This window comes from Panthera uncia (genome assembly GCF_023721935.1).
Source record: "Panthera uncia isolate 11264 chromosome B3 unlocalized genomic scaffold, Puncia_PCG_1.0 HiC_scaffold_1, whole genome shotgun sequence".
Lineage (NCBI taxonomy): Eukaryota > Metazoa > Chordata > Mammalia > Carnivora > Felidae > Panthera > Panthera uncia.
In genome coordinates this window covers 109,315,332-109,385,827 of record NW_026057582.1, presented here as the reverse complement: position 1 = coordinate 109,385,827, position 70,496 = coordinate 109,315,332, and the positions used below count along the sequence as shown (strand labels likewise).

Below are 70,496 nucleotides of genomic sequence, written 5' to 3'. Positions count from 1 at the left end.
CCTTTCACTTTTTGCTACACTGTAAGGATGACAGAACTCATGCCCAGTTCTTTGTAATTTTTTTTACTTATTTTTTAATTTACATCCAAGTTAGCATACAGTGCAGCAATGATTTTAGGAGTAGATTCCTTAGTGCCCCTTCCCCATTTAGCCCATCCCCCCTCCCACCACCCCTCCAGCAACCCTCTGTTTGTTCTCCATATTTAAGAGTCTCATGTCTTGTCCCTTTCCCTGTTTTTATATTATTTTGGTTTCCCTTCCCTTATGTTCATCTGTTTTGTCTCCTAAAGTCCTCATATGAGTGAAGTCATCTGATTTTTGTCTTTCTCTGACTAATTTCACTTAGCATAATACCCTCCAGTTCCATCCACGTAGTTGCAAATGGCAAGATTTCATTCTTTTTGATTGCCGAGTAATACTCCATTGTATATACATACCACGTCTTCTTTATCCATTCATCCATCGATGGACATTTGGGCTCTTTCCATACTTTGGCTATTGTTGATAGTGCTGCTATAAACATGGGGGTGCATGTGTCCCTTCAAAACAGCACATCTGTATCCCTTGGATAAATGCTTAGTAGTGCAATTGCTGGGTCATAGGGTAGTTCTATTTTTAGTTTTTTGAGGAACCTCCATCCTGTCTTCCAGAGTGGCTGCACCAGCTTGCATTCCCACCAACAATGCAAAAGAGATCCTCTTTCTCTGCATCCTCGCCAACATCTGTTGTTGCAGGGGTTGTTCATGTTAGCCATTCTGACAGGTGTGAGGGGGTATCACATTGTGGTTTTGATTTGTATTTCCCTGATGATGAGTGATGTTGAGCATTTTTTCATGTGTCGGTTGGCCGTCTGGATGTCTTCTTTGGAGAAGTGTCTATTCAACTCATGCTCAATTATGATTTCACCTCTTCCTTGAAGCCTTCCCTGATTAGCCCCAACCCAACTAAGTGTTCTCTTTCTCCCCTGTTTCTTTCCCTGTGTCATGCACATGACTCTGAGCACAGAATGCCAACTGATAACCCTAGGGTCGCTCAATTTCTCAAAGTGTGTGTGTGTGTGTGTGTGTGTGTGTTCTCTGCAGCCAGGCTGTGTGGGCTCCTCCTTCAGGTGCATCTCTGCAGGGCCAGCATAGCACTCAGTGGTATAAAGGAGAGATTAGGGGTCCAGGGTGACTGCAGGGGACAGAGGAACCCCCTCAGGGCACAGGAACGCGCTTCCTGAATGGAAAAGGATCCTGTTGTCCAGTGGGACCCCATCCATCTTGGGAAAGGTCACAGAAAGAGGGCAGTCCTGCAGGGCTGAGGCCTCAGGCCCTTACAGGAGTATTTGCAGGAAGACTGAAAAAGCCTCAGGGCAAAGATGTCACCCTAAGGGAAAGAGGAGGGAAGTACACAGGCGTGACCCTGCTCAGAAGAGGGACGAGTCGGAGTGTACCTCACGCTGTCCACTGCTCAGACTCACAGAAGGAAAAGCCACGCCTCCGGCCCACGGGCTTCAGGGTCCCCATCGCGGAGCTAAGACTTCCATGAAGCCACTCAAGTGCATTTGAATCCTGCCGTGCCCCTTACTGGGCTTGCCTGACAGCAAGCCCCTTAACCTCAGTTTTTTACTCAGCAAAATGGGCGCAAAAAAACAAAACAAAACCCTATTTTGCCGGGCTGTTGAGAAGATTAAAGGCAATGAATTCAGAGCAGCTCACACCCTGTGGCCTATCGTTGCTCAGTAAATGGAAGCGATTTTAAGACCTAAGAACTGGAGGGTGTGGTTTTCTGGAGGTTGGAGGGGTTGGGAGGGGACCGTGAGTGACTGAGGAGGCCTTGGGGAGTCCTGTGTCTGGGCCCCCCGCACCCTGCCTGGCAGCGAGCTTTGGCTGGCTCCCCTGGGCATGGTGAACACGTCTCCGGAGACAGGGCCACACTGTGAAAACCGCCCAGTCTGAGGGATGGTGTGGAGATGCACTTAGAAAAAGCGGCCTCCCCCTGCCTGTGGCCTGGCCGGTGTGCCCAGGCAGCGCACTGAGGCAGGTGAGCCAGGAAAGGCGAACCTTCCAGGCAAGAGGCCCGCTCCTGTTCACGCCCATTTTCACTACGAACCGTTTGTTTTCTCCTTTCTGAACCGAGGAAGGGTAACGACCCGTGGTCTCTGGGATGGCTGTGGAGGGGAAATCTTCTTTTCACCCACCCACCAAAGGCAGAGTGCCAGGGAAGCAAACCCACGGGAGAAGCATAGCCTCTCTTCCTGGAAGGCTAATTTTCCTGGACGATTTTAATATTAAACCAAACGTGTCAGAAAGCAAAAATTCCCATACGTTTTTAAAATGAAAATCTGGAGGCCTTTCACCATCAGAAGGGGCCCTTCTGTTACCCGGAGGCCCATTTGAGACTTGCTTTGGCAGGAAAAGTCTGGGTGACTCTGGGTTAGATGTGGGGCCCCTGGGATAGAAACCCCAAGTAGAGACTTCGCTGCAGCTGGAGGCCACCCTCGGGGCAGCGCTGTGCCATCGGTGGGCCTGGAGGGCCCTGACGACCCCCTGGAATACTGAGAAGTAGGGCACACAGGCGTGGCCTGTGACCGTGGCTCCCTGGCGACGATGACTCACGTGACACCGGAAGTGGCGAGAGACGCCGCTCTCACCGCTCAGGGCGGAAGTAGAAGCCATTTCCGGCATGGTCAGCCTACACGTTCTTTTGCTTCCATAAAAGCCTGGGCTGCCTTCAAGGGCGTGGTGGCCAGTCTAGGCTTTGCCTATTGGCTGGTGGCTTTGAGTAGATCCTTTAAATGTTTTAGGTCTTAGCGTTCTCATCTTTAAAATGGGACTCATTAACAATACTCTCCTTAAAGTACTGTTTGGAGTATTTGGTGAGGCGGTTAAGTATCAGAGGGCTTAGTGTGGTGCCTAGAAGGTGACAAATGCTCGATAAATGTTGATTATTATTATCAAAACGAACACAGCTACCAAAACTGTTAGAGGGAGCCGGGGGACTGCAGACAGAATCTTAGAAATCCCCTCCTGCAATGCTTAAGAAAATGAATTTAAAAACTGTAAACTCCAATAAGCAAGCGATCAACCACAGCAACCCCGTGAGGAAAGGCGTGCCCCGTCCTGTAAGTGTGAACACTGATGGCCAAGAAAAGAAATAGAAGGTTCTGGAATGGAGTGATGTACCCAGTGAGGATTCTTTTTAAGTAGATAAAAAGGCTGGAGGTGTTTTTTTTTTTTTTTTTTTTTTTTTCTCCAGAAGACTCCCAAGTCTGTAGAAATGCAAAATGACTTGATTCCCCTCCCTCTTTCCTCTTCTGTCTCTGGATAGTGGGAAGGCTGTAAGGGAGGTGTGAAATGGGAGACAATGGACGGTGAGGCCACCCCCTCTAACACCCAGTAAGGCTTCAGGGCCTCACTCCCAGTTAGGGGGAAGATGCCTCCCTCAGGATATTCCCCACCGTGACAAAGTACATCCTCAAAGCAGGTGGGGTGAACCCTGGCACAGGCCATTTGACAAGCTTTCAACGATAAAGTAGTCAGCCCAGTTACTCTTTTTTTTGTTCTTAAATTTTTTAAAATGTTTATTTCTTTTTGTAGGAGAGAGAGATAGAGTGTGAGCGGGGGAGGGGCAGAGAGAGAGGGAGACACAGAATCTGAAACGGGCTCCAGGCTCTGACCTATCAGCACAGAGCCCGTTGTGGGGCTCGAACTCACAAACCACGAGATCGTGACCTGAGCCAAAGTCAGATGCTTAACCGACTGAGCCACCCAGGCACCCCCGGCCCAGTCACTCTAACCAAGAGCGCCTAATGCCTTAGCTGAGTGCCTCCACACCCCGTACCCTTCCCAATCCCTCAGGCTGAAGGAAAGTGGACAGAAACGCTTTACCCAGGCCTCAGTTGGGAGTTCAGAGCTCAGACTGGTCTTAGGTGTGCAAAAGAGTCAAGAAACACCCTCGCTGCATGCGTGCAAACAGGAAGTCCGGAACTATTTAAACAAAAGGAAAATAAACAGAAACCACAGGGCAACTACACCAACGTGCTACAGCCGAAAGAAGAAAGGACCCAACCTGGAAGAAAAGACACAGAGCAGAAGGAGATTGATTCTTCGCTACCGCCACATGTAAGAACAACCTCATACGTGCATAAATCCTAAGTCTAAAGTTCCAAGGGAAGTTATAAGGGCTAAAAAAGTAAACCGAGGGCCCGAAAACCACTCACGATAAATAAATTAGAAAGAGCCAAGAAGGAATTGACGGCGTTGAACGTAGATGACATCGACATTACTGACATGGAGGAAAGTCAAAGGATTATGGCGATTAGACAGGAGGGACAAGATATCCGGATGAGACACGGATGCTCCAACACCTGAGCATAACAGGTGTTGCCCGAACTCAAGAGCCCAACAAAGGATAAAAAAGATGTATTCAAAGAGGTGCCAGACAGGTTCCCTGAAACGAGGAAAGAAATAATCCTGCTGATCCAAAGGGCATACCATGTTCCAGGAAAATGTGATCAGAACTACTCTTTGCTGAACATAGGTAGGCTATTGAACTTCCAGGATAAAACAAAAACCAGAAAGTCTCCAAATCCCCCAATATCTTTGGATATCAAGAAAGCAAAAGCAAACCGCCAACGAGGGTTGGAGGGGGGGGTTGCAAATCAGGCTTTCTCCATTGCAATCATCAATTCCCAAAGGTCGTAAAATCCTGTCTCCAAAGCTCTGGGGTGATCTTAGAGTGTTGCCTAAAAATATTACACGCAGGCTATCGTTTGAGTATAAAGACTAGGTAGGGGCGCCTGGGGAGCTCGGTCAGTTGGGTGTCCGACTTCTGCTCAGGTCACAATCTCACATTTTGTGGGTTCGAGCCCCGCATCGGGCTCTGTGCTGACAGCTTGGAGTCCTGGAGCCTGCTTTGGATTTTGTGTCTCCCCCTCTCTCTCTGCTCCTCCCTGGCTTGTGCTCTGTCTCCCAAAAAATAAATAAATAAACATTAAAAAAAAAAAAAAAGACTAAGCAGACGTATATTTCCAAATGTAAAAGAACTTGTGAGCACATCATCCATGAGCCCGTGAGGGGGGCTGTACTTGGTAAGGACAGCCAGCCAGCTAAGTTATGAGTAAAAGAGTTCAGAAATTAAGAAAAACCAATGGGGATCATAGAATCCACTTAAAAATAGAGTTTCCAACAACTGTGAGAGTTATAGCTATCAAATATGAATATTATAAATCTTATTAAAAGAATAATGTAACTAATAGAAATGGAAAAATAAAACCTGTCTTTAGAGAGAGTGGGGGAAATCAGTTGGTACTGGTTTTTTTTTTTAATTTTTTTTTAACGTTTATTTATTTTTGAGACAGAGAGAGACAGAGCATGAACGGGGGAGGGTCAGAGAGAGAGGGAGACACAGAATCCGAAGCAGGCTCCAGGCTCTGAGTGGTCAGCACAGAGCCCGACGTGGGGCTCGAACTCCCGGACCATGAGATCATGACCTGAGCTGAAGTCGGACGCTTAACTGACTGAGCCAGCCAGGTGCCCCTCAGTTGGTACTGTTTATAATGCAACACGTAGTTTAAGAAAATAACGATCACAAAATATAATGCTTCTCATCATCTCTTTAGTTAACTTTACGGGAATTGTTAACACATTTGTGTGTGTGTGTGTGTGTGTGTGTGTGTGTGTGTGGGCGTGGTAAAAAAACATTTGAAATTCAATGATTCCTTCTGTTTCATGTCAATTTCTTTTTCTTTGGATAAATTCATGCAAAATTAAATTGAATACTTTTTATTAAGCTAAAATATATGGTATTATCCCATTTTTATTAAAGTATTTCTGACTTTTTCTCTACGTATGTACCCAATTATTTGACTTGCTCTTCATATAAATGCAGAGACAGTTATCCACAGTGATGTTTACCTAATGTGAATAATGGTCATTTCTGGGTGATAGTTAATGCTGATTTTGTACTTTTCTGCTTTGCCTAAGTTCTTTATAATGAACATATATTTATCTATTTTTAATTTTTTTTAATGTTTATTTTTGAGAGAGAGAGACAGAGTGCAAGCGGGGGAGGGGCAGAGAGAGAAGAAGACACAGAATCCGAAGCAGGCTCCAGGCTCTGCGCTGTCAGCACAGAGCCCCATGCGGGGCTCGAACTCACCAACCATGAGATCATGACCTGAGCTGAAGTCAGATGCTGAACCGACGGAGCCACCCAGGTGCCCCGAACATATACATTTTTTGAAACAAAAATTATCCAGTGTTTTTTTCCCCCGTTAGTTGTGGTAAAGTAGAAAACTCTGAAAATAATTATGCCAAGGAGTTAACAGTGCTTTTAACTCTGCGTGTTGGGAATAGATGCTTTTCTTCTCCAGCTAGTATTTTTTCCGGTATTTTTCTAATGTTTAAAAACGAAAGGTTCAGGGGCGCCTGGGTGGCGCAGTCGGTTAAGCGTCCGACTTCAGCCAGGTCACGATCTCGCGGTCCGTGAGTTCGAGCCCCGCGTCAGGCTCTGGGCTGATGGCTCGGAGCCTGGAGCCTGTTTCCGATTCTGTGTTTCCCTCTCTCTCTGCCCCTCCCCCGTTCATGCTCTGTCTCTCTCTGTCCCAAAAATAAATTAAAAACGTTGAAAAAAAAATTAAAAAAAAAATAAATAAAAACGAAAGGTTCTAAATTTAATAAAGTGATTCCGATAAAGAAGCCGACTCGGGTATTTTGCAGAAGGCGTGCTTTGAAGGAAAGTAAATCACCCCAGTTCCGGGTGTGGACGGAGTCTGTGGGAGTGACAGGGACAGAACTGGCTAGCATCATGGGAACCACTGGAGGAGACTCAGAATTGAAAGTCTAACCTGTGAGTGACTAGATTCTTTGACGTAAAACATGACTATTTCAGCAAAGATTGGCATGGATAATGGATGGGTAGATAGATTCGATAGATAGATAGATGGATAGATAGATAGATGATTGATAGATGATAGATAGATGATTGATTGATAGATGATAGATAGATGATAGATAGATGACAGATGATTGATAGATAGATGATAGATGATTGATAGATGATAGATAAATAGATGATAGATAGATAGATGGATGGATAGATGATTGATAGATGATAGATGATAGATAGATGATAGATAGATAGATGATAGATGATTGATAGATAGATGATAGATAAATAGATGATAGATAGATAGATAGATAGATAGATAGACAGACTGAGGGAAGGAGCCAGATGATGACGGACAAAAGAATCTTGATTAGAACACTTCTTCCCTCCCTACACTGGACAAAGGGCTTCTCAATTCTCCATGTATGTAATCAGGTATCTGGTAGGGACTGGATTTTCAAATAAAGTTGGAGATGAAAATCTGCCCCTGGGGGCCTGGACACGTTTGAGACAGTCTAGGAAGGAGATTGGAATTCACCTTTGGGGAGCTCTGGGAGTCAATCCTTTGTTGAGGCCTTTGGTCAGGGCAGCAAGAACCTGCCCGTGTTTCCCGAGGAATCTCTGACACACGAGTGAAGGGCACCCAGAGCTGAGGCTGCAGCCTGAGAGGTTCAGTGTCTCGTTTCGAATGTACCTGGTAGGTCAGGAGAGCCCGGTCCCGTGGAGCCTAGGGGGGTACTTGCACCCTGCTTCTTCAGCCAACACTTGGATCTACAAAACTCTTGTGCTGGGTCCTTGGTGTCCTCTTGTCTCTTGACATGCCCAGAGCCGAGACCGAACCGGGCCAGGTGAGGTGTGCAAGCTACGTGCCCTTCACCTCAGATGGGGGTGACCGGGCACGGGACTGGGCTTGGGCGGAAGCTGAGCCCAAGAGCCCTTGGGCTGAGCTGTTAGCACAGACCCCACCGTGGGGGTGAAGCCAGGTTTTGGACTATGAACTTGAAGACCAGCAACTTTTAAGGGCACCTGGGTGGCTCAGTCGGTTAAGTATCTGACTTCGGCTCAGGTCGGGATCTCACGGCTCGTGAGTTCTTCGGATTCCGTGTCTCCCTCTCTCTGCCTCTCTGTGCTCTGTCTCCCTCTCCTTCAAAAATAAATAAACGTTAAAAAAAAAAGAAAAGACTAGCAACTTCTAGCTGCAGCTGTAAATTAATCTCCGTGTTGCACAAACATGATTCCTAAACCTTCAATAAAATTGTGTTGAAATAGCAGCTCGCTCTTCGCTGAGTTTGAGGCTAGAGACACTGGCTTGCGTCCAGGGCTGAGATGGGACACTCATGGAGATGTTGGGCGCAGTGGCCTGGAGAAGCAGATGACGGGAAGGTGGGCAGGCGTCCCCACGTCGAATGGCTGGGGAGCTGAGTCATAGGAAATAACCAGAGTGTCCTATGGACAGGCTCAGAAATCCTCAGAGGGGAATCCCAAGAAACACCAGCTCCCCGCTGCACTTGGGATGGGTGCTGGGGCTGCTGTTCTTGGGTTCTCAAAGGAAAGGTGACCCTTGCAACCCAGAGGGCTGGAGGCATGAGGGTTACATGTGAGGGTGCTCGGGCCGACTGTCCGTCCTCGTTCCCCAGGGGAGGCTCAGTCATCCTCTCCTGGTCACTTGGGGGTTGCTCTGAAACCCTGAATTTGAAGGCGCTCTGCCATGGCCAAAGGGAGGGCCGTAAGCGAGTTGCAGCCGACTACAGGGGTGATCCCAGGAGCAGGGGGTGGTGTGGGTGCCTTTCTTTCTTTCCTTTTTTTTTTTTTTTAATGTGCATTTATCTTTGAGAGACAGACAGAGCAGGGGAGGGACAGAAAGAGAGGGAGACACAGAATCCGAAGCTGTCAGCACAGAGCCTGACGCGGGGCTTGAACTCACGAACTGTGAGATCATGACCTGAGCTGAAGGTGGGCGCTTAACAGACTGAGCCACTCAGGCGCCCCGAGAAGGTGCCTTTCTGCCTGGGATCCCACCTGCTCACAGAAGAGCCTGCAGGCTGTGGCTGCGCCATGGTTTGCGATCCCCGGTGCTGACTGGACAACCTTATTTTTCAGGCAGAGTATACAGGAGTGGATCTGGGAACCGTAATTTCCTGTTCCCCACTTTCCTTCACCCCTGCAACGAAGCTGGCGGAAAACGGACTTTTTTCTCTTTCGCACCCCAACACCTCCATCACGTTTTGTGGCTGTTTTAAAATCAATTTTTATCTTGTTTCTTTCTTTCTTTTTTTTTTTTTTTTCAACGTTTTTTTTTTTTTTTTTTAATTTATTTTTGGGACAGAGAGAGACAGAGCATGAACGGGGGAGGGGCAGAGAGAGAGGGAAACACAGAATCGGAAACAGGCTCCAGGCTCCGAGCCATCAGCCCAGAGCCTGACGCGGGGCTCGAACTCACGGACCGCGAGATCGTGACCTGGCTGAAGTCGGACGCTTAACCGACTGCGCCACCCAGGCGCCCCTCTTTTTTTTTTTTTTTTTTTTCTAACATAACCAATATATGCTCGCTGGAGAAACTCGATCCCTTTTAATTTGGGAGAGTGTGAGCTTGCAGAAGCCTATTAGGTATTACTTGGGAGCTGCTTTGCCTTCGCGTGGCCCCGACGAAGGGCCCCCTGCTGCTGCGTCCAGGAAAAGTCTTCACAGGCTGTGGGGACCCCGACGTGGCCGACTTTCCCCTGGTGCCAGGAGAACGAAAGTTCGGCCACAGGGGGCGCTCGAGTCTCCGGGTGGCACTAGCAGGGGTAGTGGCCAGGCTTGGCAGGAAGAGGGCGCCGTGGAGCCAAGCGCCAAGCCCTTGAAACACTGGGCAAATCACCCCTGCCCCTCCGGCCAGCCCCAGTTTGAAGGATTCACCTTGCATGACCCACCCGGTTTATTGCAAATCCTCTGCTTGGTCCAAGGCTGCCCCGCCAGCAAATTCCACCATACTGTTGAACCCATATTATGTGCAGGACCTTCAGGCACCTCGGGAAGGGCGCCTTAAAAACCTGATCGCACGTAATCATCCTCGAAGCCCTATGAGAAAGATGATAGAATTCAGGCACCTCGGGAAGGGCGCCTTAAAAACTTGATCGCACGTAATCATCCTCGAAGCCCTATGAGAAAGATGATAGAATTCCTCTTTTGCAGGAGGGCGCAAACCGAGACTTAGAAAGGATAAGGAAGTCGTCCGAGGTCAAGATCGTGCTGAGACTCCCCACTCAGACCACTAACCCCCAAGCCCACGACGGGAGCCGCTTCTCTGTGTTGCCCCAGAGCTGGGCTGAGAAGGCACCTCACTTCTCATCAGGAGATGGGGAAGGTCTTGTCACAGCAGGAGGAGGTGTCAGCGGCTCGGGGACCGGCTGTTTCACGGGTGTCGCTCTGCGCAGGGCCATCCGGCCTGAGCAGGATGCAGAGGCTTAACCTCAGGTTGCATCTGACGGGGATGCTGGCGTGCAGTTCAACGTGGGCCCCGGGGGTTATGGCTGCTCGCCCTGGGGGTTCCCGGGTCTGAGCTGGGGACACCGGGGCTGTGGGCCCGCTGTTTGGAAATGGGATGTGGGGTAGAGACGGGGGTGCCCTCGGGGGAATGGGAAAGCCAGGGCAGGTCAATCTAAGCTCCCCGTGATGCCCCATGGCCAGCGGAGCCAACGTCTTAGAACTAGAAGTCCAGGCCGAAGGAATCAGAAACTTGTAGATGACTTTACCTGACATCTACCTGTCTTATGGATTAGGAAACTGAGGCTGTGGCTCATCTGAGGTGGCAAAACCAGGGAGGGGGTCAAGCTGAACTGGCTCCTGACCCCTCCCCACACCCGTGGGCCCCACAAGGCCTTCCCTGCAACGACCCTGGGTTTTTGTTTTCCCTGTCTTATTACAGACTAAATCCATCACCCTCCCCTCCACTCCTTCTAGGCCAAACCAGACGTTCCCTTTTGCTCATTCCTACTGTCAGGCCTTTGCCAACACTGTCGCTTCCCCTGGCCCCGTGGTGGCTGCTCGTCTGTCCTGCTGGCTTGCCTATAGAAATCCTCCTCATCCTTTATAATGTGAGTCAAATATCACCTCCTCCAGGAAGCCTCCCCTGGTCTCCCCACTGGAGACTCCCCAGCCGTCTCCCTTCCTCCTCTTTACCCTCGAACCCCTTGTTTGGGCTTTTCTCTAGGACCGCTTATCTGCTTTCTCTCTTTTTATCACAAAGGGCACGTCTTCCTTGGGACACCCGGGATGAGAAGCGTGAATACCGTAAGCCGCCCCCCCCTCCCCCACCATTTAGATTTAAGAAATCTAAGGCTCAAGTATGTTAGATGAAGAAGGAGTGGGGAAGCAGACCCAGGCCTTGGATTCCCACACCATGTGGACAGGAGCCAGCCTGCTTCCTCTACAGAACCACCTCTGCTGTCTCCAGGAATGGATCCTCTGGAGTTGTGCAGTGCACAGCCTGTGCCACTGTATTCTTTGGCCTTGCCTTTGTGCCTGGCCCAGGGCCCCGAGTGAGGCAGATGCTCAATAAACGTGGGTGGACTCAGCAGAACCACAACTCAGAGGTAGCTTTCTTTTCTTTTCCTTCCCTCCCTGCTTCCTTCCTGAACCTGTTCCCGCCCCCCCCCCCTTTTACTCTCTGCATTTTCCACTGAATTTTTCATTGGGAAGAAGCACATTTACAGATGTGAAGCACACACTTTGCAGGGCCTCCGCTTTGATGAATCTTTGATGCTGACGCTGGGGAGGCAGCTGCTGCCTCCGACTTGGAGAGAGGAGGGAGGGGGCGGGGAGGGGCCTCTAAAGGCATGATTCTCCCTCCCCTAACCCTTCCGGGGGGAGTTCAGACCTGCCACGTGCCTGGTGGGCCTGGCTGTGCTCTGTACTATGAACTCGTGTGTGCGGGTGTTGGGGGATGGGCGGGAGGAGACAAGAGTGTGTGTGTACCTGTGAGTGGGAGTGGCCAGAACAACACTAGGGGCGGGGCAGCCGGTAGTGAGCTATCCCCGAAACCACCTGCTCTAACTTCAGCCTCTCCCCCCGCCCCCGCTCCCCCCCTCCCCCACTTCCCTTGGCTTCTCTGAAGGCTTGGAAGTCCTACAGATTTCTAGCTGTGTGGCTTTGGAGGGTCATTTAACCTTTTTGAATCTAAGATCTTCAATAGTACATTGGAGAGGCTATACCCCTACCTCCCAAGGCCGTTGTGAGTAAATGAGGCGCGGCTCACACTACATGCTCAATAAATATCAATCCCCCTCCCCCTCTGCTCGGACCCACCTCCTGGAGCCTGGCCAGGCAGGTTTCTTCCATGTGAGTGCCATGCCGTGGGTGGGCTGTGCCTGGAGGGATGGCTACCTGGCTTTGGGCCATCTGCACGAACAGTAGAGGACAACCTATGTCCAGAGTGCTGTCCTCGGCATCTGAAGGCCTGAGTTTGAGTTCTGACCTGACGCAGGGTGGCGCACGCGGCCCCTACATCCTCTTCTGGGGGAAATACCCTGCCTAAGTCACAGCTGGGTGCCCCGAGATGCCCGCCACAGGAGCCTGGCCGGAAGACAGAAGGGATGGTGGCAGAGGACGTTTGGGCAGAGGACATCTGGGAACCCCGACCCTTTACCCCTGACTTGCCTCTTTGCGTGGCCTCTGTTAGTCCTAGGACCATTACCAGGTGGGCAGAGCAGGGGCACTTGCTCTGGGGCCCTTCCCCTAGAGTTGGGTTCACACCATCTCCTGAGTCACCGTTTACTCAATCACACAGGCACGGACCCCACCATTGGGTACCGGTGCGCGCGCCTCTGGCTGAGCCCTGTCTCTGCTACACTTCCTTTTCCCTGTTGCTTCTCTGTTGACGGAGGTAGAGAACCGCTTGCCTCCCAAGGCCAGGTTGGGCAGGCCAGTCCCTCCGTGCTCTCTGGAGTTTCTCCGGGGCCTCTTTGGACATTTCCAGTAGGAGACCTTTGGATGACGCTCTGGGCTCTGGCCATCAGCGTTACTCTGCTCCCCGGAATTTTCTCAGCAGGTGACTGCACCGTGCGAATGCCCCTGTGCGAGTTCGTCTGCCTTCATTTGCATACCACTCGGGCCCAGCTGGCCTGCAAGGTCCTTCGGACTCTGCTGGGACTGTGAGTCTATGATTAATCTCCTGAATGCATAATGGACCGTGGAGGCCCTTTTCCCAGGCAGGGATGTCAGGGAACTCCCTGACAAACCCCCTCTGGCTCTTCTCTTTAACTGCCGTTGGGTCTGGTTTCATGGGCTGGGCAGCTGTCTGAGGTTTCTCCCTCTGTTTGGGGCTGGCAAGACACCCGAGAAGTAATCCCCACCACCTCTCCCCACTCCCCTCAATAGTGCTATTAGTCAGCCACACCTGAGTGTGAATTAGTTTAATCAGATTGCTTTCCCCGTTAACATCCCCAAGGGAAGGGGCTTTTGATGGAAGTACAGCGGGTGGCCTGAATTACTCAGGCAGCCTGGGCAGGCTCTGCCTTTCAGAATTTCCCAGCTTTGTATCTGTCCGCACAAGCGGCCCAGTATAATGGGTGAGAAGAGAGCTGCCATTGGCAAGCAGAAGGCCTTGTTTGCACAGACGAAAGGGAGGGCAACTCTGGGGAGGGCAGGTCTGGGCAACTCCAGGAGGGCCCCGGAAGGCTGGGAACTAAGGGTTCTCCCTCTGGGCTTTTGCTATCTGGGCGAGGCATAGATGGTCATTCCGTTCCTTCTGGTCTGTGCCTACTGCCCAGCTTGCTCTCCAAGCTGCCTTAAGACATCAGGGTCAGAGCCTGGTGATGCAAACACCTGGCCACCAGCAGGGGTCACTGTTTCGGCATTCAAGGCCAAACTAGAGGGTTGCTTTTGGGTTTTAGGGGGAAGCTAGCAGCTAGAAAGTGAAGGGGCTGACCCTTTGTTAGGGTTGGAGGCGTTTGCCTCTGGCCAAGAACTCTTTGGCAGCCAAGCCTGAATTTGGCTTCCAAATCTGAGCCTTCCTAACAGAGGCAAGGGATCCTCTGAGCTCCCCTAGGGAGCTGCCAAGCTCTGCAGCTCCCCAGATGCCCCCGTGCTACAGGCAGATGAACCCAGGGGTGCTGCTCACCTCTGCCACCGTCACATCCCGCAGCACGATGGCCCAGCCGGTGAGCACCTTGAGAAGGCAGCATGAGTGCAGTCAGAAGAGTAGGGGGGCCTGGGGCTGGCTCACTGGGTAACACTGGGCAGCTCCTGGCCCTTCTTGAGGTCCTGTCTGTGCAGTGAGGGGTGGATAAGAGGTGCCCTGAGGAATGGCCTAACATCTTAGCTCCACCTCTCCTTCCCCAAAGCGCAGCCCCACCCAGCTTCCGGGAGTGGCATTTGGGGAGAAGCTTCCAGGGGTCCCAAGGGATGTTTGGGCTCAGGGAGCAGGTTGAATGGGCATCTGCTTGTCCTGCCAGCTTCCTTCATTCCTGGCCGGAATCTTGCCCGGGAGAGAGCCTGTATTTGGCTTTCAGAGGACCCCTGTCCCCCTGGAAAGAAAGAAGTAATACTTAAGTCGCCATCATTAGCACTAGGATTGCTTAAAAGGAAGGACCCCAGGACACACACAGGACATTATGGGAGCCAGAGGGGGCCGGGGAGGGAAGGACAGCTAGAAGACAAATCTCTCCATCCTAATGTCTTTGCAGGTAGCACTTCATGGATATACAGGTTCTTACACAAACCGGATTCTACTGGAGCTCCCAGCAACTTCGTGGTGGGGGACTAGGGAGGGGTTCAAAGCCCCTCTGTGGCGTCACAGATGGGAACCCCGAAGATCACAGTGACTTGTCCCGATGCACGGAGCCAAGATTTGGCAGATTTAGGCCTCGTGGCTGTAAGACACAGTGGGGCCCAGAGGCCCCAAGTGGACCTGGGGCGAGGTAGGAGAAGTCACACACACACACACACACACACACACACACACACACTTCTGCAGCCGCCTGGCCGCGTCAGGGTCGGCCCTGCCCTGCCAGGGCTTCAGGGCTCCGGGGCCCGGGGCTTTTGGTCAACCCCACTCCCTAGAAAGTCAGGACCCCTAGCAAGGTCACCAGCAAGTTGGGACCATGGTGAACACTGACCCTGGTCTCCTGACTGTTCTTTCCATGTGACCCTGGGTTCATCTCTCTCCAGAAAGCTCTGCTAAAGATAACAGCTGCTGCTTTTCTGCTTTTCCCCACCCACACACGCGGAAACTTTCTTTTATACTCCCTCTCGGGCTTGTGCTTGCACTCCCCTCTCTCTGTTCTCTGACTTCCCACTTAACTGCTTGCTTCACCACGTGGACAGGCGTCTGTCCACCCATCCATCCATCTGGGCACTCCTTCACGGGACAAGCGTCGGCGGGCTTCTCCAAGCACCAGGCTCCGTCCAGGACCAGGCACGCCCGGTCCCCGCCCTGTAGAAAAGGGACGGAGGCTTCAGATGGATAATTCCACCCACATATGATGAGGGTTAGGATCCGTACCATGAGGGCAAAGCACAGGGCACCAGGAGAGAGTAGAGCGAAGTCATAGCCCAGGCTGGGCAAATCAGGGAATCTTCCTGCGGGAGGCGACCCCCTCCTTAAGGCTACCAGCAACTCGAGGTCAGGAACCTCAAGATCTACCCCCTCCCCTGCCCTGGTGTCCTCTTAGCAGAGAGCCGAGCAGAGTCCCCAGGGGTGCTCTGTGAATCCCCGGGAGGGCAAGCAGGGTTGTGGAATGAGCACATCTGTTAGCCACTGCCGGGGCCGCTGCAACGGACTTGAAACTTACTCTCCTGAGCCTTAGCCTCGTCATCTGTAAACTGACGATGTAAATGGCCCGCCCCAAAGGGTAGAAAGTGGTGACAACTAAACGACGCTGAGAATCGGTATCCCAAGCCTTCCAGCTTTTTCCTTGCTCTGGCTTCTTTCTTTTCACCGTGTGAGCACCGCGTGTAGACAGACACTGACACGACATGCCCGGTAAGAGGGGGCCGTTGCTGCTGGAAGGAGCCCTGGTTTGGGCCTCAGAAGACCAGGGCTCCAGCAGCTGCGTGGACGTGGACCAATTCCTTGCTTTGGACTTTATTTTCCTCATCTGTAACATGGGCCTGCCTCGCTCCCACATGGTGGAGGTGCCAGGTGCCAGCGCCTGTCCTGACTGAGCATTGAGACCTCTCCTCTGGTTCTTCTGCCCAGAGAAGAGCGCTGGGCGGCCTCGGTAGGAGGCTGAGGGTCCGGCAGGTGCGCAGGCGGAATGAAGGCCGGGCCAGCCCTCTGTAGGCATCCGGCCTGGCCCCCCAGCCCAGGCCGTTGGCCGCGTGAGGCCCGAGGCTCCTGTGGTGCGGGCTTCAATTGGAATCAGCAAGCAGCGCTTGGATGGAGGGGGTGCTGCCGAGGAGGGAGGGCCCAGCTGGTTTCCAGATGCAGGCATGACTGCCGCACGGGGGGACCCAGGGGGGCTCATTACTGGCTCTGCCTCCACCGCTCGCTGCTCCCGACCCGGGGAGCGCTATCCTTCCTGCGGGGCCATCAAATATTCAGAGCAGAAGATGGGGCACCTGCCAGGCAAGGGGAAGCGGCCCTTCCTGGCCTCCCGGTGAGCCAGCCCTTCAGGAGGCCGATGTGCGTGCCAGCGGACGGGGGCCCCGGAAACCTATACCGGCCGCCTTTTATCCTGCCCCTGCCCCTCTCTTACCGGGTTCTCTTCTTTTCCCTTCCCATCTCCGTGGCTCTCTCTTTCCCTTCCTTCACTCAGCAGCTTAACTGACCACCTCCCCTTTACTCCGCCCGGGGTTTAAGGCGCACGCCCAGGGTGGTAGGTCTCGAGAGCCGGTTCTGCTCAAGCGACAATACCCCTGGGGCCCCGGCGTAGAAAACAAACCAGAGAGAGCTGCACCATTGCAGCCTTGCCCTCCCGGGCCCGTAGATGGGGGTGGAGGGGCCCCCGGACCGTGCGGTTTGAAATCCACAGCTCTGGTCCCTCCTCCTTGTATCATACAAAGGAGAACCAGGCCCAGAGTGAAGAGGGGTTCGCCCAAGGTGACTCAGTGGGCTGATGGCAGGGTGGGGACTGGATGTCCAAGCTCTTCTCTTCCTGGATGACTTGAGTCCCTTCCAGGGTGGCCGTAACTTCTCATGGAGAGCCCCCCCCACCCCCCGGGATTCTGCACAGAGGCCGGAGTCTTTCCCCCTCCACGCTACGCTTGTGCTGGGGCATCTCGTGTGCTCTCCGAAGGTGAGGCGAGGCCAAGGGGATGACAGAGGGTGCAGGTGGCATCCAGGTGAAGTGGCTACTGGGGACAGAGCAGCTGCGACCGGGGAGAAGTCCCCGGAAGGTACGCTGACAGCAAGCAGGGATCTTGGGGGAGGAAGGGGAGGGGCAGGCCAACCTCTTCTTGATCAGAAGGGTTAACAATCGCTTCTCCACCTTTTGGCTAAGATCAAGTGCGGAAGGGCTAACACAAACAATAAGAGATCCCACACAGTGATTTCAAACAATATCTCGGGCACACTCATTATTATCCACTCCATCCCACCACAACTAAGGAGGTAGTTTTATTGTCCTTATTTGCCTGAAAAGGAAACTGAGGTTCGGAGAGGTTAAGTGACGCGCTCGAGGTCATACAGCCAGTGGCAGAGCTGGGATCTAAAACCAGGCTGGCTCCAGAGGCAGGCCCAACTGCCCCCCAGTGGTGACACGGGGCTGTGTGAGATCCCGGAGCAGATGATGTCCCCTCCCCCTGCCCACACCCCCAACCCTAGACATGCGGAGTCCTCATCCTGGTGACTCCAACTGGCCAGTCCAGGGGAGGGGAGGGGATCTTGGCAAAAGGGGTCTGCCTGACATGTAGCACCTGGGCATGCTTTCCGTTGAAGACATCATTGCCCCCCTTCATCTGCTCTCCCCACCCCACCCCCCAAAACAAGGAATCATTTCTCGCAAGTTCCTGCAAAAAGCTGTTTGTTCGGACCTCAGAAGCCACCTCTGCACAGGCAGAGTGTGTGAAATCCCAGACTCTGATGCACCTTGTCAAGACGTTCGGCCTGATGACTGGTCACAAGGGTGTTTAAAGCGGGCTGTGGGTGCCTCCGACGTGCGGGGGATCTCCAAGCATTTATACGCACGCTCCTGGCTTCTCTTCCTTGTACTGGGGGCTGGTACCTCCCTGTCTCCTGACAGAATTGCCCTCTGTGTTTCACTTTTCAAATCCTGGATGTTGCTGGAGCCCAGAGGTACGTTCTGGTGTGAGCCCGAGTGCAAGAGAATTCAAGATATTTTCACCTCTTACTCCTGGCATTGGGGAGGAAAAGGGAGCCCTCTTCTCCCGCAGGCCTGGAAGGGGTGGGCACCAGGTTTTTCCCGCACGTGTGCCCACCAGAGAGGAGCAGTGAGTCTTTTCCTCCAGACTAGGTTCATTAACCCCAGGAACTTAGCGGTGGGAGAGAGAATTTCCTCATTTCATAAAAATTTAAATGAAGGTGCACAGGCATCCGGGTCCTACCTAGTTAGTTCCTCTCTCCTGCCCGGAGATAGTTAGTTATCTCTCTTCCTGGCAAGAGATAAGGCGCTGGAAGAAAACAGAAGCAGCTGATGTAGGAGGGGGAGCTGATTCGTCATGTTGAGGGACGTGTTACCTTACGGGGACCTCATGTGATTAACCAGCGTTGACTGAACACTGCCCATGTGCCATGGGCTGCATATGGTCCCCTAGAGATGCTGAACAGAGGACACCCTCCTCCCGAGGCCCGTTGGGTGGGTCCATCACTGGGAAGGTGACCAGGCTACAGAGGTGTCGCTGAGCCCAGTGCAAGCCTAGGACCTCAGGACCTCTCGGGGTCGGGGGGAGGGGGGGGTCACAACTCAGAAAAGGCATGTTTCAGCCTTGAGGAAATTATGAGTCACCTAAGCACTGTGGACGGAAAAATCTCTGCTCTCTCCGGGGCCCGGCAGTGGCAGATTGGCCTAACCGAGGAAGATGCTGCTGGGAGGGGACATTCAGGCCGGCGGATGGCCAGTATTGGGAAGCTCTCAGGGCGAGAGGTGGGACACAGTCATGGAGGGGAAGGGAAGGAGACATCGCGGGCCTTCTGCTGTATCACTGATTTCTCCCCACAGCCTCGTGAGGCACAGCTGTAGTTACTTCCGTCTTACAGGTGGGAGAAATAAAGCCCAGAGAGGCACGCTGTGCATCCAAAGTCACACAGCCAGTAACGAGACCCGACGCTTGTTGCTGGGCATGGCTGGTCGTACTGGATGTGCTTGCTAATGAAGCCACCAGTTAACATCATCTCTTAGGGATCAGCATGGGAGAGCCGAGTCACGAGGCAACAATCTCTGGGTGGGCGAAAGCAGCCCCCACTTGGAGCTCCTAGGGAGAAGACCGTGCTGCCGACTTCCGGAGGTCCCTTAAAGCCTTGGCAGTTCAGAATCTCTGAGGCAGAATTTGGGGCTGCATTTCAGACCATAGCACGTCTGTGCTTACATCCAACTGTCCCACCTGAGGGGCCCTGCCAGCCTTCCCCCTCCGCACCCTTGGGGGAGCTGGTGCCCGGTGCTTCCCCACCTCTGCTCTGGCCCCAACCCAGACCCGCACGCCCCTGGAGCCCGGATAGATAGACAGCCCCCCATGCCTTCAAGCCGGCCTGTACTGGGCAGGTTAAAATGTTTCCTTTAAATCCACAAAAATGTACGATGAGCTAGACAGAGTATATCAGTTCGTAAGAGGCGTCTCCCCTCATGGAGCTCACAGTCTAGGGTGAGGGTGAGACACATAACCAGGCAATCACAGTGGGACGAGTTGATGGATGGCAAAGTGAGGGTGCATTGATCCCAGCCTGAGGGATCGGAGAGGGCCTCCCCAGGGAAGAGGTATTTAAATTGAGTCCGAAGGAGGAACAGCCAGAATTAGGACCCCCAGTGCCCTGTGGGCAGCAGGGGAACCAGGGCACCCAATGACACTGAGCCTGGGATGCCAGCCTGGGGATTTCTATAGCCATTGATGGCTTTGTATCAGAAATGTCACATGAAAGCTGGGCAATCCAGAGCTCTGCCCTGGTCTTCTGGAATTGGAGCCTGGAGGGTTGGGGGAGTCCAGGAAGCTGTGTTTTAAAGCAGTGGCTTGTTAGAGGCATCTGGGTGGCTCAGTCGGTTAAGTCCAACTTCAGCTCAGGTCGTGATCTCGCGGTTCGTGGGTTCGAGCCCCGCATCGGGCTCTGTGCTGACAGCTCAGAGCCTGGAGCCTGCTGCTTCCGATTCTCTGTCTCCCTCTCTCTCTGCCCCTCCCCTGCTCATGCTCTGTCTCTCTCTGTCTCTCACAAATGAATAAATGTTAAAAAAGATTTTAAAGCAGTGGATTGTCCACAGCGCCCACTTTGATAACACTGGGTTAGAAGGGGGACATGTTTCCCCTGGACCCAGCCCATGCCTGATACAATGGAAGCACTCAATCAATAAGAGGCAAAGGAAGGAAAAAATAAAATCAAATAATAAAATAAAATAAATAATAGAATTTAATTAAAACAGAAAATGCATACTTTGCCTTCTTTCACTGTGAGTTTACAACCTCTCTGGAAAGATGAACCCCTCACCCAGCCTGGGAGGCCACAGGGACTCTGTCCCCACGAGGCCCTGTTAAACACGGACTGCCCGGATCAGACAGGCAGGGCTGGGGGAAGTCCTGGGAGGAGGACTGGGACAGAAGTGAGGCAGGGGGACAGGACAAGAGAGCTCTCCATCACCCCATCAACCCCAGTTCAGCTACCATTTATTGAGTGCCTCCTGCGTGCCAGGCCTTGGGCTAGCTGCTGAGGACAGGAGAGAGAAATGGCCGTGGCCACCTGGGAAGCAACTTCTCCGGAGGGAAACAGAGACGTTCATAAGGGCCTCCACCTTGGTGTGTTACCGCGAGAGCAGGCATCAGGATGGAGACGTGGAATTAGACAAGCCGGCCTCCGATCTCGGTTCCGTCACGGCCCAGCTGGGGGACCTGGGGTAAGTAGTTACCATCGCTCAGTGTCGGGTCCTCATCTGTAAAACGGGATCATCTTAGAACATGATGTAGAGTGTCTAAGGAGGTGGGGAGATGATGCGTGTAATGCACTTGGCCCCGGGTCTGGGAATCCCTCCGCAACACTACTTGTATTGATTCTAACGAGCCGAAGAGAAAGTGAGGAACCGGTCAAGGCAGGGATCTGGGGCAGCGCTGCATAGACGAGTGTCGGGGGATGAAAACGAGTTCACCGGGCGGCTGAGGCTGGAGGGGCTTTGGAGACAGTGGGAACACGATGAGGTACGAAGGCTGCCTGAAGCCCAGGCTAGAGCATCGTCTTCCGGAATGTGGCCAGAGAACCTTGACCGCGGGGGCCGTGGCTCCAGGTGAGCAGAATGGGAAGGGAGTGGGTGATGAAGCCCTGTTGTGTGTGTGTGTGTGTGTGTTGGGGGGGGGGTAATGTGATATGATGGAGCTAACGGGGATGGCTCCGGGTTCCGATCATGCTCCCACCTCCGATGCTGCCCCTGCTGCAGACATGGCTGATCGATCACAGAACTCTTCCTTGCTGAGCCAGGCTGTGACTCTGGCATCATCAGTGAATGTTCTGGGCAGCCACTACCAGCCGATTGGCTCTCACCTGTAACTTGAAGGCTATTTGCCATCCCCGAGAGAGGACTAGATCCCGGCCGGGCCAAAACCCGCTCGCACATCCCTGCCCCTGGCTGGGAGCCTTATGAAGCCTTTCCTGTCTCTGCCACACTGTGGTTTGGGCTGCAGCAGACTGGGAAGCCGTGGCCTTCCCTTCTCTCAGGCCAGCCTCTTCTGGTGCCAGGTCCTGACCGCAGGTCTGGGAGGCAGCTGGGACAGCCCTGCCATTCGAGGTTTGGCTGGCCCCGGCTGTATGCACCCCACCCTCCCCACAGCGAGGGCCGTAGCATCCCTGGCCAGCGTTTGACCGCGTGGGTGGGCAGGTCTCCGTGCTGGACCCCGCTTGCTCTCCACCTGTATGCAGCAGCAGCTGAAGCCCAGGGCCGCCACCCTGGGCCCAGCGACAACGTTCAAAGCTTGCCCGAGATGCCTCCAGTTTGCGCAGGGCCTCACGACGCGTGTGTGAGTGAGGGATGCGGGCAGGGTGGGACTCGGTCCGAGACGGGCCACCGCAGCAGGGGCCAGGAATAGCCCAGACGACACCACAGGGTACAGGCGTGCTTCATTTACGAAGCCCTGCGTTTGGAGAGGCAGGAGCGAGGAGCACAGGCTTGGTGGCCGGTTGGCCTGGAGTCAAAGCCTGGTTCCGCTGCTTATCAGCTCTACCACGTATCGTCTCTGTGGCTCCGTTTTCTCATCTGTAAAGTGGGGATAATAATAGAAATTCTTCATGGGTTGTAAGCATGGACCGAATGACTCGAAGGAGAGCGCCGGCCCTTAGTAACCACGATGTAAAGATTACATAGGGTATATTATGTATTTATAATACGTGTGTGTGTATATATATAGATATGTATGTATTATAAATTATAAATATATGTATTATAAATTATAAATATATGTATTATATATATATACACACTCTCGTATATATAATCCATTATAAGGAAAGAAGGACAGAATGGGTACACAAAGGGCATGTGAATAAGATGGAATGAATCTGGACATACCTTTGCAGGACGGAGAAGCGACAGAAAGGAGTCACGACCATAGTGAAAAAGAGTGCCTCCCTCCCAGCTATCAGGGGCTGGGACCCTCCTGCCCGTCCTGCCCCGCCACATTACCCCTGGACAATCCTTGCTTCTCCTCCACTGAAACGGGCCCCCCCCTGCACCCCAAAGGCATGGAACCCCTGTGAATTCCCTCCAGGCTACTCCCTCCAGCCCAGTGAGATGGGAAATTAATCTCCCATAATCCTATATTTAATGTACAGGATTCCACTCCCTGGTGAGACAGTGAAATTAATCTGCCACTGATTTTTTGTTTGCCAACCTGGATTTCAGCATTTTCTTTTTTTTTTTTTTTAATGTTTATTTATTTTTGAGAGAGAGAGAGAGAGCATGAGTGGGGGAGGGCAGAGAGAAAGAGAGAGAGGGAGACACAGAACCCGAAGCAGGCTCCAGGCTCTGAGCTGTCAGCACAGAGCCTGACACAGGGCTTGAACTCACAAGTTGTGAGATCATGGCCTGTGCCGAAGTCGGTCGCCCAGCTGACTGAGCCACTCAGGCGCCCCGAGTTTCACCATTTTCGACCCTGTTTTTCCGGTCATCTTCAGTCGGGGGAAACAAAGACCTAATCTCTTCTCCCACTTTGTTGACTCTTTATCTCCCAAAAAATGAATCACACTGGAATTGCTCTACTGGTTCAGGAAGGAGGGCGAGAAGGAGGTTCCCTGTCTCTCCCAGAGGGCACGAGTTCCAGGCCGGACACCCCAGCCTCTCCCCAGCTTTCTGGGTGTGAGGGGATTAGGGGCCCCAGTGTCTGCTCGCTCAGGGGCTGTGTATCAGTCACACACAGGATGGCTAACAGCGCCACTCCGGGAGAGGGAGGCCCCGAAGCTCGAGCGCCAGGTTCTGACGTGACATGAAGACCTGGGTCTTCAAGGGGGTGTGTGTGCCCTTGGGTGGGGGCTCAGGACTGGGCCCTGCCTGCCTGTCAGCCTCTATTCCCAGAGCCTAAGTCTCCAGCCACTCAGCCACTGCCCCTCCCTGAGCTTTGCGGGTTCTGATCTGCTCTCTCGGCTTGGCCTCTGTTGCCCCTGCCTTGAGCTCTCTGTGCCTCCGTGAAAAAGAAATAACACGAACCCCTACCATATGGATGGGAATCGAGAGCTAAATGAGACCCTCACCGGAAGGCTGAAAAGTACGTGATATTCGCAAGTGCCCAATGTACATGGCAGCTAGTATTGTCCGCGACGGACTCAACTGGCCTTGCCTCTTGGACACCTTTCCAAACCCCCAACAGATAACGGCCCTGTCCTCTGGGCCCCCTTGGCACTTTGTTCGCACCTCTGCTCTCGGGGGGGGGGGGGGGGCGCTAGCCTGAGCCTGAATGCTGACCCTCGCTGCTCGCCGCAGAGCCGGGGACTATAGTCTTTCTACGTTTCGCTTTAACTATGGAGTCAAAATAATGGGGGTGATGATCTCATTGGGGTTGTTGGGGATTAAATGAAATAATGCTCATTAAGGGCTCAACACAGGCATGGCCTGGGGCGAGCCGTGAGTAAATGTCTTGATGTGCTGTTATTATTAGTATTGTTATTGATCACGTGCTGTGAAGTCTGGCCTTCCCTAGCAAAAGCTGCCTAAAGGCGGAGACAGTCCTCGGCTTTTCTTAGGACCTGTGGTGCCCGTTCACTGGGCCTGACTCCAGAGAGGGGCCGGGGAGGCCAGGTGGAGGGAGGTGCTGGGTGCTTGCTTGTCTGGAGCACTGGCCCATCTCCCCACCCAGAGCTTGTGCCTCTGGAAGCTGCCTCCGGCGCCCTATCTGAGCGAGCACGCCTCCCCAGCCCTGCCCGCGTCACGGTCACAGATAGACTACCCATCGCCCTGCTGATGGTGATAACCACATCCCGTTCACCTCTGCCCTCCCCAGTGTCACTGTCCTATCAGTCCCAAGCCCCTGTCCTGGAGCGTCAAGAGCTAGGGGAGACCTTGGAAACCATCTAGTCCCCACACTTCCGCGTGAGGAAACTGAGGACCAGAGAGGTTGTCCCTCTGGCCTGAGGCCACACAGCAAGTCAGATGCAGTGCTGGGATTGGATCCAGTCTCTCGACTCCCACTGGAGGGAAGACCCAGCCCTGTGCTACCTGTCATCACCTCACCGGAGCCACTGGCATCACGCTGTGGAAGAACAGGGACACTAGTGTTTGCTAAGTATCTACTGTGTGCCGGGCCCTGTGTAGCCTTTGCGTGTATGGGTTCAGTTGCTTCCCCCATCCCATCTGGAAGAGAGGTAATATGCTCCCCATTTTACAGGTGGAGAGACCGAGGCTAAGAAAGGTGAAGTCACCGGGGTCAAGTCCCAGTAGGGTGAGGACAAAACCAGAATTCAAACTCAGACCTGCCTGACTCCAAAGCCCGGGCTCTTTCCGTCCTTCCTGCCGCCTCGCGTGGAGAGACGGATGTAGTCGGGCCCCGGCCCCGGGTGGATGGGCAGGGGACTGCCACCCCCCCCCCCGTCCCTCCCTCTGCTGCCCACAGTTACAGTGGGCAGTGTAGTTACAGTGACTGAGGGTTCATGAACAGCCGGGGCTAGGCTGAGCTCGGGGTGGGGTGGGGGGGGCTTCCGCGACCTCGGTGCCCCGGCTGGTGGCCCCTGCACCTGGACGGGCAGACTCCTGCCCCTGCCTGCGGGCGGGACGGTGGGTCTGCAGTGGGCTGGGGGGTGGGCCGGGACCGGTGGGGCAGCAGAGACCAGGGCTGTGCAGCTGCCAGGAGCCTCGGGCTGGTGGTGCCAGGAAAGGGCAGGAAGTGGTTTGTGGGGAGTGGAGACGAGGCCGAGGCTGTGCGATGTGGCTGTGCCTGAGGTTTCTTCTCTGGAAACCTGACTCATGTGGACGAGGACCAGGCTCCCCCTTCCCCAGGGGCCAGTTAGAGCAATTACAGGCCCTGGCCCGCCAGGGAAGAGAGGATATGCTCCGAAGGGGGGGGGGGGGCAAATTGGGCCTCAGGAACCCGACGCGTCCCCAGGGGTGAGTGGTTGCACCGCCGGCCGGAGGGCGGAGGGCTTGTGGGAGGATGAGTCCACGCAGGCCAGGGCCAGGCTGAGCAGGGAGAGGAAACCACGCTGTGGGCTCCGCCTTGGCGGGGGGGCTCCCCCCGGGGTCTGCAGTCCTGGGTCGGAGCCCAGCTCGGTTCTGACTCACCGCGTGCACTTGGGCAAGGCCTTCTCTCTCTCCGGGCCTCACTTTCTTTCTTTATCTCTAAGATGAGGTTTCCAGGGCTCTAAGAATTATGACTCTCCCCTGCCCCCACCCAATCAAAGGAGCATACAAACCGCAAGGGAACAAAATAACAACACGGAAAACCACAGCTAGCAAGTCCTAACTGCTGGGGAGTAACTGCTGGGCCCTGCTCTGGGCCCTTCGCATGGTTTCCACAATCCTTCCAACGGCCCTGATGTGCCCACTTCGCAGATTGGGAGACACACGAAAATATCCTTGGGGATCCGTGGGGGGGCACCCTGGCTCACATCCTGCAGGAAAGGGGAAACGTGGCTGCAAACCAAGGGTGCTACTGGGCCCCATCTGCCCCTCTGTCTCCTCCCTGGTGCCCTGGGAGCACTCCTCCCTGCGCCGTCACCTCCTTAGCTGTAAGAGTCATGTTAAATGGGCAAGAAATTTCCTACCCTGGTTATTCTGGGGAAAAAGGAACGCTGGACCCTTCTGCGCAGATATCGTTGTTTTCTTGAGCGGTCTCTTACCACCACGCCCTCTCCCGCCCCCACCGTCGAATCCCAGGGTGACAGACCCAAAGGGGGCCTCACAGACCAGAGTGAAGCTTGGGGGAGGGGGAGGGCTGTGTGTGCCCAGCTCTGAGAGCGTGGCTGTTGCTTCTGTCAGGTTCACGATCATCTGCGTGTTCTGCACGCAGCTTTTTTTTTTTTTTTAATTAAATGTTTTAATGTTTGTTTGTCTTTGAGTGAGAGAGACAGAGCGTGAGCAGGGGAGGGGCAGAGAGGGAGGGAGACACAGAATCCGAAGCAGGCTCCAGGCTCCGAGCTGTCAGCCCAGAGCCCGACTCAGGGCTGGAACTCACGAACCGTGAGATCACGACCTGAGCCGAAGGCGGACCCTCAACCGACGGAGCCACCCAGGCGCGGCCCACATGCAGCTTTATGTGAAGAAAGCATGGGGACGCCTGGGCGGTTCCGTCGGTTAAGCGTCTGACTCTTGACTTCGGCTCAGGTCGTGATCTCACGGTTTGTGAGTTCGAGCCCCGCGTCGGGCTCTGGGCTGACAGTGTGGATCCAGCCTGCTCCCAAGAGGCCTTCTCTCCCTCTCCCTCTCACTCTGCCCCTCCCTTGCTTGCTCACTCTCTCTTTCTCTCTCTCAAAATAAATAAAATTAAGGAAAAGAAAGCATTGTCCGGCACGAAATAAATTCAAGTATCCTTGAGAGAGTTCAACCCTCCCATTTAATGAACAATGACACTGAGGGAAATGACTTGCCTCGCAGATGATGGCAGAGCTGGGACAATAACTCAGGCGGCCTAACTCTTGGCTCTGTGCTCGGCACCTTCCAGAGTCGTGGCCAGCCCTGGCCCTGGAGTCGGACCAGGAATTGCCTGCCTTGGGCAAGGATTGAAGCTCCTTGGCTGTCCGACGGAAATTCCAAGCAAGGCCTTTTGGATTTTGTGAGGCGGGGCATGGCTAAGAAAATCCGGTGAAGCCCCGCCTGTGTTCCATGCACAGCTTTATCGACATATAACATTGTGTAAGTTTAAGATGCAGAACGTGATGATTTGATACGTGTATTTATTGCGAAATGTTTCCCAGAATCAGGTTAGCGAACACATCCTTCACCTCCCCTGATTACCATTTTGAGAGAGAGAGAGAGAGAGAGAGACAGCACATGAGCAGGGGAGGGGCAGAGAGAAGGGGAGACACAGAACCCGAAGCAGGCTCTAGGCTCCGAGCTGTCAGCACAGAGCCCGACGCGGGGCTCGAACTCACGAACCGCGAGATCGTGACCTGAGCCGAAGTCGGACGCCCAACCGACGGAGCCACCCAGAGCCCCTGGTGACCATCAGTCTGCTCCCTGTTTCTATGGGTTTGATGTTTCCAGATTCCACGTGTAAGTGAGATCACGTGGTGTTTGCCCTTCTCTGTCTGACTCATTTCACTTTGCATAATGCCCTCGAGGTCCGTCCAAGTTGTTGCCGGATTTAATTTTTTTTTAAGGCCAAGTAATACTCCATTATGTACCTAGACCACGTTTTCTTTATCCACCCATCCACTGATGAACACCAGCTTGCATTTGCCTCTTGGAGAACATTGAGCGATTCTGGCCAGAAATGGCAGAGCTCAGCGATGAGAAAATGCCAGCCAAAGATTTAGCAAGAGTGTCTGCATAACGTAGGTGCTCACAACTGCTAACGAGGCCTGAAAGGGCTGTTTGCCTGCTCCGAGTCACCTACCCATTATCTGACTCATGGAGAAGAATCCGAGGAGGAAGACGTGTCTCAGTCAGGAGGGAAGGCCAGCATTTCCGTCTGGGGGTGGGAACCAGGGTATTCGTCCCTTTCCTCTGACCTCTCGCAGCACGGACCTGACTATCGTGGGGCGCGCTGGTTTAGGGTGCAAAGACCCCTGATTCCAGACCAGTGGTCCGGGGTCCTAGCTTTCATGTGTCACCAGCCTCCCTCGGGCCTCAGTTTCCTCCTCTGTGAAAGGGAGAGGTGGGACCAGAGGGTACCCCTCACTTGGGCAGCTTTCAAGCAATCCTGAGGCCCAGGCGTGACCCAGGTCGGCTGAACTTCTGTGGGTGCCATTTGAGCCTCTGTGGTTTTGGTCGTGATGCCGAGTGAAGGGTGGGAGCCACCGGATGGCTCTGGGGTCCCCAGTGGACGGAACGTAGCAGAGCTGTATGGGGGAGGGGGGCCAATCAACTGCCGTGAGCAGGGCTTTGCATATCCTCTTAGCATGCGTGTGGGTGAGTAACAGCCCTGACTGAGCATCTGTCTCAGCCGGGAGCTGTCTCCCAGCATGGGGGGCTGTTCCTCTCCTACCATTAACAGGTGACAGGCGGCGGGCTCCTGGGTGCTTGCAGAGAGGAGGCTACGTGGGGATTTGCCTCCAGGGCCGAGAACCCCGGAAACCTCATTCTTTTCTCCACGGGGAAGCTGGGCCACACTGATTTGAACGCTGCTGGCAGGGAGCTCCCAGCTCTTGAGGCAAACTCTTCCCTTTGGGTGGGAGTCGGGCCATCCAAAGACTTGGGGACTCCTCTCTGGACGGGGATCCCGGCGAGCAGTTTGGGCTGGGGATACAGTAGTTGCCCATCGAGGGAGGGCCGGCATCCAAGGTCAGACTCCCAGGATCCACTTTGGGTTGTGCTACCTCAGGGCCTCGGTGATCCCATCTGTAAAGTGGGCCGCGAAGCCACAGCCAATGTGGTGCTAGGGAGCTGCTGCGGGGATTGATAAAGAGACCTTTGGAGAGAGGGCCAGTCAGCACCAGGATTTAAAGCTTCGGGGAGAAAGACAGGAGGGGACTAAAAGCTGAGGGGACAAGGGTCCGGTGATGGTGCTGTGGAACAGGAAGGGCTGAACTCAGGGAGCCTTCCTACAAGAGAACAAAGCGTCACCACACAGACTCACCCATGGGGTTCAGATGTATATAGGTGACTATTTTTCAGCAGCGGATCCCTTCTTAAAAAACAAGAATTTCACAAGGAGCTCTGTTTACACAATAAGTATAATGGCATCTGTGGCTGACATGAGGGACAGGTTCCTGGAGTTGCCCCCTGGAGAGGTCCCCCCCTCGCCACCCTCACGGTGACCGGATGTGGGGGTAAGTTTGAAAACCACTGACCTGGGAAGACCGGCTTTCCCCGTCTCCCTCTGAGATTCAGCTCAGGGGAAATTAGTATAGAATTCCCCCGGGGAGAACAGGGTTGGGGGTGGGGCTGTTGGACATCAGGAAGCATTTGCCGGCAGCAGGGGGGTGGTAGGGCTGTGTCCTGGGGGGCTGGTATCTTCAGCCTTCGGCCCGAGGGGTGAACAAGGGCCCAGAAGCCTCCTGCTTCTAGGGGACGGCCAGCGGGAGGCCTTTCCTGTTCTGGTTCTCAGGCCCATGTGGAAGGGGGAGGCTTTTCTCAGGAAGGCTGGCCACTGGCCACTTGGCTGGGTACCCCCCTCCCCCCGCCGCCTCCCGGGTGGGGAGGGCTGGGGAGGTTGAGGTGGGAAAGAAAAAACAGCAAAGTGGCTTCCTTCCTCCTCCCTTTGTTAATCTGACTGCTGCAGATGAGCAGGGACAAGGCAGTCGGAAGACAGGGGGGTGAGGAAAACAGGCAGAGGGAGGAGGAAAGGAACAGAAGTCCAAGGTAGGGGTGGAAACCCAGGTGTGAGTGTCTGAGGAAGGCAGAGCTGGGAGGAACATAGTTAGAATACAGCCGGAGAGGGGCGCCTGGGTGGCTCAGTCGGTTGAGCGTCCGACTTCGGCTCAGGTCATGATCTCACGGTTCGTGGGTTCGAGCCCCGCATCGGGCTCTGTGCTGATGGCTCAGAGCCTGGATCCTTCTTCCGATTCTGTGTCTCCCTCTCTCTCTGCTCCTCCGCCACTCATACTCTCTCTCTCTCTCTCTCAAAAATAAATACACATTAAAAAAAAAATTTAGAATACGGCCAGAGACCACCGCTACCCCCTACCCCCCTGCCCTGCTTGCAACCCGCATGCAAATCATATAGTATGCATCCCTGCTGGCCCTCCCTACTCAGCAGCTTCCCCTTCAGCCTATTCCCCCACATGCTTGTCAAAATAATCCCCGAGGAAAGAAACACACCAGCACCTCGCTCCCCTGCTCAGTGCCTGCAGGGGCTCCCCTCTCCCTGCCTGGGTCTCCTGCTTCATGCCTCCCAGGTGCCGGGCTGGTCCCGGAGCCCCCTAAACCAGCTGCCATCCTCTACCATCCCAGAGTGGCGGCTAGTCTAGGATTGCCAGATAAAATACAGGACACCCAGTTAAATTAGAATTTCAGATCAACAGTGAAGGCTTTTTTAGTGTAAGTGTGTCCCAAATAGGGCACTCATTGTTTTTTTTTTTTAATTTTTTTTAACGTTTATTTATTTTTGAGACAGAGAGAGACACAGCATGAACGGCAGAGGGTCAGAGAGAGAGAGGGAGACACAGAATCGGAAGCAGGCTCCAGGCTCTGAGCCGTCAGCACAGAACCCGACGTGGGGCTTGAACTCACGAGCTGCGAGATCATGACCTGAGCCAAAGTCGGACACTTAACCGACTGAGCCACTCAGGCACCCCAATGCATTTATTTTACTACGCTTATGTTATTTTAAATAAATCCACTTTTTAAGTGGGGTGTCCTAGAGGCCAGGTTTTCCTATTGCTTTCTTGCCTTTAGTGACCTGGGGAGTGGAGATGTTAGGAAAATTAGAGAGGACAGCCTCTTAAGTCAGAAAATCTGGGTTCAGGTATAAGGTCTGCCATTGATTCCCTAACTGACTGGACTTGGGAATTTCTTTCACTGCTCTGGCCTCAGTTTATTTATCTGTAGAAAGGGCTAAAACTCTATTTGCCTGTCAGGTGGCCTGGGATATACGATTCATGAGCACACCCCAAGAGCTAGCCGCGTGAGGTTCCAAAGCCACTTGGCCTGGAAGGCTGAGAGGTACGGCCCAACGCTTAAGCTCTGTGCAGGTGAGAACTTGGCCTGGTCTATGGCACCCCGTAAGTGTCAAACCTCTTGACCTCTTCTGCCCCCTTGGCGGGCCATGCAGTTCAAGGTTATGGTCACCAGGGGTCAGGCTTGCACGTTGATGGCTAGGTTCTGCCTTATGTGCTGCTCCGGGGGGCCTCCGGTGTGTGAGCTAGAGGGCCACATGTAGATCTGGAAGGTGAACTGCTGTCTTCTCCTGTATTTACATTCTGCTTGGTACCTCCTGGAGGGCTCCTCACATCTTTGGCCCTCACCGGGAGACCCCATGGAGGAAGCTAGTTCATGGGGCTGGAGTCTGGAGAGAATTCTGGGCAGGGAATTTGGAGAGCGTTTGGGTCCTTGCTCTAAGTCTGCCTCTTATTAGCGTCTTTGTGGATTATATAGCCTCCTGAGCCCCGGGTTTCTTCAGTAGAATGAGTTAACAATGCCTCTCTTGCAGCGATGTGTCAAGATCTGGAGAGCGGAGGTGTGGCTATGGGGCAGGGGTGGTGTCTCTAGGCCAGCGCAGCCCGTGTCTGGAATGGCTTATGTTGAAGGTGGAGACATAATAGAAAGACAGGAAGAGAATCCAGTACAAGGACCGTCAGGAGGCGCCACCGGACCCTTTGCCAAGTCCTGGAAGCAAGTGCCGAGCTCCGAGGAGGGAGGGGGTGCTGTAAACCCACAAGAGGGCAGTTCACTGGCTTGATCCTTCATAGCCGGGGGAACAAACTCAGGTCTCATCGGGCAGGTGGCTCAGCTGGGCTTTGCGGCCTTTGGAAACGGGCGCTAGATCAGGCACCCAGTGCAGGTGCGCCGAGATGAGCCAGGCCACAGCCTGCGGGCTGTTGGGCCTCTGGGATTTCAGGTTCCATTCAGTAGTATTTCCTGAGCACCTGCTCTGGCTGCGGGAGCTTATGCTCTAGAAGTAGACGCAGATGCTTCCCGCGCAGCAAGATGGCTCCCATCTTTGGTCCAGGCACCAGACCCAGCCCCCAGAGAAGGCTTTCCCCGCTCATGATCGCCCAGCCTCCTCCAAGAACCCCCCCACAACCACCTTTATATTGCAGAGGGTGGAAGATGCATGGCCCGGGGGTCCCTGGCAGAGTTGGCGTCCTTGAACTGCACCCACCCTTGCCTATGAATAGTCTAGCCCTCCTCCTGGCCCCAGCCCTGCTACATCTCAGCAGGTGGCCAGCCATGCGCCCCGGGGCTGTTCTCTGGCCCCGGTTCTCTGGTGCGGCTGGTGGTTCCCGAAAGCCGAAAGCCCAAAAGCCCGAGTCCTCTCCCTCGTGCCTGTTCTCAGGGCGGGTCCCCATGGCCCTGATGGATTGCCCTCTCACCCCCATTGGGTTGCTGCGGTTTCCTCATCAGCAGAAATGACTCCTCACCTACAGTTGTGTCAGTCTTTCCACAGATGGAGTGAGTCACGTTGCAAGATGTGGTCACAGGCGGCGCCCTGTGCTCCAGTTAGGGGCCAGCTGGGCCAGGCCGGGCTGGGGTTTGGGGCTGACCGTGGTCTGACTTGGACTTGGGCGAGGGAAGCAGAGGCCACCGGGGGAGCGCCAGCGGTGGGGGTGGGGACCGGTGAGAGAGGTCACGGGGCTCGTCCACACAGGCAGGGCAGGGGACTGAAGCGAGGGTCCGGTGACTGTGGCCGCGACCACACTGGGGAACCATACGGCTTACTCACCCCCGGCCCGACCACGACACCCAGAGGAAGAGGGATGAGGGGACCGAGCAGGTGCCCCCTCTAACGCGCTGCAGTGGCGTGGGGGGAGCCAGGGACATGAGCCTGTTTCTTCCTCTTCCTCTAGTTGGAACTCCCTGGCCTGCTTCCCCTTCAGCTGACACGCAGTGGCCATGGGCTCAGGGCTCCCAGCCTCAAGACCCATTTCTTCTTCTCTCCGCTTCACAAGCCCGGCCTATAACTGCTCTCAGGTCGGGACTGTCTCCAGGAAGAGGTGAAGACTCCAACTAGCTGGGTTTTTATTCTTCTTCTCAGAGGCAGGAAGGGGCAACCTTTCCCCCTCCCCGGGCAGCAAGAGCCATTCTGCCCATTTCTCAGGTGGAGAGGGTGAGGTCCCAAGGGAACGTGGCCAACACCTTGCGTCCCTCCTGCCTTTCTGAATCCCATGGCACAGCTTGGCGTGGGGTCAGAGTCCCCACTGCGTCAGAGTCCCAGGCTCTGTTGGCACCAGCCAGCCAGGCGAGGGCAGGAGTGAGGGGCAGTGTCTTCTCTGCAGGGGGGAGGGTACATGCAGCGGCTACGAGGGGGCCCGGCAAGGGCCCTGGCATAGGACTGGGGTTTCAACCCCACCAGCGACAAGAAGAGAAACGGGCCATGGTGTTTGGAGGTGGCCCCGGAACAGAGCAGCCCCAAACCTGGGGCCGACACAGACAAGACCATTCCTGGAGCGTCCCTAGATGCGTGTGGCTTTGCCTGAGTGACAAACTTGTGCAATCCCCTGAAATCTGGGGGGGAGGGGCGGTTGTTACTGCAGCATGATCCTACCTGTCCTGACTATACAAATGCCAAGCCGAGGAGATTGGCCTTGATCCTACAGGCCTGGGAAATGAATAGAGTCTTAGAGGGGCAGCTCCCGCAGAGGTTAAGGAGGCGATCTGTCTTGCCTCTGGCTTGTCTTTTTTTTTCACCACTGAGTACACCCGGGGCCTAGAACAGTGTCTGGCACATGGTCAGGGTTCATTAAGAAGTTGTCTTCTCCCCGTCTGCCTCCGGTTTCCCTCCTTTCCAGCGTATTCTTCCTGCAAACTCCCTCCGCCGTGCCTTCATTTTGTTCTGAATCCCAGACACTGTGCTTTGCACGCGTTGTCCTGCTTTTCCGTTCGCCTTAACAGAGAGGCACTAATCCCATTTTACAGAGGAAGAGTGTGAGCCCTAGAATCTTTCCCCTTTCTGCTCCCGGGTACCCTTCCTTTATTTTATTCATCTGCATTGAGTACCCACTGGGGGCCAGTGGGCAGTGCTGGAGAGAAAGGTGCGAAGCATCTAAATATGAAGAGTCATGGTTCCTGCCTGGTGGGGGTCACTTATCAGACGAGTGGATAGATGCCATTCACCGTGGTTCTTCACGAGAAATAGGCACAGGAACATAAAATGAGTAAGGAAGGGGCGCCTGGGTGGCTCGGTCGCTTGAGCGTCCGACTTCGGCTCAGGTCACGATCTCGCGGTTCACGAGTTCGAGCCCCGCGTCGGGCTCTGTGCTGACAGCTCGGAGCCCGGAGCCTGCTTCCGATTCTGTGTCTCCCTCTCTCTCCCTGCCCCTCCCCCGCTCATGCTCTGTCTCTCTCTCTCTCTCTCTCAAAAATAAAAGAAAGAAAAACCTTTAAAAACATTGAGAAAAATAAATAAAACGAGTAAGAAAGACTGCTGAGAGGCCAGGCAGGAAGAACAGGGGGGCCTAACCTGTGACATTGCAAAACACTTAGAAGGCTGCAGACAGCAAGGACGTTTTATCTTCAAAGCCAACTGTGCTGAATCGGTGGCGGCCGCTTGGAGCACTGTGCTAAGAAGGATGTTGAGGCTGCATCTGGTTTTCTAGCAAAGAATGCTGTGAGCCGTGGGTGACGTCTTCCCTAGATCTGGGACCCGGGGGTGACAGCCAGCACGGCCTGTGTCTTCCAGCTTTGCTTCGGAACCAAGGAGCAATGGGAAGATTTGGAGGACAGTGGCCCGGAGAGCACATTAGACAGAGATTATCCATACCTCGCCGGACGCCATAGAACAAAGACACGGAAGACGTGTGATACGAACTCAGGTCTTTCTGACAACAAAGCCCGCGTTCCTAAAACGTCCCACCTTCTGACAGGACGATTGCTTTGCAAGCCCACGTCGATGCGGAAGCTCCCTGTTAGTTTCTGTCAATGCTCTTGCTTCTCACTGCCTCTTGTTTTCACCTCTTCCTCACCCTTGTCGCCTCCTCCTACCTTGTGCACATCCTCCCTATCTCATGCCTACACCGTCTCCCCTGTCACCTGCCCGAGCAGGGACTCCCAGCCCGAGGGCTGTGGCTTGCCGGTGTGCCAGGAACCCTTGTCAGCTGGGATGTCAAGCCTCAATCAGTGAGAAAAGCTTCTTCGTTAATTCATTTTTTTTTTTTTTTGGAGGCTGCCACTAACAGGAGGGTGTCTGCAGACAGGACACTGAGCGGAGTGAGGGACGCTGTGGCCGAACATTGGGAGAATACCAAAGAAAGATGGCGGGGAGGCTCAGTTCCTCATGATGACTCCGGGCTCAGGCTGAGAGGGCGGCCACCCCCTCGAGCCTGGCCAGTCCCACGCCAGAAGGAAAACGAGCTGTGGTGTATCTCGCACCTGTCCGGGCTAGAAGTGACTTCCGCTGGTTCTGCTCACAGTGCATGGGCTGGAATTAGTCACACGGCCTCGCCAACCGGCAGGCGTCTGGCAGAAAGGCGGGGGAGGTAGATCAACGTGCAAAGCGGCCCCCCTGAGGTCCCCAGTATACCTCCCGCCTGGCAGAGAGCCTAGACGGGCACACATTTTTGATGAAATAGTTTCCAGCCCAACCAGTGTCCCCAGAGTAGCGCTTGCCAAGGCACCGAGGACCTTTGTATCGCTACCAGCGGTGGATGCTTTTCAGTCCTTGTCTCCCTTGACCTTGCGTGTAACACCTCGCTGTCCTTTTTTTTTTTTTTTTTTAATTTTTTTTTAACGCTTATTTTTATTTTTGAGACAGAGAGAGACAGAGCATGAACGGGGGAGGGGCAGAGAGAGGGAGACACAGAATCTGAAACAGGCTCCAGGCTCTGAGCCGTCAGCACAGAGCCCGACGCGGGGCTCGAACTCACAGACCGCGAGATCGTGACCTGAGCTGAAGTCGGATGCTTAACTGACTGAGCCACCCAGGCGCCCCTGGCTTTCCTTCTTAATACAGGTCTCTTGGCTTCAGGACGCAAGGCTGGTCTGATTTTCTTCCCCCGCCTTGGGTCACCGCTTCCCTCCTCCTTTGCAACTTTCTCCACCTTCCTCCACCTGGCCTTCCATTTTGGAGTTTCCCAGGGCAGGGACCTCCCTTCTCCTCACTCAACTTTGTTCTCAGCAGCCCTCGTCCGCCCCCTGGGCTTGGATGTCTCCTCAGCTTTCACCGGATTCATCTTCCTTCTGAGCTTCATGACCCTATGTCCCACTGTCTACTTGGCGTCTTCTTGAGAATCTTCAACGTTACCTGAAATTTAATATGCTGAAAACCAGAGGGTCTTCCTCCCTTCACCCCTGGTCCCTAAGGCTGGCCCTCCCCCCGGGGCTCCTCAGCTCACTAGATGGCAATGCCATCCACCTGCTTACACAGGCCAGTGTTATCCTTGGCCCTTCCCTCTCTCTCCCACACCATTTCATTTTAACCCCCTCACTCAGCCCTGCCAATTTACTTCTTCGACATCTCTCCACTCCATCCACCCTCTCTCTCCTGCTTCATCACTAGTCCGTGTGGCCTCTGTGTCCCATCTGGTTGCTGTGAGGTCCCTCGGTGACCTCCGTGCCCATCGAACCCCACCCAGATGTTCTTCATGCTGCAATCGGAGGGATCCTTTCAAGATGCAAATTTGATCACCCATTCCCTCTCCCCATTCAATAGCCCCACCATTGCTCTTGGGAAAAGGATGAAATCCTGGTCTCTGCTTGCTTCTCATCCCACCTCACTCCTGGCACAGCGCCTAGCACATAGTAGGCACTTGGTAAGTATTTTTTTGATTGAGCCAACATATGGTATAAGAGAAATCGGCTATCGGTTCTGTGGTGTTAGTTAGATCACTTTTACTATTAAGAGGCAGCTGAGGTAGCCCGGTATGGCTTTCCCTGAATACTGAGGCTGGTTCAGGATCCCTTGGAAGGACCAACGGGCACTCATAGGGGGCCACTGTTGGATTCTGGGCAGTTGGTGCCGGGGCCTGGGGGGTGATGGGGTGATCCTCTCACGTAGCCTCTGTCCAGGATCGGAACCCAGGCACTCTGAGCTGAGAACCAAGCTCCTCGTGTTTACGCTGTTCTGCCCACTCCCTGCACTTGGCACAGAGGAGGTGACAATGTGGTGGTCTGTGGATGGAACCCAGCAGAAGCAGGGGGGAAGGCTGCTAGCTGGGGGGTGAGTCAGCCCTCTCCCTGTGGTCTGAGGCTGTCATCAGGAACCGCGACAGTCATTTCTTTCTTTGTGGCTTTGAGGTCTGGGGGCAGAGGGTGTGGGCTCCTGAGACCCCTCGGGCTGCCATGGAGAGCTCAGTGTGTTGGGACCCAGGGGATACAGGAGGGACTCTGGGGAGTCCCTGGGGGAGCTGTTCCCCCCCTCCCCACTGGCTGTGGACCTCTAGGACAGTGAGGGCTTCAAGTGTGCAGAGGGTCGAATTTCATCTTAACTCCCAAGGAGGCTCCTGCCCCCGTTCTCCAGCTTACGGATTAGGAAACTGAAGCATGGAGAATTTAAGGGACCAGCCCAAGTCCCCGTGGATGTTCAGTGACACCGCCGGACTTGGTGCCAGGCCTGCCTGGTCCCCGAAGCCGCCCTCTCTCCCCTGTCCCATGCCAGCCCCTCTGGGGGCAGCTCTGCCTCTCCTCTGAGGGGCCAAGAGGAAGAGGAAGTGAGGGGCGGAGCGGGGAGCTGGGTCCTGGCAGGAAGGGGATTTGCCCCAAGGGTTCAGATGAGGGAACTGAGGACAGGGGTTTCTCACTGAGGGGTGAGGGGTTGTGCAGGACGGAGGGACCCGTGAGACAGGCTGAGGCACCCCAAGACTAGCTGGGGTGGGAGCTGGGCTGGAGGGGTGGGGGGCAGTGTTGTGGGGACCTGCTGAGAACCGGACCCTGGAGGAGACGCTGTGGTCACGGAGGATGTGGGGACCACTGGTGGCACACCCCTGCCCGTCTCCACTGCCGGCTCCTCTCCTGCGGGCCTCCCCTGGACTGAGCCCCAGCGGGACAAGCAGGCAAAGGAGGCTGGGGAGGATGCTGTCCTAGGGGCCAGTCCCCTGGGGATGCAGACTAGCTACCAGGGGAGGGCTGTGGGGCTGCAGGGGTGAAGACGCAGGGCCCAGAGGCTGGGGGGCGGTGAGTCAATGTGCACAGTGTCTCCCTTTGTCCCTGCCTACCCCAAATGCAGGGAACAGTCAGCCAGCCTGCCTTCTCCCCCAAACATGGCAGTGCTTGTCCCCAGGGCCTCCTTCTGGCCTTCCCATGTCTGTTTCTTGGCGGGGGCGGGGGGGCTTTCCCAAGACTGGGGTAAAAATCCGGCATCACCCTGGGGGTGACTGTCCCCCGGGGATCGACTGTCCCCGGCTGAGGCTGGCTCCTTAGCTCCTTTCTCAATCTCTCTCTCTCTTTCTCTCTCTCCCTCCTTCCCTCCACCTCCACTCCTACCTGAGGTTGACAGCCGGCAAGTAGGCCCCCCTGGGGTCTCTCTGGCTGGGGGTCCTCCTCCCACCTGACTGGGGCTGTCTACAGGGCCTGCAGGGCTGAGCGACTGACTAGCCAGGCCTGGAAGCCATCTTGAATGCAGCCTCCCCATGGCAGACACTCCCCAGGGCTCAGGGAGGGCCATCCTCGGGCAGCAGCTCCCGGAAGTGAAACCACCTGCTCAGCACTTGGGGGGAAGGGGCTGGAGGGCTGGGCCTGGCGGGCTGAGCAGCCCGGAGGAGGGAGAGGCCTTCTGGCCCCCGGGGAGAGCCTGGCCTCCTCTGTCCCGGAGGCAGTTAACCGCCTCTCGGGACACTCCCTCCGCCTCCCCCCAAGGCTGCTCCTCTGTGAGGGCATTAAATATTTATGAATCAGCGCATTTCCGATGTTTTCTGAGCAATACGTGTGCGTGATGTGGGTTTCGGTGAGCGAGGCCCCCGCCAGGACCGGCTGGCCTGTGAATCCCACTTGTCACACCCCCCTTCCCACACCACGCGCCATAACCTGGGGTGGAGAGAGGCCCAGTCTGAGTGGTGATAAAGTGCTGGGGTGGGAGGGACCCCAGGAGGGGGGGCAGGGCCGTCCTGGGGCTGGGGAGGGGGCTGGGAAAGACTTCAACAGCCCCAACCAAGGAGCCTCGGGGTAAGCGAATCCTAGCCCCGAATCAGATTCTCAAGCGGATGCTTTTGTGGGTACCGAGGGCGCTCTGGGGGACCTCGGTGACTGGCCCCCAGCCTGGGCAGAGAGGCCCATAGCTGCGTGCCAGACCTCGCCCGGGCTGCTGTGCTGAGGTCCTGGGGGTGTCACCACGGGCTGGCTGACGGGGACAGGGTCCTGGAGGTTTCCTCCTGCCTCCCTCCTCACGATGGAGGAAGCAATATAAAGAGCAGGCCTGGCTTCTTCCTCTGCTATTTCCACTCAGCAGAAAGTGAGCAATGGCCCCTGAAACCCCCACTTCCTCATTCGCAGAATGGAGGTCGGACACGGTGGCAGAGATTCTCATGCTCTGAGGTGGTGTTGGGCCGAGCGCCCCAGGGATCCCCGGACGCTGCCCTTCCTTCCCCATGAGTTCCCCGAGGGCTTTTTGTGGCAAAAGAGCAGACGTTACAGAGCTGGAAGCATGGTGCCCGCGCACGCTGCGGGGCTTGGGACACCCCTGCCCCTTACCCTACACTGGGGCCCGGATCTCAGTCTTGCTGTGTCCCGTAAGGGGGTGGGAACAGTTGAGGGAGGGCCAGACGGGGGTAGGGGGAGGGCGCCTGTCCCCAGACTTAGTGCCCAGGCCAGCCAGAGGCCTTCTGGGCCAGGACAGAGGGTCTGGCCCAGCTGACGCTGGAAGGGGTTGGAGGGAGAGAAGTCCCACCCCCGTGCAGCTGGCACCGCTAAGCATCTCCCTTGGCCCTGGGCTCTTCCAGGCTTGGGGGGAGGGGTAAGGAAGGAGGTGGGGGTGGGGTGAGAAGGGATCAGGCAACTGGAGCTCCACTTGACCTCCAATCACCAGATGGCCAAGGCAGGACCAGGAGAGGCCCGCTTGGCGGAGGAGACGCCATCTTGGCGGAGGAAACCTCCAGGGCAAAGGCAGGGAAGCAGAAACACCTGCATCTTCTTCAATACTGGTATAATCTGGTCAAGTGGATTTCAAAGCCACCTTGAGGGGAACACAAGGGACTGCTCAGAAGAGTGACTCACAGCGATGTGAAGAGGGGGAGGAGGGAAAGGGGGTGCCGGTTTTGCAGTCAGCACAGGCTGCCCTCAGCTCTGGCCCGGCTCTTCCCAGACCCGCAGAGGGGCGGAGAGGGGACCGCGCACAGCACCGAGAGCCACAGGACCCGAGGCCATGCATTTGCTGCCAGTGCGACAGGACATTCTGCCCTTTTAGGGTTACTTCCACGTCTATAAACTTTGTCCATCATGAGATTGCCTTAATTAGCCGATAGGTCCCTAGGAACGTCACTGCGATGAGGTGACGTGCTTGGTTCAGCTTGACCCTCAAGCAGGAGCCACCTCTGTCCCCCACCTGCCCACTCCTGCCCCTCTAATCTATCATTCAGAAAACAACCAAGGGACCCTTTAAAAAAACAGAGCTGATTATGCGGCTGGTTAAAACCCATCAAGGGCTGCCCCATAGGATAACGACCCCCCAACTATTTCTTGGTTGGCCTTCAAGGCCCCTGGGACAAGTTCTTTACCCTGGTGACCCCTCCCTCTGTGTCCTGAAGGTCGTGGAAGGTCAGCCCCCCAAGCTGCCGGTCTCAGGGTCTCTGTGCCTGCCATTCCTTGGGCCAGCAACGCTTTGCCCACTTAATTCCTACCCATCCCTCAGGCCTCTCCAGCCAAGCCAGGCCCTCTGCCTCGTGCTGAGACCACCCTGTGCTTCCTGAGCATTCGAACACAATCGCAGTGAGCCGGTCACTCGTCTGGTTCACCTTGCCTCTCTGGCTCCCCAGCCTGACCGGCAGCCTGGAGGGAGGGGGTCGGGGGTGGGGGTGAGGGCCCTATGGGTGTCGATCACCCTGTAGGCCCACATACCTCACTTGGTGGACCCAAAACGTTAGATATTATGGGAAGGTGAGCCTGGGAACCCGCAGAGTCTTGCAGTCAGGCACATCCGGGTTCGGCCCCCACCTCTTCCACTCCCTCCACGGGACCCTTGAATCCGAATTACAGACTGAGAAGCCTTTATTTCCTCATCTGTAAATGGAGGCCATGGCTGTTTTCCCAATAAAGCCATGGAGAGGACGAAGCAGGCCAGCCTCGGGGGTGGGGGTGGGGGGTTCCCGGCCACGGTCCGTGGTCACCTAGCACTTGGCCCCCTCCCCCTCGGGGCCTCGCTCGGAGCAGGGCACTGGGGGTACCCGGTTCCAGCCTGCCTGATGGAACCGTGAACCTGCTGAGGGGCCGTGTCGCTGGGACGCCTTCCCTTCTGCACGGGGACCCCCTCTGGCTGCCCCCTGGGAGCAGCGCAGCTGGAGGGGGGAGGTGTGCGGTTTCGTTCTCGGGGTTTGCAACCAAGAAGACAAAAAGAGGAAAAATGAAACCACCCGGAAAGCGGCAGGGGCCCGTGTTGTCGGCAGCCCGGCGTTGTTTTGCTCGCTGGGCCCGGTCGGCCTCGACTCCCTATTTAGTTTTAAAGTGACTGACTCGTGAGTCAGCCGGTTGGGTCGGTGGCAGGACGCAACCCACTGTCAAGGAAATAGCCGATGAGCGACCCACCGTGGGTGCCGTGCCAACGCCCCACTCACGACTCCTGAAAATCTCTTGTTTTCTCGGCCGGCGCGAGCCAACTGGAGCCGCGGTCCCCCGCGCGGCTCTCCAGGACCCAGTGCCAAGAGCATCTGAGAGCCGGCAACGATTGCCTCACGGTCGCTGCGCACGGCCAGTACGTGTTTGCTGTAATTATACAGTGTCTGAAGGAGAAGCACAAAAGACTTGTTGATTTTGGCCGGGGTCCGGCCCGCGAGGCGGAGGCTGACCTGGGCCCCTGGCAGAGGGTGGGAGGGGCCGGCCGGCCGCCCCGGTGAGGACGTGACCGGCTGGAGCAAGCCTTGAACCCGGGCCATAGTGGCCACAGCCGCCGCCTCTGCCCGGCGCTCCCGCCAGCTGACTTGAGCCGCTCTCTTTGGAGACTAACCCGAGGAGAACAAAACGAGGAATGGCAGTTCCTATAAAAAGCAGCTCGCTCCTTCCTCCAGCCAAGTCCCCGAACGATAATCATCTCTGAAGTTGGCTGCCCCTCCCTCCCGAGTCACTGAACGTGCTCATTGTCTCCGGCGTGTCTCTGCAGGGAAGCGTCTCGGCTTTGGACGGGGGCCCCTCCTTGGTGGCCAGGGAGCTGTTGCCATCAGAGCCCCACTTCCTGCCTCCCCCAGACTGGCCGAGCTGGACCGTCAAGAGGTCGGCCGGAACGTGCTGGAAAGGGGACCCCGGCCGCGGTTAGGGTGCTGCCGCTGACGTTTTCCAGGACGTGGACAAACTCCTTACCCTTTGGGGGTGGAGGGGGGGGGGGGCTTCAGTTTCTTCATCTGATGTTTGAGGGGTGGGCTAAGCCGTGGTTTCCATACTCACCCCTTTTTAATTTCTTAAAATTTGGGGCAACACTTCTTTCCAAGGAAATTTTACTTGGAACCTCAATATGGAAAGCAGGTGGGGGCGGGGTGGGGTGGGGTGGGGAGGCTCACATTCCGCAGCCCCAGCCACTCCGCATTCCCAACCCAACCCCCTCCTGGAGATCCCCTGGAGCCCCCCGGGGGAACCCTGGGGTACCGTGGAGCACAGTTTGAAAACCACGGGCTTTGCTCTCAAAGGCCTCTTCCAGCCTTTGGGCTCGGAGAGGAATCCATCTATTTGTTGAGGTGAAAATCCCCGGAGTTGCCTTTGGCTGTCTCCGGAGAACCTGACTCAGTCCTGGGATGAGGGATAAATTCAGCAAGAACACGACAGCCCATAGTAACAACAACAACAACAACAAAAACGATTTTGCTCCCACTGAAGTTTCTTGAGCAACTGGCAGGCCGCCACCAATGTACTTAGGCGGAAAATCACCAGAAAAAAATGATATAATCTGACAGATTTTTCACAGGCTTAAATATTCATGAATTAAAGGAATTGGCAGAATTTTCTACATTATTAGCTTTCATCATGGCTGCAGGAGCAGTTGGATACTGGCTGCTCTTCAAGATCCATTAATCTCGTCCATCATAAGAGCAGCCATTTTAAAATTAGCTATTTTTACTGAGTGATGGCGTACCGGGGAGATGGGGAGATTGAAATGCTATTCCAGTGGAAAGGTCCATCCCTCCTCACTTTCAAATCAGCAGGGGAAGCCGAACAGAATCTCCACAGGCAGGGGTCAGGGAGAGGATTGCGCAGGGGCCCTTCTGGAAGGTTCCTTCACACGGGGCAGGGAGCGTTCTGCCTGCCGAGCCCCAAACTCTGGGAGGTTAAGACAACTTTCTGGGAGGCTGAGACCAAGAGACCCAGATAGGGGCTTCTGAGTAAGGAAGACGTTTAGACCTAATAGCACAGTCTTTCTAGCAGATGGCACTGGGGGTGCAGGACGGCATAAGAGCCAAGTAATAACATTCATTATTTATGGAGTGCCTGCTCTGAGCTGGGCACTATGTTATGCATGTGTCTTCTTATTCTAGCATCAAAGACATTGGAAGGTAGGTATTTGTGTGTGTGTGTGTGTGTGTGTGTGTGTGTGTGTGTGTATAACAGTTGAGGAAATGAGGTCACAGGGGTTAAGTCAGTTGTCCAAGGTCTCATGGCCAGTAAACAGCAGGGCCATGTCTGTCCCCGAAGGCCCTGAGAACACACTGTGTTCATCGCTGGCCTATGACACTTTGAAGAAACATTCTCTCCAGCATATCCAGAATCTTCTAGGAGGAAGCTGGTTCTTCCAAGCATAGAGCAAAGTTGCGGGTCAGGTCTTCCCTCCAGTAACTTGAGACCCAGTTTCATTTCAACTTCCCTTGCTCCCTTGCCTCCCTCCCTCCACCCTTGTTTCCATCTTCTCCTCCTTCCCCCCCACCTCCTTCCACCCCTCTCTGTTTTAAAATGCAGGTTTTATTATTATTCAGGTACAGCGAGGCCATCAGATGAGCAGAGGATTGCCAGTGAAGACAGAGTTTATTACTTCCAATCCCAAGGACTGGTGTTCATTGCATGTCATGCCGGGCCCCCTGGGGAAGTCCTGGGGTCAGTCTGGAGGCAGAGGGAGTGAGAGGAAAGCAGGGCAAGTGTCTTTATAGTGGTTTCCGTGGGAGGGGACAGGTGGGGCAGGGCGAGCAGGTTCAGGATTAGCTAGTCTAAATAATTTCAGCAGGCTCTGGGGCATAGGGACTGTCCCTGGTCTTGTACCTGTCCCTGGGATGATTAGGGAAGGTGGGTAGTGGCCTGGAGTAGGAGAGTCTGATAAAGGAGGTAGTTGGGAGGGGCCTGGGTTTTGGATTGGTTGGTTTGCATCTGAAAGGTATACTCACAGGCAAGTTGTTTACTATCTCTAGGAATTGACTACCTTTGGGAGGGGCAGTGTCTCCTTGGTCAGCAAAGTCCCAGATACCAAAGCATCAGAAATAGCAAAAATAAAAAGGTATGATTAATATACTCACTTCCATCCATCTATGCATATATACATGTATGCAACCTTGCATCTATCCACTCATCCATCCACCCATCCATCCGTCCATCCAGCCTTCCATCCATTCATCCACCCATCCCCCCATCCATCCCCCCATCCATCCATCCTTCCATCCATCCGCCATCCATCCACCCATCCATCCATCCATCCATCCACCCACCCATCCTTCCATCCATCCACCCATCCATCCACCCATCCATTCATCTGTCCATGCATCTATCCATCCATGTATTTATTGGGCTCCTCCTATGCTGGGGCTGAGCTAGGTCCCGGGTTCCTCGGGAGGCCTTCCTCTGGTTCATTTCAGGATGGCGGTGAAAGTCACATGCTCACCAGGGCCTCCTCCTTACCTATCTGCTCTCATCCTAAAGACAGAGTTCTTGGGAGCTGGACCAGGATTTCTGCAGGTCACACTCTACACTCACGTCTCCCTCTTGCCTACAAGCCGGCACTCAAGGAATTGCCAAGGGGTGTTCTCATTAGGTGATCTCTAAAATATGTAACAACCCAGAGACGGAGAAGCCGAGCAGGCAGAGGCAGACTGAGCAGCCTGACTGGCCAGATGGGATGCGTTTGGGTGAATGTCACCTGCCTGGGTGAGACCAGCCCATCAGTGCTGCCCAGAGTGTTGGGGGGAGGACAGTGCTCCTTGCGTGCCAACTTGGGACCAGCAATCTTTCTGGGTCCCAGAATGTTCTTCGTGGTTGAGGAGGGATAACCATCTGCAGACAGATTGAGTGGGGGAGCTGGTGTTTGGGTAGCAGTTCTCACGTTTATCATCAACAATAATGATGATTAGTCATCATAATAATTAATAACTATTTAGACTTGCATGGTGCTTATTTGTAGAGTATTTATTCCATGCCAAGTGCTTTATAACAGCTTATAATTGTAGCCAAAGTTTACTTAGCTCTGCTGGGGGGCCCATCACTGCTGAGCTTGGGACTGTCTGGGCATTACCTTGTTTCGTCCACACATCATGCCTATAAGGGAAGGCTATAATCTCCCTTTTACAGGTGAGGGACGAGGCTCAGGCTCAGAGAGGTTAAGTAACCTGCCCAGGGCCACACAGTGAGGAAGTGGAAGAGGCAAGTCTCAAAATTCTGTGTCTGGCTCCCACCCCTGGCTTCTCCGATGCCCAGCCTGACCCTCAGGCCTACGGATCCCAGGCCCCAGGGGATCAGAGAGCGAGGTCAGGGCCTGGGGTGATAGGCACAGGTGCTCAGGCAGTGGAGGGTTCTCTGACCAGCTCCTGGGCCCTGGGTGGGGAGCAGAGCCAATGTCTTGAGCCTGACCCTGCCCGTGTCTGTGTCCCAGGCCAGGCAGAAGCGGGGAAGCACTGAAGGGACGAGATTCCTCACTGCAAGCTCCCGGGAAATTCTGCTTCAAGTTCTAGAGCATATAGCCTGACGTGAGTCCACAGCCCCGGCACTAACACCGTAGCCCCAACAAAGCCACCACGACGAACAGCCATCTCCCTAAGCTTGGCTCTGGCATATTTGGATCTCCCAACTGGATCCAGAGCTAGCGTCAAGATTCCTCAGCCAAGCCCCTCTACCCCCACTGCTTTCATGGCCGGTGCTGATGTCATCCCGCATAGATGACACACGCAAAAACGCACACAGGAAATCCTGGGGTGAGCTGTGTGAACACGGGGAAAACCCACGGGGCCGGTGTTTACTGTATACTCAGCACTACTGGGGAATCAGCTGGTGACCCAGGCGATAGGGACGCCAGCGGTTTTCCTGCAGCCCCAGAATGTTCGATTCCACAGGGAGGCTTCCCTAGTAGTCTCTCCTTGCGACGTGATTTCCTGCCTCCATTAAACCAGGAAGGGGGGCAGGTGGTGCGGGCCAGTGGCCAAGGGAGTGGGGATTGGGTCCTCCCTTGGGCAGCAAACCTCAGGAAGAGATTAGGACAGAGGAGCTGAGGGAGGGTGGCCATGCAGGAAGGAGCCCTCCGCCCAGTAGGGGCTGGCCGAGCACCTGTCCTTGGACACACCCCTGGGCCTGTGCTATGGGAAAGTGTTACCCCCTCTGCCCTTGAATACCCTCTGCATCTGCCTGTGGCCTCTGGGGTTGAGCCCAGACTCCGTGAGGGGGTGTGGAGGGGACCAGAGACTGGCCTTGTCTGTATGACTGGGTCTAGGAGAACGCCAGCCCCATTTGTACCTTACAGCCTAGCCCCACCCCATCACCCGTGTCCCCCGCCCTCTGTGCTGCGACATACACTGGGCCTCTGCCAGGAGTGCTTTTCTTCTGTCTGTCTGTCCTCCAGGGCCCAGTCCTACTCCTGCCGGGCCTGGTGAGTAGGCGCCTCTCCCGTCCTCCCTGGCCCTGTCTACACGCCTCTGCATTTGCGTGTGTCACGTGAATTCCTGTACATGTGTTCGTCCCCCTGCTGTGAAGGCAAGACCATCCCTGAGTCGTTTGTGACAAGGTCAGACAGGGACCGCGTGGGACCAGATTTGATGCAGAGAAGGGCCTGATCTCCTCCCGCCCCACTGGCCCGATAACCCCCGAGTCCTGCTCCCAGAGCAGACGAGACCTGCAGGGTGAGTGGGTTTGGCGGGGGATGCTGAGCAGCAGGCCCCTGAGAGCTGGGGCCTTCTAGAACCAAATGGACTTTGGGGAAGAGGTGGTCACGGGGAGCGACCCCCCAGAGATGGAGAGATACAGATGCCTTGGCTCCCCTGTCTTATTGGGTTGGAGCTCCCCACGGGGGTGGGGGGTGTGGGGAAGGCAGGTGGAGAAGGTTCCTGTGCCCATCACCCTCCTGTGGCCTAGGGCCTTCATCCCGTGCCTCACTTCCAAAAACCAGCACCCACGGGCCTTCATGAGGCACCCACCGGCCGGTGACCCTGAGCCAGAGGCTTCTCCTTCTGAGTGATGCTCACTTTGGGCTGGTGTCGAGAGGGGCTGGGCAGAGCCTACGGAAGAGTCCAGGCGCCCCCACCCCTCGGTGCTGCAGGGGGGACTCGAGGAGAGACTGCAGACGCCGTGTGCATGGGTGTGCGTGGGACGGCGGGGTCAGTCCCCGGGAGCGGTCGCCCCGTGTGGGCCCTACTCCAGCTGGAGGCTGGCTCACTGGGGCTCGCCCAGGCCAGCCCCGGCCTGCTGGGGTCCCTGGTTGTCTCTTTTCCCCCCTCACTCTCTCTCTGCCTTGGTCGCTCTCTGTGTGTGTGTGTTTCTCTCTGCATCTCTGTCTCTGACTTTTTTTTTATCAACCGGGAGCCGTTCCCCACTCCTGTCTAAAGCGGTTCTTTGCCTCCTATTCCGGGATGTTTCCCAGCTGAGCTCTGCGTCTCTGTAACCGCCGACTCCAACGCTCTGGGGACGCAGGAAGATACCGCAGTCAGCTGGACCGAGCTCTTGGGCTTTCAATTCATCAACAGAGGCTAAGGGCCTGCTGCTGCCGGGGAGGGACCCACTTCAGGAAGGCAGCAGAGGCAGGCCCAGTGGCCGCTTTTCTTCTGGAAGAACACGCGGTGCTTTTTGCGCCCCAATGCCACCGCCCTCGTGACAGCTCTGTGACCTGGGGGAGAAAGACAGTGGTGCTGCTGGCCGTGGGGAGTGGGGAGCAATGCGTCTAATGCTCGGTTTCCTCATCTGTAAGATGGGGGTAATAATACCTAAGTAGCAGTGTTTTGGTGAGGTTTAAACAAGTCAATATGCTGTCCAGGGCACAGCATGAATTTCATGAATGTCAAATACTAGCATCGTATTGGTATGATTGTTATCTCTGGGGTCATTGTTTTACCTTCCAGCGGGGCGGGGTGGGGGGGTGTGAGTTCACCTCCCTGAGCCCGTTTTCTGCTTTGTAAAACACGACTCTAATACCCGCCATCCCCGGGGGCTGGGGGGAAATTCTGTGTAAAGCACCTTGCCCGGTGCCCACCTCTCTGTCGCTGCAAAGTTAGCCACCCTTCTCTTCCCCTTCCCCCCCACTCCTTCCTCCTTCCTCCTTCCATGTAAAACTGAGGCCCGAGGGAGGTGGCTATGGAGGCTGGCATAGCAACCCAGTGGCAAGTCTAGAAATAAAACCAGAGGTGGGGACTTGCCTTTTCTCTCGGTCCCTTGGCAGACAACGCCCGGCTTTGCAGCTCCTTCGGCATCGTGGACGCAGGTTCTAAACCTGTTTGTCCCCAGAGGTTGGGCCCTCTCTTCATCTGCCACCCGTCTGTGCGGCTTGTCCCCATTACGTGGAGAAGAGTGCATCCTAGGTCTAAAGCACGGGGACGCTTGTGGCTTTGTGGACTTCTTCCGGCTAGATTAGGGTGCCGTCGCTGAAGACTTTAGTGAGCTGCAAAAGAAAGGGAGGGGACAGAAACGGGAAATATTCTTTCTGAGCTCAATTAATTCCTGTCTTCAGGCAGGACCGTACCAGGGGACTGACTCATCCCAGATGGTTGGGTGCCTCTTGGAGCTCATCTCAGTGCCTCCTGCACACTTTCCTTCAGAGCCCCTGCTCCTTTTTTTCCCCCTGTGGGATCTGGATCATCATCGAAGAATAACCCAGACGCAGAACTTCTCAGGTCTGAAACTTGCACCCTTCTGCCTTCTCTTAGCCGCCGCGGGAGAGGACGGCAGGCCTGGGTCCCGGGGGCCAGCCTTCTGCCCCAGATCCTGTTAGAGCTCTGCGTCTTTGCACACGAGGCCTGTAGGTGGCAGCACCTCCCGAACCCAGGAGGGCGAGCAGAGCTGGAGAGAGGAGGTTGAGGAGGGGGAGGCCTGACTCTGAAGCACCTGGGGGTTAAAGGTGGGGCCAGGGATCGGGAATCAATCGGGTGAGCGGTCTGGATGGGCGCTCAAGACAGGGTCAGCATTAGAGCTACGGACGGATGACAGTGTGAGAGCTGGCTCTAGGGCCAGACTGCCTGGTTCGAATCCCTGCTCCGTCATTCACTAACTGTGTGGCCGCGCCCAAATTACTTTCCCTCCCTGGGCCTCAACTGTTCCATCTGTAAAATGGGAATCATAACAGTACCCGTATCAAGAGATTGCTTCAAGATTAAATTAGAAGTTACTTGTCACGGTAAGTACTCATTAGAGATTAAGTCTGTGCTAAATGTCCCCTGGGTCAAACAGTGAATTGTACTGTAGAAAAAGACTACGGCTGCAATGCCTTCACCATCTAGTCTGGGAGTGGGAGACAGTGCATCAGCAGGAACATGTCCAGAACCCAGGGTCACAGCCTGGGGTAGGGGACAGACTCCAGGCCACAGGCTGGGGTCCTCAGAAAGCTGGCCTGTGCACCTGGATGCTGTCTAGTTCCTTCCTTCCCACCCCTGCAGGGGTGAATCCTCAGGCACTGGGGTCCTGGGGCTGCAGGGATGGGCAGGGGCTCCCGATTAAGTGGGAAGGGAGGGGACAGGGAGAAAAGCAGCTGAGGACAGCCTGCCCTCCACATTAGCCCATCTCTTTTCAAAGGCTCCAGTCCCCAGAATAACTGAGGCTTTGGTTCCCTCAGCTGCTGTCTGCTTGTTTTCCATAGAGCTGCCTCGGTGCCCCTCGGGGTCACTGACAGATTTTCAGAGCGACAGTTATGAAGCCCAAAGATGCTTCTGGCAGTGAGCATGACTCTCGCTCTCTCCGCACACCAGTGCGCCCTAGGCCTTGGGAGGGGGCCGGTTTTGTCACAGCCCAGCCTTCTCGGGCTTTCCGGCGGGGTCTCGGGGATCCCGGCAAGTAAGGCGGCCCTTTAGGTAGAAAAGTCTGCTGGCCTCGGGGGTCCGCAGCCCCCACCCTGTCTTCCTGTTCTTCTCCCCTTCTTGCCTGCCCGTTTTGTACTGGCTTTGAACTTGAATGCCTTAGCAATGCATTCATTAAGGAGATAGCGCTGTTTATCAAGAAGGCTTTGGTCTTTGCCTGCAGAATCAGAGGCCCCAGCCTGCCCATGAGAGTTTCAAAGGCTACAGATTCTGGCTGGCTCCCGTTCAACGACTGAATCCCCTTGGCAACCTCTTCTCGAGGTGGCACTGGCTTCTCTAACCACTGACGATGGAGAGCTCGGTATTTTGGAGGCCGCCAGGGACCTTGTGTATAGACAGCTCAGACTACTCCCCCAGGCCCCCGAACAGGAGGACGCTCTGTTATCCTGCCCTGTAATCTAACCTCAGTCCTTAGAACTACCCTGGGGGGCGGATCTGGTCACTCACATTTCACAGCTGGAAAGATTGGAGGCTGAGTACCTGCCCTCAGGTTCCAGGGGCCGGGCCCCGTTTGTGGCCGGGCGCGGGCTTGCTAAGGAAAGATGCTGCACCCGAAGGGGCTTCTGGCACTTTGATGTTGGGCTGGGGCACGACACTTCAGCGCCACCGCTCAGGCGTGGGTGCTGGTCTCGTGTCTGTGCGTCTGTCCCCGTGGTGTCAGGAAACCGTCTTCCTGTTTATCTGTTGCCAGGGCCTCGCCCTCTGGGAGGGAGACTAAGGTCTTGAGGTCTCTTTTTGACTCTTTGCTGCACGATCACTCGCTGGTGTTCCAGGATCGGCAGACTCCTGTCACCCAGAGCCACTTCCCCTCCTGGGGGTGTTGAGGAGCCGTGAGCGCCTCCCCACCCCCACCCCGCCGTGCTCCTCACCCCGTAACCTCGTGCAGTTGACTCTCTCCCTTCTTTTTTTTTTTTTTAATTTTTTTAAGCTTATTCATTTTAGAGAGAGAGAGAGAGCGTGAACAGGGGAGGGGCAGAGAGAGAGAGGGAGACACAGAATCCGAAGCAGCAGGCTCCAGGCTCTGAGCTGTCAGCACTAGAGCCCGACGCGGGGCTCGAACCCACGAACCTCGAGATCATGACCTGAGCCGAAGTCGGGCGCTCAACCGACTGAGCCACCCAGGCGCCGCCGACTCTCTCCCGTCTTTGGACACAGCCACTGCTCCTGGCATCTGCCTTCGCAGTGACCTTGCCCTGAGGCTGAAAGTTACCCAAGTTTCTCTTTCTATCTCAACCCTTGTGGGCTCGGAATATTTGAACGGGGAGTAGTGGCATCGTATACGCGTGGAAGTGAGCCCCAGCGTCACCATTCTCTGGTCGTGTGACCTGGGGCAGGTCAACCACTCTCTCTGAGCCTCAATTTCCTCAAGGCCAAAGTGAAGGTGACAAAGAAAAAAAAGAGAATCACAATCCGTTAACACTCCCCTTTTACTCTGTGTGTGTCAGGCATAATTCTAAGGGCTTCGTATAAATTATGCAACCATTGTAACTAGGATATGCAATCATCGGTGTATTTCAGTCTCCACGTACTCGGGTGAGTAAACTGAGATCACGTAGGCAGTTCACGTCCAGCAGTGCTAGGATCCAGGAGGAGTTAGCTCCACAGTCCTGGCCATTTACGTCTCAGAAAGGCACACGTATAGTCCCATCAATAATGTCTACTTCACCGGGTAGGAAACAAATGGTGATGATATCTGTATGAGCCAAGCTCCGTGCTGGGCCCTGAGCTCATTAAGGCTCACCTACCTTGTCCTCTCCCGGCTCGTCTATCTTTTTCCTTCTAGACCCCCCAGGTGAGCACACGCTGTGGCTACATCAACGAAGCCAGTCGGCTGCGTCCGGGAAAGGCCGGCAGAGTAAGCATGGGCCAGTGGTCTCTCACTTCCCTCTGCCTCTGGGACAGCCGGCACCATAGCAAACAAGCAGATGTGGGTGGTGTCCCCCGTAGCTGACATATCCCTCTGACTGTTTCCCAAGGCGGGAGAGGAGGAGGCTGTAAACCCATTGGCAGCTGTCAGTAGGCCTGGGGTTCCTCCCCATCTGCTCTGGGGAGGCTGTCGGCTTATGCTTGCACCCATTTCCTCATAGGCGGCCCTGAGGGTCAGAGGTCATGCGGCATGGCATCTGGGCCAACGGACAGCTGATAAGGAACAGACCCATCCACTGGGATCCACTGCGGGGGGGGGGGGGGACTTCCCATTAAGTCACGCACCAATGTAGATAGCCAAGGCCTTAAGTAGAATTCACACTTTCTTGATCTCTTTCTTTTGGTTTCTCCAATCCCCAGCCAGCTCAACCCCAAGGGGCAGCCAGTTCCATTTCCCCACAGACAGACAAAACTGTGCTGGAACCCTGGGGGAAGTTTCAAGAACCAGTTTGACCACAAAACCGAGAAGCTGGTCTGTTAGGCCCTATCTGGGCAGAGCGGTCATGGTAGCTGTCAGATGAGGATCCAAATTAGTCACGGGAGGAACAGGAGCCCGTCTGGGGGTGGAAACAAGCCTCAGCGGGCTCTGCTCCAGGACCCGGGATCCGGCTGGGGCAGGAGCAGAGGCTGTGTTGCAATTTCACTGCAAATCAACTGGGTCATCTCTTGTGGGTGGCAGCGTGCAGAACTGCCAACCCTCGTGTTTTTTTGGGTTTTTTTTGTTTTTGTTTTTTTTTTTCATAGATACCGGAGATGGTATCGTCTCACCCAACTGCCTGTAGCATCGGGCCGTGACACGATGCCGGAGGGAAGATGTATGATAGGTGTTTTTGGCCGAACCAGTGGCTCCAGATGCATGGGGTGGAGGGGGACAGGGTGGAGTCAATGGTTGGACAAGTTGGGAGCCGATGCTGGAGGAACCATGGGTACCCCCCTCCAGGTCAGAGTGGGACCCTGGGTCTGTTTGCAGGAGAGGAGGGAAACATTCACCACGTCTCCAACTGGGACTATTGCTGACTATCTACGACACAGTAGCCAACCCGTTGGCCTGGGGCCACCCTCAGCCCCTTGAATACTCAGTGCCTTGGCAGGCCGTGAGGTGTGGTGGGAAGAACGTTGGCTTTGGGGTCTAACCAGCTTGAAATTAGATCTGAACGCTGCCCGAGACACTGGCTGACCTTGGTTATGCCACTCAATATCTCTGGACCCCATTTTCCTCATCTTTTTTTCACTAGAAGAGTGACGACTTCTCAGCAGGGTGGTTTTATGCGAAGCAATAAGGATAACGTGGGTGGAGGGATGGTATACCGTAGGGAATTAATAAAGCTGTGCCACATTTTTCCTCCTCTTACAACACACACCATCCTTCAGCGACTTCTGGGTTTATCTTTTTCATCTGGGTCTTTTGGCTGAAAGGCCTCAGGGCTGGCTGCCTCTGCCTAGATCAGGGATCAACAAACTTTTTTCTGCCAAGGGCCATAAAGTAAATATTTTAGGCTTTGGGAGCCATAAGGTATCTCTCACAACTACTCATCTTTACAGTCACGGTGCAGAAATAGCCATAGATGATATGTAAATGAACGAGTATGGCGGTGTTCCAATAAAACTTTATTGACAAAAACAGGCAGTGGGCCAGATTTGTCCCCCGGGCTGTAGTTTGCCAACCTCTGGCTTAAAGTTTTAAGTCCAAACATACCTGCTTATCCCTCAAGGGACTTCCCCAGGTTGGTTTCACATGGTCCAACCAGTCAGGCTTGCCATTGTTCTCTTAAATGTTTCCCAACCCTATCAAACAAAATTTCCTTTTGTTCTCTCTCTCTCTCTTTTTTAATGTTTATTTGTTTTTGAGAGACAGAGAGACAGAGTGTGAGCGGGGGAGGGCAGAGAGAGAGAGAGGGAGACACAGAATCCGAAGGAGGTTCCAGGCTCTGAGCTGTCAGCACAGAGCCCGACGTGGGGTTCGAACTCACAAACTGCGAGATCACGACCTGAGCGGAAGTCGGACTCTCAACCGACAGAGCCACCCAGGCGCCCCTCCTTTTGTTCTTTGCTCACGAAGCCTCCGGTCTTGCCTCCATGCTTTTGCTCAGACTCTTCCTCCTGCTTGGAAGAACATCCCATTTCTTCTCTGCACTTCAACCTCCCAGGTTGTCCTGTAAAGCAAAGGGCTCAGATCAAGGTCTCTGGAATCAACACTGGACGAACATCCTTCAAGATCCTTCAGGGCCGGGCTCAGGTCAGCTGTCCACGGGAATTATTCCCTTTGCAGGAATCCCGCGGCCGTTCCACTGAGGCCAGAGTGGCCCTCCTGTGGACCCTGGGTTGCGCTGGTGTGCCTGTTTTGGTGATAATGCCTTGCGGCTCAGTCCCCAGCTTTCCTACCGCAAACTCACAGCAACAACTTGAACTTCCATCCTGCCAGGTATCTCTGGGACTTCTAGCCAATATGGATCCTGAAAAGTCTCCCGCGTCACCTCTGCAAATATTATTTTTCTCTCATTCTCTTTATTCGTTCCTTCTGGTGCTTCAGTTGGTTGTATCTTAACCTCTCTGTCGTATCGTCCTTGTCTTTCATCCACTCTGTCACATCTTCCTGGTTTCTTTCTTTCGGGCTCTTCTGATTAGTTGGAGTCATTTCTTCCAATCTCTCTTCTATTTCATTAATTCTTTCTTTATCTGTGTCTCACACACCCACCGACTTTTAAAGTTAATTTTTCATTTTCAGTCATTCTATTTGAGTCTTTATAAACATCTCCCTATCATTTTTGGTAGTTTCTTATTCCTTGATCATCTTTTTTTTTTTCTTCCATTCCATCTTTCAAGTCTTTAAACAGTCCGTACATAGTTCTTTGGTGACCTAGCTCATCGTTCTAATATCTGAAACCGCTTGAGGATCTCAATCAGTGCTTTTCAAGCGGGAGCAATTTTTCCCTCCGGGGACATTTGGAAATGTCTGGAGACATTTCTCGCTGTCAAAACTGAACTGTGTGTATGTGTGCGTGTGCGTGCTCACACGCGCATGCAACCGGCATCCAGCGAGTAGAGGTCAGGCCTGCCAAGACGTGCACGGACGGCCCCCACAGTAAAGAATCACCTGGCAAGATGTCAGTGGCTCTGAGGTTGAGAAACTGTGTTTGAAATCTGTTGCTCGTTGTCTCTGATGACTCTTGCTCAGGGTGACTCATTGCTTTGAGTGTGTGTGTGTGTGTGTGTGTGTGTGTGTTTGGAGTTTCTCTTTGGCAAATCCGACTGAGAACGCACTTCCCTCCTGGGGGGGGGGGTTGCATTTGCTTCTTCCGGCCACCAGGGGGCACTGTCAACCTGGGACGACTTGACTTTTCCAGCGTCGGGGGGGCGGGGGGGGTTCCCTCATCACCCCCCCACCCCGGCAGCACAGATTCAAACCCCAGACTCCCGCGAGAACTGGCACCGTGAAGTTTTGTGCGTTAGCCCTGGATGGCTCGGAGCTGACGTTCGCCTGCTGACTTTGGATTGCCCCGCATCAACTGATTAATGAGGATCTGAGCCTGGACACGAAAGAGCGCTTCCGCTCAGTCCACTGGGCAGGGCGTGTGCATGCACGTGAGTAAGCCATCGAATTTTGTCCTAGATCGTTTCCTAGGCGTGAGCAGAAAATGGGTAAATGCGAAAGCTGGGGCAGGCGCGATAGATTTCCTAACCTTGGTACCGTTGTGCCAAACGTGGAAATTATTTAGCATGGCCAAGGCTGACCTCAGGGGCGCCAGCACCCCCGTAACTCGGTTGTGTCCACTGTGCCCTTAACTCTGCGAAGAGAGACGGATACGAAGACGCAGGGGGTGCAGGTACAACAAGCTGACGTTGCACTGGCAGAAATGGCTTTGCAAAAGTGGAGACTTGGTTAGGGATGATCTTGCGAGATGGCACCTTATCCACAGTTTCGAAATCCAGGAAGCTCTCAAACACGAAAAATTGATTTTGACAGTTCAGCACAGACTCATTTAGCAGCAGAATCTGACTTAAGCCGACCTGTGGCCATGCAATCTTTATATTTGGTGTGAACGTTCGTGCATTTTGCCGCAGAAATGCCGTGTTTGACTAGAAGGTGCCGTTCCAGACTCTGCCAGGAGTACTGGGGAGCAGACAGATTTTGTACGCCAGCACCTGCTAAAATTATAAATCTTTAAAAAATTTTTTTAAATGCTTATTTATTTTTGAGTGAAAGAGAGAGAGAGAGACAGAGAGACAGAGGACAAGTCGGGGAGGGGCCGAGAGAGGGAGAGACACAGAATCGGAAGCAGGCTCCAGGCTCCGAGCTGTCAGCACAGAGCCCGACGTGGGGCTCAAATCCACGAACCGTGAGATCATGACCTGAGCCGAAGTCGGACGCCCAACTGACTGAGCCACCTAGGCGCCCCGATTATAAATCTTGCAATTTTTCAAAACACATCTGGCTCCCAGGGTTCTGGGTAAGAGATTGTCAGCCCACATTATTAAGTTTCAAAGAAAGGATTCCCCTTCCCCACACCCTCACACCCACCACACATGTAAGAACGCGTGCGAACACTCACCATCCAACTATCAAGGATTTAATTTTCTAATGCGATACGAGGAAGACCTTAATCCTCGCCCAAATCAGAAAAGGTGGGGATTGTTACCCCATTTCCCAGATAAAGAAGGTGAGACTCAGAGAACCTATGGGACCAGTTCATGTCATACGGCTAGCGGGGAGTGAGGTTCAAAAGGACAGTTGCCTCATTTACTTTTCTTTTTTAAAGTTTATTCATTTATTTTTGAGAGAGAGAGAGACCTGGAGAGGAGCAGAAAGAGACAGGGGGGCAGAGGATCTGAAGCAGGCTCCGAGCTGACAGCAGAAAGCCCCCGATGCGGGGCTTGAACTCGCAAACTGTGAGAACACGGCCTGGGCTCAAGTCGGACACTCAACCAACTGAGTCACCTAGATGCCCCCGAATTTGCCTCATTTATCCAGGACTCTGGGCTCCCATCTACACCCTTAACATAAATTCTGCAGGAAAGAGGAAACAGCAGTATGTATGCGTCTACACACATCTACAAACACAGGAAGAATATACCAGAAATTAGCGGAGGGGGACGGGAACAGGGCGGAGAGCATTAGCGTAGGAGTAAAACTTCTCCAAATACGACTTTTAATATGGTTATGTGTTTTTAACTATGGACATGATTTATATGTTCAAAAAAATAAATCAAAGTAAATAAAAAATAAGAAAAAAGAAACCCCCCAGGTCATGCACACACATACACAACTGAACATAACTGCAAATTAATTCGGGGACCTAACAGCGCAGACAGTGAATCCAAATAACCTGAGAAAAAAAATACCCTGGCCATATACCTGCGGTGGCATATATTCTAAGGACAAATAAAACTACAAAGAAACCTCAAGCTTTGCTCAATAGGCTTATTGTTACTATGTATATTGTAAAATAAAGCAAGTAAATGCATACATTAATGCTATTAGAGACGAGGATTTTCTGTGTAAGAGAAAAGAGCCTCGCATATTAAAGGAACAACAAGAAAGAGTTCAGAAGAACCGCCCAGAGCGTTCCATTTGCACTGACGATACTATGAACTGATTTTATTTTTCCTGCCTCTGTCCGCTGAAAGAATCTACAATCAGGAGCCCCGTGAGGAGTGAAACTGAACTCCCCCGTGTCCGGATCCTGCTTTCTAAGACGGTTCCCACCAACGAAACCTTCCTGAAGAGATGGCTGAGCTGAGGGATCAGATCTGGATCTGGATCTGATCCAGATCTGAGGGAAGGAAAGGACGAGTAAGTCTGGAACATTCTTATTGTTCTATGAAGCAAGGACGTGCCTGGTGGGGCCGTGTCAAAAAGATGTAGAGGCAGACTTGAAGGGACCCCTCTAGCTAACCTTGGAACCGCTGATGGAAATGACGCCTATGATTAATTAAACAGGTAGACGGAGAGGTAGAGAGAGAAGAGAGAGAATGGGGACCTCTTCTTCACAGGAGGATACCTGCTGAGCAATGTACGTAGAAGGAATGATAAAGTTAGAAAGCCGCCATTTGCAACCCCCAGTGTAATTCTAGATCCCGGCAGGGCTCATCCAGGGGAGCGAAAACCAGGGAGCGAAGGGTGTTGGGGAACAGGATATCTGTGCAAGTACGAAGCATCTCCCCCTAGAAAAAGGGAGACCGTGCACCATTACATTAGAGATATGGCGATCAGAAGTTTATCCAGTTGACCAAACTTAGCATCGCAGGCCTCCTGATGTAAGGTGACGTGTGGAACACATCACCTACGGAGCGTTCTTGCCAAAGACTTTAGTCTTTGGCCCCAACCACCAGTGCCCAGAGGGACAGGTTGAACGACAACGAGGTAGAACAGTCAGGCAAATCCTTTCTAAATGACTCTTCAAAAGGCCAGCGTTATGGGGCGGGGGGAAGCCAAGGCCATTTTAGCGTGAGAGAGGCCTGATACCCACGTGCCACGTGAGACCCTTCTGGAAACAAACCAAACAGCCAACAAACAACATCGATGGGAGACGTGTTTGGGGTAGTTGGCCCTGAGGCGGGGGCAATGGATTTGTCACTGCGTAGAACGTCCTCAGAGCAGAGGTGAGCGGGACAATGGAGGAGAGAAGTGCCGTGTGCTCCCTAACTGGCCTTCAAACATCTCAGCAGGAACAGATGTTTACAGAGCAGGATAAAGCAAGCATGTCAATATATTAAAATTGTCCAACGAGGCCAGTCCTAGGGTGAGGCCAGGGGGTGCCCTATGCACAACACTGAGGCAGGCGGCACTCTCAGGGTCCACCCTGCACCTGGCCACCCTGGAAGCACCTGCCCGCTGCTCCTGTGGGCACCAAAAGCAGCTTACCAGCCTCGCCCCCATCCTGGCCCTGCTGCGGAATCAGGGCAGCGGGAAAATGGGTGCTCAGATGTCAGAAAGCAGATTCGAGGTTATCAGGGGATTGGAGGAGGAGGCATAAATGGGGAGTGATTATTTAATAGGTACGGGGTGTTTTCATAGGGTGCTGAAAATGTTTTTGGTTTAATTTTTTTTAACATTTATTTATTTTTGAGAGAGAAAGAGAAAGAGTGAGAGAGACAGGGTGTGAGCAGGGGAGGGGCAGAGAGAGAGGGGGACATGGAATCCGAAGCAGGCTCCAGGCTCTGAGCTGTCAGCACGGAGCCCGACGCGGGGCCCGAACACACGAACCGTGAGATCGTGACCCGAGCCGAAGTCGGACGCTTAACCGACTGAGCCACCCAGGCGCCCCTGAAAAGTCTTCAAAGTCGAGCGAGCTGGTGGTCGCACCACGTGGCAAGTGCCCTGAATAGCACTGACTTGTACGCTCAAATGGTTAATTACATGTGACGTGCATTTCCTCAAAAACTTCAACCGCAGCAAAACGTTGAGGAAGCAGTGGTCAGAATACAGGGATACAACTCATACCTGTGCAAAAGAAATTAAAGTTGTACATGCACGCATCCGAAGGAAGATTTCTTGGAATGCCGGCAAGGGGTAAGGTGGCACAAGCAGGGACGGGGTCAGGTGATGTGGGCCACCCTTGGCTGTCACCCGGCCATGGTGCATTCAGCGCCCCCTCTTGAACCTGAGTTGCCACTACCCAGGAGGCTCCAGGTTTGCCCAGGCCCCGCTGCGGCTCTGAGCCTTTGCTCTCCACCGGGGAACCGGGCCACGGGCAGGGTGGCTCCCCTCCCTCCCCCCTGCGCACCGGGGCCCAGGTGGGAAAGTTGCAAGGAAATGTCCTCCTATTCTGGGAACACACTAGCACCTTTCCTGACCTGAGCCCAGGGGCAGGGTTCCTCATGGGTGACTCAGGGGTGCCAACGGTCGCAGAGGTGATGTTGATCTGGCTGGGAGGTGTGGTTGATGAAGCAGCTTCTGAGGGACTCTGGCTCTCCCGGGACCGGGGAATCGCGTTGTGTGTGACTCGAACGTAAAGGAGGAGAGTCTTGCGCTTGTGTTTGGGGGGTGGGATCAAACCAACAGCACCACCAACATTTACTGAGCACTTACTACATGCCAGTGACTGGGTTAAACCTGGCATGTGCCCTCCCCATGCAGTCCTCCTGATGGCCCTCTGATGTGGCGGCTGTTACGGGTCCCCACTGCCAAAAGGAGGGGAGAGTCAGGCAGGTTGGGCTAGCTGCCCAAGGCAAACCCAACTGGTGAGTGGCGGGGCCAGGATTCAAACCCACCATGTCTAATCTCGGGGCCTGAGCGCTACCTGGTCGAGACCCCGAATCCTCCCAGGCAGTGAAGGGGCAGCAAGGTTCACTGTTGAACACCTATCCTGTGCTGCCCCCACTAAGCTCAGAATCTAGGAGTGCTCGCCGAACGAGTGCGAACGACCCCAGGCAGCAGGCGTATCTGTGCTCGTGACCATTTTACAGGGGAGGACACTGAGGCTCAGAGAAGCAACGTTGCCCGCACATCACACGGCCAGGAAGCGAGCGAGGCAGGATTCGAGCAGGCTCTACCCGAGGCCGCGAGGCTGACCCCTTGCTTCCTGAAGGTGGGAGTGCCTGTAAGCGTCTTGATTTGGGGCCTCCCCTTCCATCTGCTTCTCTGAGGAGCAGTTCAGCCTCGTGAGAAGACAGGAGAGGGCTGTTTCTGCCTAGGGACACACACGGGGCCGCGAGGTGTCCCGTGCAGGCAGCGGGGGCGGAAGCCTGGCAGTGTCGGCAGCGTGAGTCTCCTTGGCGGACGGGACAGGGACATCGGGACGCCCGGCTGCCGTGGCGTCTCCTCTCTGGAGGAGCGGTGGCCTGGCTTTGATGCCCCGCGGAGGATGAAGGGGTTGGAAGTTTCCAGAAGGGGGGACACCCGCAGCAGTCCGGCTGCCCGCAGCAAAGAGCATAAATAGTCCTCCGAGGACTCTGGGGGAAGGACACGGCGGGGAACAGAGTTCCCTGGACAGCTGGAACTCGAGCTTTCCCTTCTCTGGGCATCTCCACCACACAGGGTAGGGCCAGGACGGGGTGGGGAGACAGGAAGCCCCAGCCTTGTTGTTTCTGAGTGTCTCTTGCGGGCATGGGTTTGGCCCCGTCTCTCAAGGAGCCCTAGGGTGGGGGCCGCCTCGCCTGTGTGCTCTGTGGGAGATCCAGTGACAGAACCCCCCCCCCCCCCGCCCCAGGCCTCCAGATACCTCTGGCCACTCCAACTCACCAGGTGTGAACCACTCACTTCCTCCACCGCTCAGACAGAGCAAAACTGGCTGAGTCTGGTTTAAACGAGTTCCTGTCAGCCTCTGCGCACCTCCTTGCCTTGCCCGCCCGCTCTAGGCATGGCTGGTGCCCGTTCTTGGTGGCTGCTGGAGGCGAAACCCTTTTCTGGGGCCGGGTACCGCCCTCACCCGGTCGTGGGAGCGGTGCTCAGGGTTCCCGGTCCCGGGCTGGAGGGAGGGAACACAGCAGTAGGGCGGGCTGGGGCTTGCCAAGGGGACGCATCTGTCACCTTCTGATGGATTTCTAAGGGGAACGCTGGGTTCCTGTGACCCCCCTCTAGGCTTTGGGGTCCAAACCTCTTCACAGGGATCGAGCGCTTACTTGGGATCCAAGGTGTGAGAGTCTGAGAGTGGAGGGGAGGACCTTGAATGGGGCCTCTGGCATGTGAGGGAATATAGAAGGTTTTCTGGAAGACGGGAGGGGAGGAGGAGGGGCAGATCCTAGGACTGGGGGCCCAGATTCAAAGGAGGCACCCTCCCCCGCCTGGATGTGCCCCTCATCCTTCCCATGCATGCGTTCCATGCCTCCATGACATGCCTGCCATATTCCAGACTCTGACTGGAACTTTGGGAGCAGGAGGTAAATTAAGGCAGGGTCCCTTCCCTCACAGCCTGGAAGGGAGACAGCCAGGAAAACAAATGGTTTTGACGGACACGTGTGCAAAGTAGGTGACTGTACTACCGGAGGGCCTGGGGTGAGTTCTGCTCTGGGGCCAAGGGAAGGCTTCACAGAAGAGAAGGTATCTGAACTGGTTCCTGAAAGATCTGCCAGGCAAGAAGGAAAGGGAAAAGCCTTATGGGCAGAGGAGCTGGCAAGTGCAAAGGCCCTGGGGCATCAGAGTGGCTATGTAGTGTGCCGGGCAACAGTCTGGTAGTTCAGCCATGTCAATGGGGCAGGTAGAGGGATGATGCTGAAAAGGTAGGCAGGCCCAGGGTGTGCCAGTGTTGAAGGTCACGTTAAAGAAGGAAGATAGGGTCCCACAGCCACGGAATAATGATGGGTCCCTGTCAGAAGGACCGTCTACTGTGTGAATGTGTCCGAACCACCTGGTCTAGACTCCAGTCAGGCTCTCCCTCCCAGCCATCCCCGCTCTGTGCTGCTTATTGTGGTATCCTGTGCCCAGGCCAGGACTGTGTCCCCACGGTGATGGAGGGGGTCAGGGAGTGGTTGCTGGAATAGCCTAGAGCTGTCCCTCATGACAGGCAGCCTGCAGCCCTAGACATGTGGGGCAGAGCCCCGTCGCAGAGCAGGCCCGGCTCGTCGGGAGGGGCCGGACCTCTGCTCATCTCTGTTCTCGTCACTCCCCCACCCCAGCCCTGAACGAGGGAGTTCTTCCACGGGGATTCATTGTCTGCGCTCAGACACCGCCCCACGTGCCCTGCGCTCCGTGGCCCAAGCGGGAGGCCTGCCCTCTGTCCCTGCCCTCCATTGTCCCCGCACCCAAGCACCTTGTCGTCTCCCGCTGTGTGCTGTCACCTCTCATTACAAAACCTGCAGAAATTCTCCGAATCGGCTCACCAGTCATCGTGCTCCCCACAAGCGCCTGCATGAGCCTCTGGGCCCGAACCACAAGGCGACCACAGCGCATCAGCGGCTTCTGCTCTGAGCCCCGCCGGGGGCCCCTGCCCCTCCGCTGCCCCAGCCCGCCCTGGGCTCACCACACTTCCCTTTCTCTAAATCTTAAAAACTAAAGTGGTGCAGAGCAAGGCCTGGGGGTGACGGGCGAGAGCCACGGAGGCGGGCCCGGCAAGGGGGGGCTGAATCGGCCTGTTCTCCCCACGGTGTTCCTTCTGGCTTCCAGCAAGTACCCTCAGCCAAGGGGCCTCTCGGGAGAGCAGGGAGCGGGGTGTGTGTGCGTGTGTGTGTCTGGAACGTGTGCCCTCCACAGAGAGACAGGAACCCAGTACAACACAGAGACGAACTTATGTGGGAGACACAGTGGGGCCGTTAGTCTCGAGCTTCCTTGCCTTCCTCCTCTGACTTCCCCCTCCTAGCGACGGTCACGAGGACGGCTTTGAGTAACTGCGCAGGAAATGTTGGTGGAGCAGATAATGTAATCAGCACCCGACGGCCCACTCCTTAGAGGTACCCTGGGCTCAGCAAGCGTGTTAGGGATTCAGGGACCCCCTCTCCCCCTCTTGCCCCCGGGGTGTGACCAGCGATGCCTGTACCTGCGCGTTGGAGGCCAGGTGAGCACCGGCCTCGTGGGGCCCACACTTGAGCACAGGAAGTGAACGACACGGGGGTCGTGAGCACCCACAGCTCCTGGGGTGGCTCTTCCCTACCCGCCCTGATCCAGCCAGGACTGCTGGGCCCCCCCACTCAGGGTTGCAGATCCTCAGCAAGCTCCCTGCAGCTCAGGCGAGGGGGATCTCAGTCTCCAGGAGCAGGTGGGGGAGGGAGGGGGGGGTACTGTCTTCTGCCACTTCGCCTTTTGAAACCCGAGTGCTGTTCCTTCAGTTTGGATCGCTCAGATTTTAAGGGAAATGAACAGCACCCAAGGAGTGTCTGCTGATCGCCTAGCTGAGCTATAGTAACAACAGTGACCGTATGGCTCCCTACGGTTCGCAAATCACTTTCGCCTCCGGGATCGTACAGGAGTCCCGTCGACCCTGTGCGGCAGGGAAGCCCATGCCTGTTTTGCAGACGAGAGATGAGGTGACCTGTGTAGGGCCGCACGGTATACGCAGGCGGGAAGCGCGTCTGGCGGAGAGAAGGAGGGGGGCGAGGGGCTGGAGGGTGGCATCGTGACCGGGGAGTGTGGGCTGAGGACAGCCACGGCCAGCACGAGCAGGGGTCTGCTTCTTAACTATCCTATGTGTCCCCAGAGGACCCAATAAAGTGAAATCCCTCTCCTTACCCATCTGCCCTCATCCTGGAGGCAGAGTGCCCAGAGCTGGACTAGGAAATTCTTTTCCTCTTTTTTTTTTTTTTTTCAAAGGTTTACTTATTTATTTTGAGAGAGACAGAGCTAGCGCACAAGCAGGGGAAGGGGCAGAGAGAGGGGGAGGGAGGGAATCCCAAGCAGGCTCTGCACCGTCAGCACGGAGCCCGACGTGGGGCTCGCACTCATGAACCATGAGATCACGACCTGAGCCAAAATCGTGAGTCGGACGCATAACCCACTGAGCCACCCAGGTGCCCCTGGAAATTCCTGACTCACTTAGGGTGAAAGCAATTTCTGAGAAAATGGCATTTTTCCTCCCAAGCCCAACACAAAACACGTGGGGTTCGGGGATACCCCGCTTCTCTTAACAATTTGGTCTTAGCGACTCTACTCTGGCAGGCAGTAATTGGTGACGATGTCCCCAGCACATGACCTAATGACAGACAGCTCCAATAAAATGGACATAAATGTTGACTTCACACGGTAAGCACAAAAGGGGGGGGGGTCCCTGTTTGCCTTGAAACCTAAAGATAGACAACAAAATGGCCACCTCTACTGTATCATACATTCAGTCTAAACTCTCATCTTCTCTTTAATAAACATTAATGAAACTTTTATCTAGAAAACCTTTTAAAAAATTCGTGTTGCAGTTTGGAAGTGTAATTAGGCAGGGTAACATCCGAGGGGGGAAAGAAAAACCTATGAAAAAAATTGAAGCAAGCATTACCCCCTCCTTTTAAAAGACATATTCCTGCAGCAAATGGGATCTTTCTGTTCCCTTCCGCTTGCCTTTGGAGGCAGCATCCGGGGCAGTCGTGGGAGAAGCAGGCCCCGACCTGTACCAGGCTGTGACCTTGGGTAGGGACCACCGCTGCCACCTTCTTTTTTCCAGGGAACCCGGGCTGCCCAGAGGGACAGTAACCGGCCCCAGGCCCCCTAGTTGGTCCTCAAAGTGGCCTCTGCAAAGTTCAGTGCTTCCAGGTCTGTTGGATGGATGGGGAAGCCGAGATGTTCTAAGCGAGAGGGGCGGCCTCTGGAGTCCTGAGTCTTCTCCTCCCTGGACGAGAGGAAAGGGAGCCTGGCCTCTCCAGAGTGCTCTCTCTATACGAGGGGGAGAGTGTGCCTGTGACGGGGCTCTTGGGACGGAGTGCAGGTTGTGCGTGTGGAGTTCTTAACACGGGAGGGGCTTCACGAATGCCAGCCAGGGCCACTGCTACGACGTAGGGCTGGGAGCCCCAGGTCAGCCTGACTCTCCAGCCATCAGAGAACCAAGCGACTACATTCCTGCTTTCTGGGTTACGCGCTGTGTTTCCTGGGGCCGGTCACTTTCCTTGGGCCTCGGTTTCCATCACGATAGGGGAGAGACGTTACCTTACACGGTGGTTGTTCGAGACTCAGTGGGCCGAAAGAAGTAAAAACGTTCACTCCACGATTAGAGGTAGCATGCAGAGGCAGGGCTGTTTTGTACCACCCTGCTTCCGGAAGCTAAAGGAAGAAAGCCCTGGCAGGTGACAGGGGTCTCTGGGTTCCTTCCCCCCGGCCACACAGGCATTAGCTGATGGTCCTGCTTTCTAGCTGTTAGGCCCACCCCAGTTTCGGCTTTCATCACACCTGCCCTTGAGAAAGTCAAGTAATTCAACCTGCACAGAAACCTAGGCTCCCTCAGAGTTTTCTGGAGCTGCTCTGAAGATAAGCAGGGTGGAGCCTGGTTCGTGTTTGCCCGGGAGAGTCTTCTAGGGCCATTAAAACGGTAGACTCTATGTTCTTGCTTCTCAGTGAGGAAGGGGCTTTCATCCGGGTCTCCGGGAGAACTCCCTCCCACACTTTCTTTCCGCTCCTTCCTTCCTTCTCATTCTTTTCCAGATCTTATACGCAAAATGCCAAAGACAGCCCATCTCCCATCATTTTCTTCCCTGCCCTTTGTGTCTCTGAATCCTTAAATCACATGCCACACCAGCCGGTTTAGCATAAGAAATTAGATTAATTTTCATGCTCCGACTCCAGATGTAAATGCCTTTATTAATAATTTAAGGCACATTTATTTATGCAGTTTGATATTTTTCAGGTTCAGGGAAGCAATTAAGTTTTGCTCAAGTTGTGGATCAGCAGACAGCATGTTCCTCGCCCTCTGCCCCTCCAGAGCAGATGGGGTGGGGGGCGACAGGCACGCGGGCAGGGCCCGGCTGGCGGCTCCCTCCTCACCCCTCCCACCGGCCCCCTGCCTCTGGGAGGCCCTGGGTTTTGAAATTGAAGAGAACAGGGGCGCCTGGGTAGCTCAGTCGGTTGAGCGTCCGACTTCTGCTCAGGTCACGATCTCACGGTCCGTGAGTTCGAGCCCCGCGTCGGGCTCTGTGCTGACAGCTCGGAGCCTGGAGCCTGCTTCAGATTCTGCGTCTCCCTCTCTCTCTGCCCCTCCCCAGCTCATGCTCTATCTCTCAAAAATAAATAAACGTTAAAACATTTTTTTTAAAGGAAACCTGAACAGGGGCGCCTGGGTGGCTCAGTTGGTTGAGCGTCTGACTTCGGCTCAGGACATGATCTCACAGTCTGTGAGTTCGAGCCCCGCGTCAGGCTCTGGGCTGACAGCTCGGAGCCTGGAGCCTGCTTCGGATTCTATGTCTCCCTCTCTCTCTGCCCCTCCCCCCGCTCATGCTCTCTCTCTCTCTCTCTCTTTTTCAAAAATAAGCATAAAACAAAATTGAAGAGAACACAACTATTTGCACACATCTATTTGCTTGGGCGCGTCCCCAGAAAGGCCAGTTCCTTCCTCAGAATTGCCCTGGGTTATCATGCTTGAAGACCTTTGGAGGTCCCAGCTGCTAAAAGTTCCTGCAACTAGTTCCTGGGGAGACTGTCAGCATGGAGAAGCCATTTTTCACTTCTGTCTCCATAAGCAACGTCTCATCCGTGAAGGCCTGGGGGAGGAGAGCTTGACCCCTTCGGAACTGGTGAGTGTGGATGAACTGCCCACCTCTGTTCGCCTTCATTTCCTTACCTGAACAATGTGCAAACGGCATATGCCTTCGTGGGGCCACTGTGGAGACCGGGCCCCCTCCTCGGGCCTCTGCCTGGGCTTTACCCCCAGGCCCGGCCTTCTCATCCTCCGGCCTCAGCTCCGCCCCACGCTTTGTAATAAAAATACTTTCCATTCACGTATTGCTTGGTACCGCGTGCCTCGTGTCATTTGATTGTCAGTAACTATTTTATTGTATTTTTTTTGAAGGTTTATGTATTTGTTTTTGAGAAGCAGAGAGAGAGAGAGAGAGAGACAGAGAGCGAGCAGGGAAGAGGCAGAGAGAGAGGGAGAGAGAATCCCAGAGAGCAAGCAGGGAAGAGGCAGAGAGAGAGGGAGAGAGAATCCCAAGCAGGCACCATGCGGTCAGCGCAGGGCCCGACATGGGGCTCGAACTCAAGAACCGTGAGATGGTGACCTGAGCCGAAACCAAGAGTCAGGTGCTTCACCGACCGAGCCAGCCAGGCGCCCCTGTCAGTAACAGTGTTTTTAAACAGAGAAGGAAGGTGAGTCCCCAGGAGATGTAACTTCCGGGAGACAGATTAGGGTGCGGAAGAGATCTCAGTATCCCTGGCCATCCATCCCGAGCTCTGGGTGCCATCCCGAGCCCTGAGATACTGTGGGTGGGGGCGGGGCACGCCCTGAGGACCGGGGCCCGTCTCCAGCCCCTCGGGCTCTAGGGGGACAAAGAGCAGCTGTACCCCCGGAGCCCTGCTCTGCTCAGCTAGAAATAGACCCAGAGTTGAGGATGGAGCCTGGCTGGGAGGTCTCGCGCGCATGTCACCGATCTGGGCCTTGGATTCCAACATCAGATCTTCCCCACCCACGTGCTGCCACAGGATGGAGCCCGGCACCTCCCTTGACTTCGCTCTCCCCCATCCTCCCCTGCCATGCATCACCCACGCTTGCGGATCTCACCTCCGGATGTCGTATCTCTGGGATGTGCCCCCTACTCTCCCCCTCACTGGAACCCCTCCTCTAAAGCATCGTCATCGCCTGTGGGCACCTGGGCCGGCCTCCAGACAGGTCTTGCTGCTACCTGCCTGCTGGGCAAGCTTTAAAAACATAAAGCTTCCTCCACTCACATCGTCACATTTAAGAGCCCCAGTCTCCTCACTGCCTCAGGATCAAGGCCAAAGGCCTTTTTTTTTTTTTTTTTTGTAATAAATGTGTGTTCATTAAAAAAAATTTGTTTTTTTTTGCATTTATTTATTTTTGAGAGACAGAGACGGCATGAGCAGGGGAGGGGCAGAGAGAAAGGGAGACACGGAATCCAAAGCAGGCTCCAGGCTCCGAGCTGTCAGCGCGGAGCCCGACGCGGGGCTCGAGCTCACGAACCGCGAGATCATGACCTGAGCCGAAGTTGGACGCTTAACCGACTGAGCCGCCCAGGCGCCCCAGTGTGTGTTCATTTTTGGGAGAGAGAAAGAGCATGAGCGGGGCAGGGACGGAGAAAGATGGGGACGGAGGATCCAAAGCAGGCTCTGCACCGACAGCAGCGATCCCGATGCGGGGTTTGAACTCAGCAATCACAAGATCGTGACCTGAAGAGAAGTCAGACGCTCCACTGACTGAGCCACCCAGGCGTCTCCCAAAAGCTTGATCACATCCATAGCTCTCCGCACGGTGTGGCAGCCACCCGCAATACTGGCACCCCTGTTTCTGCTGCAAAGCCATATCAGCTCAGCCCCAGTACCCTTTCCCTGGCTTCTAGAACTTCCCGTGCACCTTCCTACTGATCGTTCCTTCTGCTCTGTCCTCTCCTCCCCACCCCTCCACCCTGTTTAACGCCAGATCACTGTTCCTGCCTCAGCGACCCCCAGAAAATAATAACTTTTCCCGCTTATCTCATGTGCTCCTGTCACCCCTTCCTAGGCTTTCACAGTCCCCATGGTGGCGTGTGATCTTATAATTACATGTGGATTAAATTCGAGGGCCCCTTCCAGCTAGAAGGTTCCAGTCTGAGACCACTTTAGCAAGCGGTCTGCCCCGTGAACCGAACAGATAGCATCCCCTGAACGCCTTCTCGAGGGATTGCGCTATCTGCTGGGCTCGTCTCTGGAACTCCTGGGTTGTCTGTGCCCCCAGCCATTGCTGCAGCCGTGTGCAGGGGCTGGGAGTGGCGGTGGAGGGGAGGGGAGGCTGGGCTGTCCCAGGTTAGGGGGCTGGGGGATGGGGTAATATGGGGGGGGGGGGAGGCCGCAGTCTCATATCTTGCCTGGAAGGCAGTGGACTTTGGAAACAGCACTGGGCGGGAAGTCCGGAGAGCTGGGTTCTGGTGCAGTCCGCACGGGCTCCCGTGTCTCTGAGCAAATTCTGGGAGCCTCAGTTTTGTCTTCTGTGCCCGGAGATGATCTCTGTCATTCACAGTGAGGACGTAAGTCTAACGCAACGTCACACTCCAAGGGCCTGGCCCGAGCCTCTTCCTGCATGGTCTTCCTGGTCCCTGCCCCTGTTCCTCCCATCATCGTTCCCCAAGGTCGCGTGAGGGCAGAGATGCGGTGCAGGATGGCTGAGGGACAGCCTGGACAGGCTCACTTCGCTTCCCTGTACCTTCGCAGCACTTAGCGCCCGCTGTCAGGGGCTATCTTATTTATTTGTTCGTGTACTTGTCTCCCGAAAGAAGAATATAGACCGCGGGGGCGCCTGGGTGGCTCAGTTGGTTAAGCGTCCGACTTCGGTTCAGGTCATGATCTCGCGGTTCGTGGGTTCGAGCCCCGCGTCGGGCTCTGTGCCGACAGCTCGGAGCCTGGAGCCGGCTTCGGATTCCGTGTCTCCTTCTCTCTCTGTCCCTCTCCCACTCATGCTCTGTCTCTCTCAAAAATAAAATAAAACATGAAAAGAATATAGACCATGAGATCTGGGAGCTCACCACCTCTGTCTCCAGCCCCAAGAAGAGTCCCTGACTTTCCACAGGCTCTCCGTGGACAGGTTTTGAAAATGGA

At 54.8% G+C, this 70,496-nt stretch overlaps 1 long non-coding RNA gene across 1 annotated transcript; it reads left to right on the top strand.

Moving 5' to 3' along the window:
- Positions 1-63,558: 63,558 nt before the first annotated feature.
- Positions 63,559-68,243, top strand: LOC125908928 (uncharacterized). The gene is made up of 2 exons (XR_007453490.1): positions 63,559-63,840; positions 67,225-68,243. It is a non-coding gene; the product is annotated as an uncharacterized LOC125908928 (long non-coding RNA).
- Positions 68,244-70,496: the final 2,253 nt, after the last annotated feature.